The following is a 72,089-nucleotide window of genomic DNA, read 5'->3' on the forward strand; positions in this document are numbered from 1 at the left end:
CATAGGCAAAGTAACCTCTCCAAAGTAAAGTAAACTTTCATAAGTAAAGTAACCTCTCCAAGGTAAAGTAAACTTTCATAGGTAACATAACCTCTCCAAGTTAAAGTTTACTTTCATAGGCAAAGTAAACTCTCCAAGGTAAAGTAAACTTTCATAAGTAAAGTAACCTCTCCAAGGTAAAGTAAACTTTCATAGGTAAAGTAACCTCTCCAACATAAAGTAAACTTTCATAGGCAAAGTAACCTCTCCAAGGTAAAGTAAACTTTCATAAGTAAAGTAACCTCTCCAAGGTAAAGTAAACTTTCATAGGTAAAGTAACCTCTCCAACATAAAGTAAACTTTCATATGTAAAGTAACCTCTCCAAGGTAAAGTAACCTCTCCAAGGTAAAGTAACCTCTCCAAAGTAAAGTAACCTCTCCAAGGTAAAGTAACCTCTCCAAGGTAAAGTAACCTCTCCAAGGTAAAGTAACCTCTCCAAAGTAAAGTAACCTCTCCAAGGTAAAGTACCAAGGTAAAGTAACCTCTCCAAGGTAAAGTAACCTCTCCAAGGTAAAGTAACCTCTCCAACATAAAGTAACCTCTCCAAGGTAAAGTAACCTCTCCAAGGTAAAGTAACCTCTCCAAGGTAAAGTAACCTCTCCAAGGTAAAGTAACCTCTCCAAAGTAAAGTAACCTCTCCAAGGTAAAGTACCAAGGTAAAGTAACCTCTCCAAGGTAAAGTAACCTCTCCAAAGTAAAGTAACCTCTCCAAGGTAAAGTAACCTCTCCAAGGTAAAGTACCAAAGTAAAGTAACCTCTCCAAGGTAAAGTAACCTCTCCAAAGTAAAGTAACCTCTCCAAGGTAAAGTAACCTCTCCAAGGTAAAGTAACCTCTCCAAGGTAAAGTAACCTCTCCAAAGTAAAGTAACCTCTCCAAGGTAAAGTAACCTCTCCAAGGTAAAGTAACCTCTCCAAGGTAAAGTAACCTCTCCAAAGTAAAGTAACCTCTCCAAGGTAAAGTACCAAGGTAAAGTAACCTCTCCAAGGTAAAGTAACCTCTCCAAAGTAAAGTAACCTCTCCAAGGTAAAGTAACCTCTCCAAGGTAAAGTACCAAAGTAAAGTAACCTCTCCAAGGTAAAGTAACCTCTCCAAAGTAAAGTAACCTCTCCAAGGTAAAGTAACCTCTCCAAGGTAAAGTAACCTCTCCAAGGTAAAGTACCAAAGTAAAGTAACCTCTCCAAGGTAAAGTAACCTCTCCAAAGTAAAGTAACCTCTCCAAGGTAAAGTAACCTCTCCAAAGTAAAGTAACCTCTCCAAGGCTGAATGAGTAAAGCTCATGTGTAAGTCCGATCAGACATCATGTAGATATAGCTGTAGCATTAAAGTTATATGAGTCTCACACAACAGGTTTTAACCAAATAACATGTTGTGAGCTGGGACAACTTTGTCAAGCCAGCCAGTGCATTAATGTAATTAACACAAGTCTATGAGAATTATTAACAGTGGCACTTTTGGTTCGCTGTGACAACTGGCTCCTCACAATACATAATAACAGATCCTAATGGACTCTCCAAGTGTTACTATATAACGCACAACATATTAATAATAATAATAATCATAATAATAACAATAATAATAACAATAATAATAATAATAATAATAATAATAATAATAATAATAATAATAATAATAATAATAATAACAGTACTACTACTACTACTACTACTACTACTACTACTACTACTACTACTACTACTACTACTACTAATAATAATAATAATAATAATAATAATAATAATAATAATAATAATAATAATAATAATAATAATAATATAAATAACAGTACTACTACTACTACTACTACTACTACTACTACTACTACTACTACTACTACTACTACTACTAATAATAATAATAATAATAATAATAATAATAATAATAATAATAATAATAATAATAATAATAATAATAAAAATAATAATATTAATAACAGTACTACTACTACTACTACTACTACTAATACTACTACTACTACTGCTACTACTACTACTACTGCTACTACTACTACTACTACTACTACTACTACTACTACTACTACTACTACTACTACTACTAATACTACTACTAATAATAATAATAATAATAATAATAATAATAATAATAATAATAATAATAATAATAATAATAACAGTACTACTACTAATACTACTACTACTACTACTACTACTACTACTACTACTACTACTACTACTACTAAACACAAAACTACTAAATAATAATACTACTACTACTAACAACATTGCTATTGGGTTTGGTATTTGTAGAGTGGACCTTGTTTTAATACTTTTGCCTTTTACAGATCATGTTGTGGTCATGGAATTTAGACGGGCGTAATAGAGGTTGTTATATTTAGGACTAATTGACTGTATTTAGGATTTTATAAAAAATGTTTTGCAATGGAATAATCTTAAAATGGCAAGGCAACTGCCTGCTCTAATATGATATAAATATTTCCAGGTGGATCTGAAGTGCTTTACTGGTTTCCGGGCTAATTAGGGAAGCAGACGTCCTTCTGTTTTGTTGAGTTAATTAATAATCTTGTCCCAGAGATGAACGGCACATTTACTCTTCACTAACTGCCTGATCGTCATGACAGAATGTGTGTTTACTTCTGTGAGGTGAGCAGTTGTTGACATGTCATTCAAATGACTGATAATGAGGCATCGGTAGGTAGGCTCAGCTAAACTGTGTACATCGTCTGAGTTCGTTTTCCTCACACAATCATTGTTTAACTGTAAAAGCCACTGTATAAGCTCATGTTAAAGTGCATTTGTAGAAAGCCATTAGTTGTTCAATTTTCACAAAGACCCCAAAAATACACACGTCATATTACTGTTAAGCCAGGAAGGAAAATAGAAAAAGCTCACATGCCTGTGAGGTTAAATCAGGATTTCTATAGTTTCAATCATGTGCAAACGTATCGTCACTTCACGGCAGTACATTCTTCTCTCTCCAGTCAGCCTCTGTGTGGAAAGTCCCAGCTCCGTTTAACTCCGCCTAATGACGCCGCGGAGATTAAGATCAGGCCTCGGCACGGCCTGGTTTTCCACAGATAGAACGCCACAGGTGAGTCCATCCGTCATTCCCTACCACTGTTCCACTCAGCGACTTCGGGAAAAGGCGCCCGACTCGGAACAAGGGAACAAGGAAGAAGGAGTTCAACACAAAACAACTGTGGCATAAATGTCAAGCTGTCAGAGGAGCTGCCCTCGTGTTCACCCTGTTGTGTGTTTGACACTGATCATACCTTACGTGTATTGATCCAAACAAACAGTTCATCTTGAGGGAGATTTGCTAAAAAAAAATTCTTCCAGGATTGCTATTCATGGTCATAGCCGTGGCTTCAGTCTGTCAGAGGCATGGCACAGCAGGCACGCTAGCTGGCTAGGCCTCGCTGCCTGACAGCTCTGTTATTTTTTCTCCACTCTGTTATCAGTGTAGCTGTGCTGGTCTATATTGAAGGCCCATCAGCCGTGCATGAAGCTCCTACTGGAGATGGAGAGATCAGAACAAAAGCCTTTTTTTTTAGTGTATTATCTGTCACTCTCTTTTATTGAAAAGACTTAGGCTACCTCATTTTCTATTAATTACACAAAACAATGATTTTGCGGAAGATTGGCTCCTCTGCAATTCATGATTTAGTTAAACTGCTCTTTAATCTAGAATATGAAGATAGAACAATGCCTTTCTCATGAAGAAGAATGTCTAAATGACCACAGGAGCATGGAGGAGGAACATTGCTTTTTAAATTAACTCTGATTTCATCAATACTTGGAATGACATATAATGATGTTGCTGTATTATATAACATGAAAGCGTTATTGATTGACAGATTATACTTTGTAACAAAAACTAATTTAGGTGTGCATTTTTGTGGATATGTTGGCTGGTGTGTATGTGTGTATGTGTGAGAGAGAGAGAGAAAGAGAGAGAGAGGGAGAGAGAGAGAGAGAGAGAGAGAGAGAGAGAGAGAGAGAGAGAGAGAGAGAGAGAGAGAGAGAGAGAGAGAGAGAGAGAGAGAGAGAGAGAGAGAGAGAGAGAGAGAGAGAGAGAGACAGAGACAGAGACAGAGACAGAGACAGAGACAGAGACAGAGACAGAGACAGAGCACAGCAGAATTGACATCCATTGTCTACAGCCTTTCTTAATCATTTTAACTGGAGCTTTGCTTTTTAACGCTCAGTTCCCCCTTTTCCTATAGACCATTGGCCAAAATGCCTTATCCGGCAGGACTTACGTTTTCTTTAAGACTGGTGGAATGGATAGAGAAAGAGAGACATGAAAATAAGAATAAGTGTCTAAACTCTTTCTGAACCACAGTGCTCACCCAAACACTTTCACACTCAGTACAACTACACGTGTTCTCAGGATTAAATATGTCAACACACACATTCAAAACAAAGTTCTGTTTTCTCAAGACACAAAGAAGCACTTCCTTATCACCCTTGAAACATTCTAAACATGTTTTGTTATCATGTCTGTTGTGTATTTGTATTTATTAGGGATCCACATTAGCTTCTGTCAAGGCAGCAGCTACTCTTCCTGGGGTCCAGCAAAATTAAGGCAGTTATACATTTTTAAAACGTTACAATACATTCATAACAGATTTCACAACATATTAAGTGTGTGCCCTCAGGCCTCTACTCTACTACCACAATATATATATATATATATATATATATATATATATATATATATATATATATATATATATATATATACACATGTGTTTGTAGTGCGTATGTTATCGTGTGCTTGTATGCATCTGTCTATGTTTGTGTTGCATCACAGTCCCCGCTGTTCCATACGGTGTATTTGTATCTGTTTTTAAAATCTAATTTTACTGCTGGCATGAGTTACTTGATGTGGAATACAGTTCCATGTAGTCATGGCTCTATGTAGTACTGTGCGCCTCCCATAGTCTGTTCTGGGGACTGTGAAGAGACCTCTGGTGGCATGTCTTGTGGGGTATGCATGGGTGTCCGAGCTGTGTGCCAGTAGTTAAAACAGACAGCTCGGTGCATTCAACATGTCGATACCTCTCACAAATACAAGTAGTGATGAAGTCAATCTCTCCTCCACTTTAAGCCAGGAGAGATTGACATGAATATCATTAATGTTAGCTCTCTGTGTACATCCAAGGGCCAGCCGTGCTGCCCTGTTCTGAGCCAATTGCAATTTTCTTAAGTCCCTCTTTGTGGCACCTGACCACACGACTGAACAGTAGTCCAGGTGCGACAAAACTAGGGCCTATAGGACCTGCCTTGTTGATAGTGCTGTTAAGAATGCAGAGCAGCACTTTATAATAGACAAACTTCTCCCCATCCTAGCTACTGTTGAATCAATATGTTTTGACCATGACAGTTTACAGTCCAGGGCTACTCCAAGCAGTTTAGTCTCCTAAACTAAAACAATTTCCACATTATTTATTACAAGATTTAGTTGAGGTATAGGGTTTAGTAAATGATTTGTCCCAAATACAATGCTTTTAGTTGTTGAAATATTTAGGAATAACTTATTCATTGCCACCCATTCTGAAAATAACTGCAGCTCCTTGTTAAGTGTTGCTGTCATTTCAGTCACTGTGGTAGCTGACGTGTATATTGTTGAGTCATCCGCATACATAGACACACTGGCTTTACTCAAAGCCAGTGGCATGTCGTTAGTGAAGATTGAAAAAAGTAATGGGCCTAGACTGCTGCCCTGGGGAATTCCTGATTCTACCTGGATTATGTTGGAGAAGCGTCCATTAAAGAACACCTTCTGTGTTCTGTTAGACAGGTAACTCTTTATCCACAATATAGCAGGGGGTGTAAAGCCATAACACATACATTTTTTCCAGCAACAGACTATGATCGATAATGTCAAAAGCCACACTGAAGTCTAACAAAACAGCCCCCACAATATTTTTATCATCAATTTCTCTCTGCCTATCATCAGTAATTTGTGTAAGTGCTTTGCTTGTTGAATGTCCTTCTCTATAAGTGTGTTGAAAGTCTGTTGTCAATTTTATCTGGTCAAACACAATTTTTTCAAAAAGTTTACGAAGGATTGGTAACAGGCTGACTGGTCGGCTATTTGAGCCAGTTAAGGGGGCTTTACTATTCTTAAGTAGGGGAATAACTTTTGCTTCCCTCCAGGCCTGAGGGCACACACTTTCTAGTAGGTTTAAATTGAAGATATGTCAAATAGGAGTGGCAGTATCGTCCGCTATTATCCTCAGTAATTTTCCATCCAAGTAGTCATTGTTGATCCAAGATGGCTTGTCATTGTTGATCGACAATAATACTTTTTTCACCTCTTCCACACTTACTTTACGGAATTCAAAATTACAATGCTTGTCTTTCAGAATTTGGTCAGATATACTTGGATATGTAGTGTCAGCGTTTGTTGCTGGCATGTCATGCCTAAGTTTGCTAATCTTGCCAACGAAAAAATCATTAAAGTAGTTCGCAATATCAGTGGGTTTTGTGATGAATGAGCCATCTGAATCAAATAATGATGAAGAGGAGTTTGCCTTTTTCCCAAAAATTTTGTTGAAGGTGCTCCAAAGCTTTTTAATATAAATCTTTATGTATCTTTGTTTCATAGTGCAGTTTCTTCTTCTTCTTTTTATTCAGTTTAGTCACATGATTTATCCATTTGCAGTACGTTTGCCAATCTGTTGTGCATTCAGACCTATTTGCCATCTCTTTTGCCTCATCCCTCTCAACCTGTAACGATCCCGGCTGTCTGAGTCGGGGTCTGGTCGTAATCTCCAGTTTCCCGAGGGTTCGGGAACGCTCCGGGGAGCGCTCTGGTTTCCGCACCTGATTCCTGTTAGCAATCTGCACACCTGGGCCTAATCAGCACCTTTCTTAGGCTCTGGCCCAACATCCAGTTCCTGCCGGATCGTTAGCCATGAACAGTAGGTGTTCTGTGTATCAGTTGAGCGTTCTAGCGTGAGTTTTGTTATTTTGTACTTTGTTGAGTTTTTGTGTCCTTACCTCCGTTTTTGTTCCACCTGCAGTCACACGTCCGGAACCTTCACCCCACCTCTGCCTGATGGTCGGCGGCTGCCGAGCCATCACTGGACCCAGACTGCACCCCCAACTACTCAACCACGCCGCCCGCTCTGTCCCTGGATTATTCTGCACCTTTTTGTTGTCTGAATAAACCCTCACTTTCGTTCAACTCTCCTTGTCCTGGTCTGCTTCTGGGTTCTGGCTGAGGGAACTGTGACAGAACGATCCGGCCAATTATGAACCCAGCGGACCTGGACTCAGTTCGCCATGCCATTACCCAGCAGGAGAAGATGTTGGGCCATCATAGCACGGTACTACAGGAGATCGCGTTGTCAGTTCGGAACCTTTCTACCGGCCTGATGGAGGTCCAGAACCAACGCCAGTGTCCGGTGGAGGACCCACTACCGGTTTCACCCATCTCGCCTGCCGCTTCTGAAGTTGTGTCCCTCCGTGAGCCCAAGGTTCCGACGCCGGATAAATATGAGGGGGAGCTGGGAGGATGCCGTTCCTTCCTTATGCAGTGTGGATTAGTGTTCGATCTACAGCCCTACTCTTATGCCACAGACAAGGCTAGGATAGCCTTTGTGATTGAGTTGCTGCGTGGTCGAGCGCTGGAGTGGGCTTCAGCCGTTTGGGAACGACAGGATCCCTGCATGGCTTCATACCAGGGGTTCACGGCCGAGATGAGGAAGCTCTTCGACCATTCCGTCCGAGGGAGGGACGCAGCTAGGCGCCTGTTTTCTCTTCACCAAGGAACTCGCAGCGTGGCCGATTTCGTGATCGAGTTCAAGACGTTGGCTGTGGAGAGTGGGTGGAACGAGGAGTCTTTGCAAGCGGCTTTTACCAGGGTCTGTCGGAGCAGCTCAAGGATGAGTTGATCTCCTATCCGGAGCCTAGTGACCTGGACAGCTTGGTAGCCTTGTCTATTCGGGTGGATAATCGAGTCCGAGAGCGAAGGAGGGAGAAGCAATGGGGGTCCGTCCAATCGATCAGCTTCTCAGTTCCCAGTCGGGTCGGGTGGTGGACCAGAACACGTCGATCATTCTCCACCACTAAGGATTAGTGGAGAGGACCTCTCCCGATTCTGAACCCATGCAAGGGGGGCGGCACGGGTTAACCAAGGAGGAGCGTCAACATAGACGTAAGACCAACTGCTGCCTCTACTGTGGTCGCTCGGGACATTACATCTCCACCTGTTCCCGGCGGTCGTCAAACTGCCCGGCTCGCTAAAGTTGGGAGGACTTTTAGCGAGCCAGTTTCAACCTCTCAGTACCTCTGTCAGACCCCGCTTCCGGCTACCCTTGTGAACAGGAATCAGAGCTTAGCGCTTAACGCTTTTATCGATTCAGGTGCCGATGGAAGCTTTCTTGATGCCGAGTTGGTGGAACAGCTGGGGCTTTCCAAGGAGCAATTGCCGGAAGCCATTGAGGCGACCACTCTGAACGGCAGTAGTCTGGCACGTATCACGATGAGGACTGAACCGGTTAAGATGCGGTTGTCAGGGAATCATTCTGAGATGATTTCATTTTTCATTCTGCCGTCTTCCCATGTTCCTCTGGTCCTTGGATACCCCTGGCTGAAGGAACACAATCCCACGTTCGATTGGGTGACGGGCAAGGTAACGAGTTGGAGCCTGGATTGTCATGCTAACTGTCTCAAGACTGCCTGCCCCCATTCGGTTCCCAGTCAGGTGATTGAGGCTAAACCTCCAGATTTGTCCCTGGTTCCCGAGACATATCACGATTTGGGGGAAGTTTTCAGTAAGCAGAAGGCTCTGTCACTCCCTCCCCACCGACCATATGATTGTGCCATCAACCTGGTCCCTGGAGCTGTCTACCCCAAGGGAAGGTTATACAGTATCTCCCGACCTGAACGTGAGGCGTTGGAGACCTACATCAAGGAGTCCCTAGCTGCTGGTCTCGTTCGTCCTCGTCATCACCCCCTGGGGGCAGGATTCTTCTTTGTGGGTAAGAAGGATGGCTCTCTTCGACCATGTATTGACTATCGGGGGTTGAATGACATCACGGTCAAGAACAAGTATCCCCTGCCCTTGATGAGTTCTGCCTTCGACTCCTTACAGGGTGCTACGGTGTTCACCAAGTTAGACCTACGCAATGCGTATCACCTGGTCCGGATCAGAGAGGGGGACGAGTGGTTGACGGGTTTCAATACACCGATGGGGCACTTCGAGTATCAGGTGATGCCGTTTGGACTGACCAATGCTCCAGCGGTATTCCAGAGTATGGTGAACGACGTCCCTGAGAGATATGATCGGTCTCTTCGTGTTTGTTTACCTGGATGACATTCTGATCTTCTCGAAGGAACCTTCCGACCACGTCCAGCATGTCCGGCAGGTCCTGCAGCGATTATTGGAGAATCGCCTGTTCGTGAAGGCCGAGAAGTGCGAGTTTCACGCCCACACGACATCCTTTCTCGGGTACATCATCTCCAGGGGTGAGATTAGGATGGACCAGGAGAAGGTTAGAGCCGGTTCTGGAATGGGCCCAGCCCAGTACGAGATTGCAGCTCCAGAGATTTTTGGGGTTTGCGAATTTCTACCGCAGATTCATCCGGGATTACAGCCGTGTGGCCGCTCCATTAACTGCCTTGACTTCCAGCATCAGGACCTTCAAGTGGAATCCGGAGGCGGATCGAGCGTTTCTGGATTTGAAGAGGCGATTCACCAACGCACCGATTCTCTCTCAACCGGACACGGCCCGTCAGTTCTGCGTTGAAGTGGACGCGTCTGATGTGGGAGTTGGCGCCATCCTGTCGCAGCGATGCTCCACGGACAGCAAACTCCATCCCTGCGCCTACTACTCTCGTCGCCTTTCGCCTGCGGAGAGGAATTACGATGTGGGTAACCGGGAGCTTCTCGCGGTGAAACTTGCCTTGGAGGAGTGGCGCCACTGGTTGGAGGGGGCGGAGCAACCGTTTATTGTCTGGACTGATCACAAGAATCTTGCTTACGTGCAATCGGCTAAACGTCTCAACTCCCGTCAGGCCAGGTGGGCGTTGTTTTTCGGACGATTCAAGTTTGCCCTGACGTTCCGACCTGGATCTAAGAACGGCAAGGCGGACGCCTTGTCCCGGATGTTCTCCAAGACGGAGGAGAGTGGGTCCAAGACCGAGACTATTCTCCCCCGGAACTGCGTCGTGGGAGCAGTGATGTGGAAGATTGAGGAGGAGGTGCTGGCGGCCCTTCGGACTCAGCCCGGTCCCGGTAACGGTCCACCCGGTCGGTTGTTTGTGCCTGAGTCGGTTCGTCCTGCTGTCCTCAAATGGTCCCACGCCAGCAAGATGGCTTGTCACCCCGGCGTGGCTCGGACGATGGCGTTTCTTCGCAGACGTTTTTGGTGGCCTGCCATGGCCGAGGATACTCGGGGGTTTTGTTGCTGCCTGTCCAGTGTGTGCGCAGAATAAGAGTACCAATCGGCCCAGCTCTGGACTACTTCATCCCCTTCCTATTCCCCGGCGTCCATGGTCGCATCTGGCCCTGGACTTCGTCACGGGGTTGCCCGCTTCTGAGGGGAACACGGTCGTTCTGACTATCGTGGACAGATTCAGCAAGTTCGCCCACTTTGTGCCTATTGCCAAGCTTCCCTCTGCCTCGGAGACGTCCGAGATCCTGGTTAGGGAGGTTTTCAGGGTCCACGGTTTGCCCAGTGATATCGTTTCCGACCGTGGCCCTCAGTTTACCTCTGCTGTCTGGAAGTCCTTCTGTTTGGCCATTGGAGCTACAGTCAGTCTCACATCTGGTTTTCACCCCCAATCCAATGGTCAGGCGGAGAGAGCCAACCAGAAGATGGAATCCACGCTACGCTGTCTGGTCTCTTCCAACCCCACCTCCTGGGCCTCTCAGTTGCCTTGGGTTGAGTGTGCCCACAATACTCTCCCCTACATCGGCCACTGGGATGTCTCCCTTCCAGTGCCTGTATGGCTACCAACCTCCCCTGTTCCCTTCTCAGGAGAAGGAGCTCTCAGTGCCTTCTGTTCAGGCCCATATTCGTCGTTGCCACCGGACCTGGCATCGGGCCAGAAAGGCACTCCTTAGAGGTTCGGACCGGTATCAGCTCCAGGCGAATCGTCGCCGGATCCCCGCTCCCACCTATACCATCGGAGATAGGGTTTGGTTGGCCACACGGGATCTTCCGTTACGGACTGAGTCTAGGAAGTTGTTACCGAAGTTTATTGGTCCGTTTGTGGTGGAGAAGGTGATCAATCCAGTGGCAGTGCGACTCAAACTACCGAGGACGCTCAGAGTCCATCCCACCTTTCATGTCTCCTGCCTCAAGCCTGTCTTCCTCAGTCCTCTGTTGCCTCCTCCGCCTCCCTCCTCCTCCTCCTCGGATGATCGGAGGTGGTCCTGCCTACACGGTGCGTCGCATTATGGATGCCAGACGGCGGGGCCGGGGTTTCCAGTATCTCGTGGACTGGGAGGGGTATGGTCCGGAGGAGAGGAGTTGGATTCCGCGGCGACAGGTCCTAGATGCGGATCTCATCAGGGACTTTTACCGCCTCCATCCTGGCGCTCCGGGGAGTCCGCCCGGTGGCGTTCGTCGGAGGGGGGGTACTGTAACGATCCCGGCTGTCTGAGTCGGGGTCTGGTCGTAATCTCCAGTTTCCCGAGGGTTCGGGAACGCTCCGGGGAGCGCTCTGGTTTCCGCACCTGATTCCTGTTAGCAATCTGCACACCTGGGCCTAATCAGCACCTTTCTTAGGCTCTGGCCCAACATCCAGTTCCTGCCGGATCGTTAGCCATGAACAGTAGGTGTTCTGTGTATCAGTTGAGCGTTCTAGCGTGAGTTTTGTTATTTTGTACTTTGTTGAGTTTTTGTGTCCTTACCTCCGTTTTTGTTCCACCTGCAGTCACACGTCCGGAACCTTCACCCCACCTCTGCCTGATGGTCGGCGGCTGCCGAGCCATCACTGGACCCAGACTGCACCCCCAACTACTCAACCACGCCGCCCGCTCTGTCCCTGGATTATTCTGCACCTTTTTGTTGTCTGAATAAACCCTCACTTTCGTTCAACTCTCCTTGTCCTGGTCTGCTTCTGGGTTCTGGCTGAGGGAACAGTGACACAACCACACAATTTTTAAATTCCTCATCAATTTAACAGTTTTTACAGTCCTTTTCTTAATGGGTGCATACTTATTAGTAACTGGGATAAGTAATTTCATAAATGTGTCAAGTGCAGCATCTGGTTGCTCCTCATTACACACCACAGACCAACACATATTCTTCACATCAACAACATAAGAATCACTACAGAACTTCTTGTATGACCTCTTATACAGTATATATATATACAGTGAGGGAAAAAAGTATTTGATCCCCTGCTGATTTTGTACGTTTGCCCACTGACAAATAAATGATCAATGATTTATTTGAACAGTGAGAGACAGAATAACAACAACAAAATCCAGAAAAATGCATGTAAAAAACGTATAAATTAAATTATAAATTGATTTGCATTTTAATGAGGGAAATAAGTATTTGACCCCCTCTCAATCAGAAAGATTTCTGTGGACAAGTGTCTTTTATACAGGTAAAGAGCTGAGATTAGGAGCACACTCTTAAAGAGAGTGCTCCTAATCTCAGTTTGTTACCTGTATAAAAGACACTTGTCCACAGAAGCAATCAATCAATCAGATTCCAAACTCTCCACCATGGCCAAGACCAAAGAGCTCTCCAAGGATGTCAGGGACAAGATTGTAGACCTACAAAAGGCTGGAATGGGCTACAAGACCATCGCCAAGCAGCTTGGTGAGAAGGTGACAACAGTTGGTGCGATTATTCGCAAATGGAAGAAACACAAAATAACTGTCAATCTCCCTCGGCCTGGGGCTCCATGCAAGAACTCACCTAGTGGAGTTGCAATGATCATGAGAACGATGAGGAATCAGCCCAGAACTACACTGGAGGATGTTGTTAATGATCTCAAGGCAGCTGGGACCATAGTCACCAAGAAAACAATTGGTAACACACTACGCCGTGAAGGACTGAAATCCTGCAGCGCCCGCAAGGTCCCCCTGCTCAAGAAAGAACATATACAGGCCTGTCTGAAATTTGCCAATGAACATCTGAATGATTCAGAGTAGAACTGGGTGAAAGTGTTGTGGTCAAATGAGACCAAAATCGAGCTCTTTGACATCAACTCAACTCGCCGTGTTTGGAGGAGGAGGAATGCTGCCTATGACCCCAAGAACACCATCCCCACCGTCAAACATGGAGGTGGAAACATTATGCTTTGGGGGTGTTTTTCTGCTAAAGGGACAGGACAACTTCACCGCATCAAAGGGACGATGGACGGGGCCATGTACCATCAAATCTTGGGTGAGAACGTCCTTTCCTCAGCCAGGGCATTGAAAATGGGTCGTGGATGGGTATTCCAGCATGTCAATGACCCAAAACACACGGCCAAGGCAACAAAGGAGTGGCTCAAGAAGAAGCACATTATGGTCCTGGAGTGGCCTAGCCAGTCTCCAGACGTAAATCCCGTAGAAAATCTGTGGAGGGAGCTGAAGGTTCGAGTTGCCATATGTCAGCCTCGAAACCTTAATGACATGGAGAAAATCTGCAAAGAGGAGTGGGACAAAATCCCTCCTGAGATGTGTGCTAACCTGGTGGCCAACTACAAGAAACGTCTGACCTCTGTGATTGCCAACAAGGGTTTTGCCACCAAGTACTAAGTCATGTTTTGCAGAGGGGTCAAATACTTATTTCCCTCATTAAAATGCAAATCAATTTATAACATTTTTGACATGCGTTTTTCTGGATTTTTTTGTTGTTATTCTGTCTCTCACTATTCAAATAAACCTACCATTAAATTTATAGACTGATCATGTCTTTGTCAGTGGGCAAACGTACAAAATCAGCAGGGGATCAAATACTTTTTCCCCCTCACTGTACACAATATTAGGCACATCTTTTGGAACTTTTTTTTTCCTAAATATGGCCGCTATGTTGTGATCATTCATTACATCCGGATGGATTTTGATACTGCTTTCAAACAAATATCTGCAGCATTAGTAAAGATGTGATCAATACATGTTGATGATTTCATTCCTGCACTGTTTGTAGCTACTCTGGTAGGTTGATTGATAACCTGAACCAGGTTGCAGGCACTGATTACAGTAAGAGGGACATAAATTAGGTTATTTACATTGTCTTCCAATATAATAGGATCATGTACATTTGCTGAATCATTATGACAATGGTAGGGATTGACTCAGCACCCAATAAAGATGTGAACCCTTTCCCCACACACAGAGAGCAATTAGGGAGAGGAATGTGCAACGACTTGATCCGTCCCCACACCTGCTAGTGGTTGACATTCCCTTGGCCCGTCTTGAGGGTGAAAATAAAATATAAAAGTGGGAAATATAAAAGCGGCTTTGACACACACTGCTATCAAGAGCAGGCAAGGCCTACTGTGGGGAGCCAGCCATCCAGGAGAGAACTATGAAGCTGAGTTAATGTGTCGTGAGATTAGACCGAAACACAGGGATGGCTGATTAACTCCACTAGGGCTAGTCTCTAAAGGAGAATTTTTAAAAAATCTTTAGCTTTAAAATAGCTCTTTACAACCTCAAAGATGTCCAAACCTTAGTGTGTGGGGAGAGGAGATATCTTGTCACAGTCGTTATAAGAAGCGGACCAAGGCGCAGCGTGGTAAGCGTACATTTTATTTAATTAACGTACTAAACACACACGAACAAAAACAATAAACCAAACGATACGTGAAGTCCTAGGTTAACACCAAAACAAACCTTACGGAACAAGATCCCACAATAAACAGTGCCAAACAGGCTGCCTAAGTATGGTCCCCAATCAGAGACAACAAGCCACAGCTGCCTCTGATTGGGAACCACCCTGGCCAACATAGAAATACATGAACTAGAACAAAACATAGACAACTAAACATAACAAGTCCACGCCCTGGCTCAACATTTAAGAGTCCCCAGAGCCAGGGGGCGTGACATATCTATTGTTTTCCTGCTTCTTTGTGTGAAGACTATAGTCTCGTATTAAGGTAGTCTGCCAGATGGTTTATGTACTGACTGAGAAAAGTGATATATACCGATATACTGATATTTTATATTGTTGTATGATATTTATGCATGCAGAATAAACGAATTTACTCAGTTGAATTAACTGGAATTAAATATCCTTTCACAGGTGATATTTGGAATTGAATGCATGTAGGCTAAATCATGTTTTTATAAAAGTCTAATTCACAAGAGGGTTGATTCTGACCCGAGATTTTATCCACTTTTCTTTCTATTCTGACCTTGAATTATTGAAGAATTAGACCATTTACCCACTATTCACTGGGGGTGGAGATCGAATGCATCAAGGTGTGGTGGAGGCGTGTCTACAGATACGGCGTATTATGACCTTAATTCCATCATAATTCCACCACCTTTTATGAGCGAGGAAACCATGAATGAGGTTGAGCGAACCTGCCGGTTCTAAGTGGAAAAAATATTCTACTTTATTTTTTTCCAATAGAAATAACAGCATTCTCCATGCACTGTAATTTATATAAATTCATAAGAACTATTGACAAGAGCTACGTAGGTAAACTAGTAATCTGTTTGGAGAAGTTGGATTGTTATTACAAACAGCAATTGCTTTAGATGATTTTTCCTTATCATCCCTGGAGACGAATGTGAAACCAGTCATGTGGAAGCAAACTGAAAATCATATCAACATGACATGTGTTGTGGCCCCTTTTCCACAGGGAAATAGGCTATAAATAGCCGTTATTCAGAATTGGTAGCTCCGTTGGTAGAGCTTGGTGTTTGCAACGGCAGGGTTGTGGGTTCGATTCCCATCGAGGGCCAGTATGAAAAAAAAAAAAAAAAGCACTCACTAACTTTAAGTCGCTCTGGACAAGAGCGTCTGCTAAATGACGTAAATGTAATTGTGTGCCCTCATAATTTGTGTGGATGAAATTTGGAAAATGTCCTTCTGGAACAGCGGGGACTGTGAATCAACACAAATATAGGCACAGACACATGATAACATACTCACTACACACACATGTACACATGGATTTTGTGTTATAGATACAGAGCTTTCGGAAAGTATTCAGACCCCTTGACTTTTTCCACATTTGATTACGTTACAGCCTTTTTCTAAAAATGATTTTTTTTTAAACATCCTCAGCAATCTACACAACAATACCCCATAATGACAAAGTGAAAACAGGTTTTAATTTTTTTTTGCAAATGTATAAAAAATATAAAACAGAAATACCTCACTGAGTGGCGAGTGGCGCAGTGACACTAGAGATCCTGGTTCGAATCCAGGCTCTGTCGCAGCCGGCCGCGACCGGGAGACTCATGGGGTGGCGCACAATTGGCCCAGCGTCGTCCAGGGTAGGGGAGGGAATGGCCGGCAGGGATGTAGCTCAGTTGATAGAGCATGGTGTTTGCAACGCCAGGGTTGTGGGTTCGATTCCCACGGGGGGCCAGTAAAAATAAATATGTGTTCACTAACTGTAAGTCGCTCTGGATAAGAGCGTCTGCTAAATGACTAAAATGTAAAATGAATGTCCTTGAGTGGCCCAGCCGGAGCCCGGACTTGAACCCAACTGAACATCTCTGGAGAGACCTGAAAATAGCTGTGCAGCAACGCTCCCCATCCAACCTGACAGAGCTTGAGAGGATCTGCAGAGAAGAATGGGAGAAACTCCCCAAATACAGGTGTGCCAAGCTTGTAGTGTCATTCCCAAGAAGACTTGAGGCTGTAATCGCTGCCAAAGGTGCTTCAACAAAGTACTGAGTAAAGTGTCTGAATACTTATGTAAATGTGATATTTCTGTTTTTTATTTTTTTTTATAAATTAGCAAACATTTCTAAAAACCTGTTTTTGCTTTGTTATTATGGGGTATTGTGTGTAGATTGACGTGAAAAAACAAACAATTTAATCAATTTTAGAATAGGACTGTAACTTGGGAAAAAGTAAAGGGGTCTGAATACTTTCCGAATGCACTGTATGCACTGTGCTATTGGAGTAGGGGCCTGAGGGTACACAATTAGTGCATTGTGAAATCTTTTATGAGTGTATTGTAATGTTTTTTTTTAATTATATAACTGCCTTAATTTTGCCGGATCCAAGGAAGAGTAGCTGCTGCCTTGGCAGGTTGAGAGCTTCAAGTTCCTTGTTGTCCACATCACCAACAAACTATCAAGGTCCAAACACATCAAGACAGTCGTGAAGAGGGCACGACAAAGCCTATTCCCCCTCAGGGAATACGCTGCTGCTACTCTCTGTTCATTATCTATGCATAGTCACTTTAACTCTACCCACATGTACATATTACCTCAATTACCTCGACTAACCGGTGCCCCCCGCACATTGACTCTGTACCGGTACCCCCTGTATATAGCCTCGCTACTGTTATTGTATTTTACTGCTGCCCTTTAATTATTTGTTATTTTTTGTTTTTTCACTTATCTTTTTTTTACTTAACATTAATTTTTCTTAAAACTGCATTGTTGGTTAAGGGCTTGTAAGTAAGCATTTCACTGTAAGGTCTACACCTGTTGTATTCGGCGCATGTGGCAAATACAATTTGATTGATTGGATTTGATTTGATCCATAATAAATACAAATACAAATCTCCGTTTTCAGTCCCTCTCTCTTTATTTTTTGTCCAACTGTTTATCGCCTCCTTTCGCTACCACACTACCATGTTTCCTCTCTCTCTCTCTCTCTCTCTCTCTCTCTCTCTCTCTCTCTCTCTCTCTGTCTCTCAATTCAATCAATTTCAATTGAAGGGCTTTATTGGCATGGGAAACAGATGTTTATCTCTCATTGAATGTATGGGTCAGTAGTCTGGAGACTGCTGTGTTTAGTGATTTTAGTTTACATTGAGCTCTCCCCTGATTTGAAGACTTATTGAGAGATAACAGTATTCATTAACCTTTTACATGGTCAGTGATTAATCCTATAGTCCGACATGGACAAATGTGGATTTAGTTCATTAATTAGACACACCATCCACAATGTCTACATTAATATTTGTATCTTTATCCATAGATCTGTAACACGTTAACTCATCTAATCCCTACAGGGATTAAACTACTGTCTTTTTTCAAGGAAAGAAGATTTAAAGTACGTTAAAGTCAGGAAGGTGGTATCTGAAGTACAGAACCTTCCAAACGTTCCATTTTGAGCGTATCACCTGAACATCACCCTGCAATGACCTTAAAGAGAATCCTCTGAAAATGAAATGCATAACTAATCAAATGTCTACCTGCCTTGTTAGAATGTTCAGGTGTTCTAATTGAAATTGACAAACTGTCAAAGCAGCAGACAGCTGGACTGGACTGACGTCTTTGTTTTGACTGCCGTGTCCCTTCTATGACTACAGTATGACTTGTGTTTCTCCAGGAAAGATTCAAGTGAGGGAAACACAGGTTGACAAACTGGCCCATCTCTCTCTCTCTCTCTCTCTCTCTCTCTCTCTCTCTCTCTCTCTCTCTCTCTCTCTCTCTCTCTCTCTCTCTCTCTCTCTCTCTCTCTCTATTCAAAGGGCTTTATTGCCAAGTGAAATAGATAATAAACAAAAGTGAAATAAACAAAAAAAAAATTAACAGTAAACATTACACTCACAGAAGTTTCAAAAGAATAGAGACATTTCAAATATTATATTGTGGCTGTGTACAGTTTTGTAACAATGTGCAAATAGTTGATGGCACACTATTTCACCTAATAGATATGGGAGTTTGTCAAAATTGAATTTGTTTTTTAATTCTTTGTGGGTCTGTGTAATCTGAGGGAAATATGTGTCTCTAATATGTTCATACATTTGGCAGGAGGTGAGGAAGTGCAGCTCAGATTCCACCTCATTTTGTGGGCAGAGGGCACATCGCCTGTCTTCTTTTGAGAGCCAAGTCTGCCTACAGCGGCCTCTCTCAATAGCACGGCTATCTCTCTCGATCTGTCTGTCTGTCTGGTAGACCAGGCCAATAGGGGACGTCTGGGATTTGGACTGTCTGGCCTCGTCTCACCCTCTCTGTCTGTCTGAGGAGAATGAATGTCCAGCCGGTCTTCCATCATAAGAATGAGGTTTATGCACCAGCAAGTTGAGAAAATCTGTGTTTATGTGAAGAGTAAGCAAATGGGATCTGTGGTTGGAGGCAACACTGCTTTTAGTTGAAACATAAATAAAAAGTTATGAAAATCCGGTGTTATAATGCAGTCTTCGGTGATGTACAGTACCAGTCAAAAGTGTGGACACACCTATTCATTCCAGAGGAAAACGTACCTCAATGCAGGGGATGGGAAATGCCACTAAACAAGAGTAATGGTAGGGTCAGTATCTTCTGGCAAGCTAGCTAGCTAAATAACATGTTCTTGCTTAGCTAGCTAGCTATGTGCTTAGCTAGATGACTGACATTTTGATAGCTAATTAACATTAGCACAAAAGTATGCTTTCTCACTTCACACAATTAGCCAAAGTTATAGGGAAACAGACAATGAAGCGGGTGGCCCAGGTTCAATCAGATGGTCATATTTCTCAGCTGTAAATCATTGACCAAAAGCCTGCAGGGACAAATGACTCCATTTTGTTTTATAGCCAAATAATTCAACCAATTTCAGAGAAACCAGTAATTCAGAGAAAAATATTCATTGAAAATGAGAGTGTAAAATTCTTGTATGTGTGTGTGTGTGTGTGTGCGTGTCAGAGAGTGGCATGCGAGGACCTGTAGAGGAATACTAATATTAATCTCTTGTCTCAGTCTGTAATTTAGATGTCAGGCGTTCCTCTCTGTCTCTCTCTATTATGTAATTGAGTTGTGTGAAAATCTACCTTTCCCCTTTAATCTTGGCCAGGCAGGATGAAGCTGTAACTTTTGTGTTCATTTGGAGTGTCTGGAGTGTCTGGACTGGTAAACATAGACATGGTGAGGTATTGTCTGAATACCAGAGTTCAGACGTTGCATTGTCATTGTCTGCATTGAAGCCTGTCCACATGAAAAATACTATAGTGTATACTATGACAGGAATACTGTAGTATTCACTGTAGGGTTTTTGCATACTACTGTAGTATTCCATGTAGTATTTACAGTTTTACTATAGTAGAAATACTGTAGTAGAAAAAAATTGTCTGTAGAATATCCTTCGCGTCCGACTCGTTGAATAAAAAATATTTGTCCAATACGAGGTGAGTAATCGCTGTCCTGATATACAGAAGCTTTTTTTGGTCATAAGAGACGGTGGCAGAAACATTTTGTACAGAATAAATTACAAATAACGCGGAAAAACACACATAATAGTACAATTGGTTAGAGGGCTGTAAAACGGCAGCAATCTTCTCCGGCGCCATTTAAATGACCATACAACAAACACTATTTACCAAGAGAGTTTTCATCTATATTTTTAGTAGCTGTCTATTTACCACCACAAACCGATGCTGGCACTAAGATTGCACTCAATGAGATGTATAAGGCCATAAGCAAACAGGAAAATGCTCATCCGGAGGCAGCGCTCCTAGTGGCCGGGGACGTTAATGCAGGGAAACTTAAATCCGTTCTACCTAATTTCTACCAGTATGTTAAATGTGCAACCAGAGGAAAAAAAAAACTCTAGACCACCTTTACTCCACACACAGAGACACATACAAAACTCTCCCTCGCCCTCCGTTTGGCAAATCTGACCATAACTCTATCCTCCTGATTCCTGCTTATAAGCAAAAACTAAAGCAGGAAGCACCAGTGACTCGGTTAAAAAGGAAGTGGTCAGATGATGCAGATGTTAAGCTACAGGACTGTTTTGCTAGCACAGACTGGAATATGTTCCGGGATTCTTCCGATAGCATTGCGGAGTACACCACATCAGTCACTGGCTTCATCAATAAGTGCATCGATGATGTCATCCCCACAGTGACCGTACGTACATACCCCAACCAGAAGCCATGGATTACATGCAACATCGACACTGAGCTAAAGGGTAGAGCTGCCGCTTTCAAGGAGCGGGACTCTAACCCGGACGCCTATAAGAAATCCCGCTATGCCCTCAGACAAACCATAAAACAGGCAAAGAGTCAACACAGGACTAAGACTGTATCGTACTACACCGGCTCTGACCCTCGTCAGATGTGGCAGGGCTTGAAAACTATTACAGACTACAAAGGGAAGCACAGCCGCGAGTTTCCCAGTGACACAAGTCTACCAGACAAGCTAAATCACTTCAATAATCACATCGAGGCAAGCAACACTGAAGCATGCATGAGAGCATCAGCTGTTCCAGATGACTATGTGATCACGCTCTCCGTAGCCGATGTGAGTAAGACTTTTAAGCAGGTCAACATTCACAAGGACGCAGGGCCAAACGGATTACCAGGACGTGTACTCCGAGCATGTGCTGACCAACTGGCAAGTGTCTTCACTGACATTTTCAACTTCTCCCTGTCTGAGTCTGTAATACCAACATATTTCAAGCAGACCACCATATTCCCTGTGCCCAAGAACACTAAGATAACATGCCTAAATGACTACCAACCCATAGCACTCACATCTGTAGCCATGAAGTGCTTTGAAAGGCTGGTCATGGCTCAAATCAACACCATTATCCCAGAAACCCTAGACCCACTCCTATTTGCATACCGCCCCAACAGATCCACAGAGGCTGCAATCTCTATTGCACTCCACACTGCCCTTTCCCACCTGAACAAGAGGAACACCTACGTGAGAATGCTATTCATTGACTACAGCTCAGCGTTCAACACCATAGTGCCCTCAAAGCTCATCACTAAGCTAAGGACCCTGGGACTAAACACCTCCCTCTGCAACTGGATCCTGGACTTCCTGACGGGCCGCCCCCAGGTGGTAAGAGTAGGCAACAACACATCTGCCACCCTGATCCTCAAAACAGGGGCCCCTCAGTCGTGTGTGCTTAGTCCCCTCCTTTACTCCCTGTTCACCCATGACTGCATGGCCAAGCATGACTCCAACACCATCATTAAGTTTGCCGACGACACAATGGTGGTAGGCCTGATCACCAACACGATGAGACAGCCTATAGGGAGGAGGTCAGAGACCTAGCCGTGTGGTGCCAGGATAACAACCTCTCCCTCAACGTGATGAAGACAAAGGAGATGATTGTGGACTACAGGAAAAAAAAGAGGACTGAGCCAGTCTCATCGACGGGGCTGTAGAGGAACATGTTGAGAGCTTCAAGTTCCTTGGTGTCCACATCACCAACAAACTATCATGGTCCTAACACACCAAGACAGTCATGAAGAGGGCACGACAAAGCCTATTCCCCCTCAGGAGACTGAAAAGATTTGGCATGAGTCCTCAGATCCTCAAAAAGTTATACAGCTGCACCATCGAGAGCATCCTGACTGGTTGCATCACCGCCGGTATGGCAACTGCTCGGACTCCGACCGCAAGGCACTAGAGAGGGTAGTGCGTACGGCCCAGTACATCACTGGGGCCAAGCTTCCTGCCATCCAGGACCTCTATACCAGGTGGTGTCAGAGGAAGGCCCTAAAAATTGTCAAAGACTCCAGCCACCCTAGTCATACACTGTTCTCCCTGCTACAGCACGGCAAGCGGTACCGGAGCGCCAAGTCAAGGTCCAAAAGGCTTCTTAACAGCTTCTACCCCCAAGCCATAAGACTCCTGAACAGCTAATCATGGCTACCCGGAATATTTGATTTGCTATTTGCACCCCCTCTTTTACTCTGCTTCTACTCTGTTTATTATTTGCATAGTCACTTTAACTCTAGCCACATGTACGTATTACCTGAATTACCTCGACTAACCGGTGCCCCCCGCACATTGACTCTGTACCGGTACCCCCTGTATATAGCCTCCCTACTGTTATTTAATTTTACTGCTGCTCTTTAATTATTTTCTATTTTTATTTTTTACTTATCTATTTTTTTACTTTTCTTTTGTTAAAACTGAATTGTTGGTTAAGGGCGTCACTGTGAGGTGAATACACCTGTTGTATTTGGCTCATGTGGAACATTTAATTTAATTTAATTTGTCTTTAGCTTTGAGGCTTGGTCGGTACACAGTGTCAGCATGTTGTAGCACTCAGGGATCCGAGACATGATTCATGTCCTGCATGGACACTTCTGTTGTTGTTCAACTGGATTGCTGCTCCCTGAGAATGACATTTATGAAACAGGCAGACTTTGTGGAAACCCAGGGCCGTTCCAGTTTAAATAGCATTAGGCCCACACGTACATACAGAGATGCACACAAACATCCCAGTGTGACGCCGGCTGTAGGTATGTCTCCAATGCTTCCCATGTGAGACACACATGACCGACAATGCACCCGCATACAATGGTGGTTGTGAGTCTAAAAACAGAGATGCTCTGTGATGTAGCAGTAGAGCCTATCTCCCAGAAAACCTGTTGCTGTGTTTAAGATGAGACCGATAAGAGAGACACAGTAGACAATATAAAATAAGAATAGTGAAAGAGCCAGATTGAGGGATAGTGTCACACAACACGTTTTCACCTTTACTCATAAGCCAGATGCCAGTGTGCCAGTGTGCCAGTGTGCCAGTGTGCCAGTGTGCCAGTGTGCCAGTGCGACAGTGTGCCAGTGTGCCAGTGTGCCAGTGTGCCAGTGTGCCAGTGTGACAGTGTGACAGTGTGCCAGTGTGTGTTTATAAATGTATTGTGACTGCTGCCTGTCTGTTGCTAAAAACCTCAGGCTGAGAGTTAGTGCTCCGGCCAATAAAAGTCCAACCCTGACTCCTCCCCTAGTGGAAATGGTTGTCACAGGCAGAGCAAATGGAATAGTCGCAACCACAAACATAGCAACATTCTCTCTGTCTCACTCAGACATGGAGACACTAAAAGCTCTGTATACATTGACACAAAGGCAAAATTGCATTCTATCACACATGACATGCTGAACAATGTGGTGCCATACATCATTGGTTGACTACCTGTTTTCCTCAGAGTTAGTGCTGGGAACAAACCCAGGAGTAGCTGTTATCTTCTCCAGTGCTGTGAACAGACCCAGAGTAGCAGTCAGACAGCCGGAAGTTCTTGTCACCTCTGGCCTGCCTGTCTCCATTTCTCTGGCCTGCCTGTCTCCATTTCTCTGGCCTGACTGTTTCTATCTCTCTGGCCTGCCTGTCTCCATTTCTCTGGCCTGCCTGTCTCTATCTCTCTGGCCTGTCTGTCTCTATCTCTCTGGCCTGCCTGTCTCCATTTCTCTGGCCAACCTGTCTCCATTTCTCTGGCCTGTCTGTCTCTATCTCTCTGGCCTGCCTGTCTCCATTTCTCTGGCCTGTCTGTCTCTATCTCTCTGGCCTGCCTGTCTCCATCTCTCTGGCCTGCCTGTCTCTATCTCTCTGGCCTGCCTGTCTCCATCTCTCTGGCCTGCCTGTCTCTATCTCTCTGGCCTGTCTGTCTCTATCTCTCTGGCCTGCCTGTCTCCATTTCTCTGGCCTGTCTGTCTCTATCTCTCTGGCCTGTCTGTCTCTATCTCTCTGGCCTGCCTGTCTCTATCTCTCTGGCCTGCCTGTCTCCATCTCTCTGGCCTGTCTGTCTCCATCTCTCTGGCCTACCTGTCTCTATCTCTCTGGCCTGCCTGTCTCCATTTCTCTGGCCTGCCTGTCTCCATTTCTCTGGCCTGTCTGTCTCTATCTCTCTGGCCTGCCTGTCTCCATTTCTCTGGCCTGTCTGTCTCTATCTCTCTGGCCTGCCTGTCTCCATCTCTCTGGCCTGCCTGTCTCTATCTCTCTGGCCTGCCTGTCTCCATCTCTCTGGCCTGCCTGTCTCTATCTCTCTGGCCTGTCTGTCTCTATCTCTCTGGCCTGCCTGTCTCCATCTCTCTGGCCTGCCTGTCTCTATATCTCTGGCCTGTCTGTCTCTATCTCTCTGGCCTGCCTGTCTCCATCTCTCTGGCCTGTCTGTCTCTATCTCTCTGGCCTGCCTGTCTCTATCTCTCTGGCCTGCCTGTCTCTATATCTCTGGCCTGTCTGTCTCCATCTCTCTGGCCTGCCTGTCTCTATCTCTCTGGCCTGCCTGTCTCTATATCTCTGGCCTGTCTGTCTCCATCTCTCTGGCCTGCCTGTCTCTATCTCTCTGGCCTGCCTGTCTCCATCTCTCTGGCCTACCTGTCTCTATCTCTCTGGCCTGCCTGTCTCCATCTCTCTGGCCTGTCTGTCTCTATCTCTCTGGGCTCATAACTGGTGTGAAAATATTTCACCTGAAAGAGAAAACAAGGTTATAAAAGATCGGGCCAGAGGGCCACAGGATGGGGAAAGTTATTTTTTGGGCCCAGAAGAACAATGCCATGGCAGCCTCTGCTGAAGTGGAGCCAGGAGTTGTCAGGAAAAGGAGAGAGAGACAGAGAGAGGGAGGGAGGGAGGGAGGGACGGAGGGAGGGAGGGAGGGAGGGAGGGAGGGAGGGAGGGAGGGAGGGAGGGAGGGAGGGAGGGAGGGAGGGAGGGAGGGAGGACAGAAGGGGGGGGTGAGACAGTCACATAACATCAGGAACAGATGGCAACAACCATACCTGACAGTCCATAGTGCAGAATAATATATTTTCCAATAGAGAGATAGGAAGAGAAGAAGGGGGGCTCAATTTCTTCAGGAGGAGGAGAGAGGGAGAGAGGCTAAAGGAGAAAGAAGCCTGAGAGATGCCAAGATATGCTGGAATGAAAAATGGTGGGAGTGAGAGGTAGGAAAAGAGAGATGGGAGACAGACAGTTGTGATTCCAGGAGTTCATTGGAATAACAGTGATACAAACAGAAGTCTAGATTTGTGGAATGAAGACATCTGGCACAAAGATTAAAACAGGTCTGTTCTGAGGTGTGCTCCGACTGTCTGCTCAGTGTAACACTTTACACTTCACGTTGGAGTGAAATTTAAAGCAATTTGGTTTGGTTGAACCTGCATATCACAGCACTGAGAACAGTCCTCCTATGACAAGGGATTAGGGTTTTTAATTTGTTTGGATGTGACTGACATTGTTTCCATGAGAAAGACAAACACAACCCCTCTTCGTAATCATTAAAAACTCATTGAGACCAACCTAGTGACGTTCTGTAGTGACATGTGCACCTCTTGCTTCCTGTCTTTGAGATAGCACAGTGGTGGGAACTGTTTTTCTGATGTTTTCTCTGGTCAGCATTTATACCAGTGGAAAAATATATCCATTGTGATGTCAATCACGTTTTGTCAATCAGTTCTTGTGTTTGACAGATTTTTGTTTTGTTGTGGCATATTTTTAGGTTACACATTGTCCATCCTATTGCCTGCAAAAGCAGTTGTGTCCATATAAACAGGCATGCACAGTACAGTAAAACAACTCCTGACATGGTGCTCAGTGGTTCATAAACTCAATGGCATATATACTCAGCACGATTTTCAGATGAGCTTTTCTTCTACACAATCACAAGCTAAGCCGCTGGCAAATTCCTGTCTCTTTCAAAGTGTCAGAATGAGAAATGATGAGTTAAATACCAGGTTGCAGCCTCATAAATTCAGTTCATTCTTTTCTCGCGCTAGCTCTCTCTCTCTGAGGAGATCATGAAAGTACACAGTACCTGGAGTGCAGATGGTTTGTCTGTGGGCAGTATGCTTGTCATGCCAGGGTTTTTGATAACGATAATAATGATTGTCGCTCGCTCGTGAATATCTCTGACTATTCCCCTTGCCAAGCGAGGAATTCTCTGCTGACAGGGATCACACAAGGAGAAACTACTGTCAATCTAATCAGGTATTGGAAACACACTGTTTCCCCTGCCCTCCCTCTAAACTTGTTATTACAAAATTGTTTTGAGGTATCCTAACATATTTGATTGTACAAGTTTGCTTTTAGTACTAAGCAAAGCATTCTGAACCTCCTCACTTGTCAGAGCAGATGAATGTGATGGAATGGTTAGTATTTAGGACTTCTCTTCCTCCCATTTGGGTTAGTATTTTACCATGTGATCTAGATCATTATTCATCAGGGGTAATGGAGTCACAGCAGGCAGACTGATTAATGGAGTCACAGCAGGCAGACTGATTAATGGAGTCACAGCAGGCAGACTGATTAATGGAGTCAGATCAAGCAGACTGACTAATGGAGTCACAGCAGGCAGACTGATTAATGGAGTCACAGAAGGCAGAGTGATTAATGGAGTCACAGCAGGCAGACTGATTAATGGAGTCAGAACAGGCAGACTGATTAATGGAGTCACTGAAGGCAGAGTGATTAATGGAGTCACAGAAGGCAGAGTGATTAATGGAGTCACAGAAGGCAGAGTGATTAATGGAGTCAGATCAGGCAGACTGATTAATGGAGTCACAGCAGGCAGACTGATTAATGGAGTCACAGAAGGCAGAGTGATTAATGGAGTCACAGCAGGCAGACTGATTAATGGAGTCAGAACAGGCAGACTGATTAATGGAGTCACAGAAGGCAGAGTGATTAATGGAGTCACAGCAGGCAGACTGATTAATGGAGTCACAGCAGGCAGACTGATTAATGGAGTCACAGCAGGCAGACTGAAGAATGGAGTCACAGCAGGCAGACTGAGTAATGGAGTCACAGCAGGCAGACTGAGTAATGGAGTCACAGCAGGCAGACTGATGAATGGAATCACAGCAGTTAGAGTGATTAATGGAGTCACAGCAGGCAGAGTGATTAATGGAGTCACAGAAGGCAGACTGATTAATGGAGTCACAGAAGGCAGAGTGATTAATGGAGTCAGATCAGGCAGACTGATTAATGGAGTCACAGCAGGCAGACTGATTAATGGAGTCACAGAAGGCAGAATGATTAATGGAGTCACAGCAGGCAGACTGATTAATGGAGTCAGAACAGGCAGACTGATTAATGGAGTCACAGAAGGCAGAGCGATTAATGGAGTCACAGCAGGCAGTCTGATTAATGGAGTCACGGCAGGCAGACTGATTAATTGAGTCACAGCAGGCAGACTGATTAATTGAGTCACAGCAGGCAGAGCGATAGGAGCTGAACAATAAGCAGCAATGAGATGTGTAAGGTGTCGAAGCAGCAGCCAGCGTGAGAAAAAGACAAACCCGTTCTGATTACAGCCTCGGAGTCACACCTCTGAGGGAAAGACAATGGAGCTTATTGTGGAGACTCACAATAGTCCCGTAAGATGCTTTGACAAGACACAAGGTGGGTGTATGGTGGAGGTAGTGTCTGAGCTGACACCTAGATTATTAACTAAGGTTGTCCTTTTATTCTTCTCCTCTGTTGCTTTTGTTATTCTATGACTGAGCATATTGTGAGTTCAGGTGTGCTGTGAAGAGATAAGGCAACACCTGGCATTCAAAAGAGTTTCACCACCTTCTTCTACAGGTCATGGATGACAGTCTACGTAAGGGGCTCAGAGGTGACTAGTGCAAGGTCCTAGTATTGTAGTAAGTGTAGTTAGTGAAGGTGCTGTCAGACACAGCAAACAGAAGTAGTATAATGCCATTGGTGACACACTGCTGCATGAGCAGCCCTAGTACACTCTTAGAAAAAATATTTCCGAAAGGGTTCTTCGGCTGTCCCCACAGGATAACGCTTTTTGGTTCCAGCATGAACGCTTTTTAAGTTCCATGCACTGTAAAACCCTCTATTCTACATGGAACCCAAAATAGTTCTACCTGGAACCAGAAGGGTTCTACCTAGAACCAAAAATGGTTATTTAAAAGGTTATTCTATGGGGACAGCATAGGTTCTAGATAGAATGTTCTAGATATCACCTTGTAGTGGTAGAATTTAATATGCTGTTGAAATCACTGAAGTAATACTCTGGCAACAGTTCTGATAACAGTGGACAAGATATGAGTGATGTGACATAGGCATAAAGAAGCTAAGCCTGTTATAGTATCACTCAATCTTAGTTACGATAGCAAGCAGACCTTTATATCGCAGCGAGCCCACAGCATCGGGAGAAGCTGAAAGTCACCTTGTGTGATGTGACGTGTGGGGATAAGGCGGTGCAGCGGCTGGGTGAGTGAGATGTAATATGGCATCGTAAGTCTCTGTGCATGGCGCTGTCCGCTATGCTAGCGCATGAATAATACTGTGTAGATACAGCCTCTCCTGCGGCAGACAGCTAAGACAGCCCTTCCTCCCTCCAGGCAGCCAGCAGGCCTTCCACCGGTATGGTATCTCCCTGCCAGCCGGATAGCTAGGCCACAATTAACTGAGATTAACACAACACAGAGGGAGAGAAAGAGACAGAGAGAGAGAGAGAGAGAGAGAGAGAGAGAGAGAGAGAGAGAGAGAGAGAGAGAGAGAGAGAGAGAGAGAGAGAGAGAGAGAGAGAGAGAGAGAGAGAGAGAGAGAGAGAGAGAGAGAGAGAGAGAGAGAGAGAGAGAGAGAGAGAGAGAGAGAGAGAGAGAGAGAGAGAGAGAGAGAGAGAGAGAGAGAGAGAGAGAGAGAGAGAGAGAGAGAGAGAGAGAGAGAGAGAGAGAGAGAGAGAGAGAGAGAGAGAGAGAGAGAGAGAGAGAGAGAGAGAGAGAGAGAGAGAGAGAGAGAGAGAGAGAGAGAGAGAGAGAGAGAGAGAAAGAGAGAGAGAGAGAGAGAGAGAGAGAGAGAGAGAGAGAGAGAGCGAGAGAGAGAGAGAGACAGAGAGAGAGAAAGAGAGAGAGAGAGAGAGAGAGAGAGAGAGAGAGAGAGAGAGAGAGAGAGAAAGAGAGAGAAAAAGAGAGAGAGAAAAAGAGAGAGAGAAAAGAAGAGAGAGAGAGAGAGAGAGAGAGAGAGAGAGAGAGAGAGAGAGAGAGAGAGAGAAAGAGAGAGAGAAAAGAGAGAGAGAGAGAGAGAGAAAGAGAGAGAGAGAGAAAGAGAGAGAGAGAGAGAGAGAGAGAGAGAGAGAGAGAGAGAGAGAGATAGAGAGTGTACAACGTGAAACACCAATCAATGCATGCAGAGCAGAATTAGGCAGATTCCCGCTAATTATCAAAATCCAGAAAAGAGCCGTTAAATTCTACAACCACCTAAAAGGAAGCGATTCCCAAACCTTTCCCAACAAAGTCATCACTTACAGAGAGATTAACTTGGTGAAGAGTCCCCTAAGCAAGCTGGTCCTGGGGCTCTGTTCACAAACACAAACAGACCCCATAGAGCCCCAGGACAGCGACACAATTAAACCCAACCAAATCATGAGAAAACAAAAAGATAATTACTAGACACATTGGAAAGAATTAACAAAAAAACAGAGCAAACTAGAATGCTATTTGGCCCTAAACAGAGAGTACACAGTGGCAGAATACCTGACCACTGTGACTGACCCAAATTTAAGGAAATCTTTGACTATGTACAGACTCAGTGAGCATAGCCTTGCTATTGAGAAAGGTAACCGTAGGCAGAACTGGCTCTCAAGAGAAGACAGGCTATGTGCACACTGCCCACAAAATGAGGTGGAAACTGAGCTGCACTTCCTAACCTCCTGCCAAATGTATGACCATATTAGAGATACATATTTCCCTCAGATTACAGAGATCCACAAAGAATTCAAAAACAAATCCAATTTTGATAAACTCCCATTTCTATTGGGTGAAATACCACAGTGTGCCATCACAGCAGCAAGATGTGTGATGTGTTGCCACAAGAAAAGGGCAACCAGTGAAGAACAAACACCATTGTAAATACTTATTTATTTTCCCTTTTGTACTTTAACTATTTGCACATCGCTACAACACTGTATATAGACATAATATCTTTATTATTTTGTGAGTGAAATAATTTACTGTTAACTTTTTATTGTTTATTTCACTTTTGTTTATTATCTATTTCACTTGGTTTGACAATCTAAACATGTGTTTCCCATGCCAATAAAGCTCCTTGAATTGAATTGAATTGAGACTGAGAGAGCGGGGGAGAGAGAGAGTGAGAGAGATTGAGAGAGGGGGGGAGAGAGAGAGTGAGATAGAGAGTGAGAGATTGAGAGAGGGGGAGAGAGAGAGAGAGAGAGAGAGAGAGAGAGAGAGAGAGAGAGAGAGAGAGAGAGAAGGCGGGGGGGAGAGAGAGAGAGAGAGAAAGAGAGCATGAAAGAGTTGCTACTTTTCTCTACAGAGGTTGACTGTTGCGAAGAGAGACTTTTACACTCCAACTTCAAAACACTGTCCACCGTGACAGCCCACTATACTCTCCACATGGTGCCAATTTTTCATGACACTTCAATCAGAACTTTTGACACTCATTCCTTACCATGGGAATGGCCTCAACAGAAATAGTACTTGGCAAAGATAGGGTGTCATTCAGGGTGACATCGAAGTGTCAGATAGATGGACTGGACTTCAGAAAGCCAAGACAACCCAGACAGAACTGCCTGCCTGGTTAAAACGAAACACAAACACCCCCAGAGTAAATGCAATCCCAAACAAAAGGAGAAACTCCCTTGACAGATGCCTGGTAGAGAGGAGTTTTGTTCTGCAATGCGCACTGCCACTCAACTCTATCATTATGGACATCTGTAATAAGAACTTCTGTTCCTAATCAAGTTTTTACTGTCTGCTGCTGGCGAAAGAAAACAGTTTAGCATCAGACAGACACAGGAAGGTCTGTTACCATCCCCGACCTCTGTCCCTGGCTCTCCCAGATTGTTCTCACACTGTGTTTCATGCTCGTAAAACGTTGCCAAAATGCTGTCATAACGTTACGTTGGAATTTGTATTGTTTACTATCCAGGAAGGTGGATGGACGGTAGGTGGTCTGACTTTTTTTTCCAGTATCGTCTGTGGTCTGTGTCGCTGTATTCACTGAAGAACAAGACCTCATTGTTCCATAATCTCACCTCCATCATGGCAGTCGGCGTAAATGATGTGCTTCAGTTGTTGTTGTTTTTTTTTCTCTCTCTCCCGGCTAGGTGAAGGTGTGAGATGTTGTTCTTTTGTTTACATGAATCGTACACTTTTTAGGGGGAAGTGATTGTGTGATGATGCCGCTTGATAACGCATTCACGGACCGAGCCACTAATAAAACAAGCTGTGGTAATCACAAGGGGAATGACAATAGAGTCACCCTCCAATTCCTCTCAGATAAGGACGTGCGCGCTTGTCTACATATCTCTCTCTTTCTTCCTCTCTCTCTCTCTCTCTCTCTCTCTCTCTCTCTCTCTCTCTCTCTCTCTCTCTCTCTCTCTCTCTCTCTCTCTCTCTCTCTCTCTCTCTCTCTCTCTCTCTCTCTCTCTCTCTCTCTCTCTCTCTCTCTCTCTCTCTCTCTCTCTCTATATCTCTCTCTCTCACTCTCTCTCTCTCTGTATCTCTCTCTCTCTCTCTCTCTCTCTCTCTCTATCTCTCTCTCACTCTGTATCTCTCTCTCTCTCTGTATCTCTCTCTCTCTCTCTCTCTCTCTCTCTCTCTGTATCTCTCTCTCTCTCTCTCTCTCTCTCTCTCTCTCTCTCTCTCTCTCTCTCTCTCTCTCTCTCTCTCTCTCTCTCTCTCTCTCTCTCTCTCTTTCTCTCTGCCCACACAGAAATGAGTGCCAGACTACCACTTTACTCTTTCTCTCTCTCTCTCTCTCTCTCTCTCTCTCTCTCTGTATCTCTCTCTCACTCTGTATCTCTCTCTCTCTTCTCTCTCTCTCTCTCTCTCTCTCTCCTCTCTCTCTCTCTCTCTCTCTGTATCTCTCTCTCTCTCTCTCTCTCTCTGTTTCTCTCTCTCTCTCTCTCTCTCTCTCTTCTCTCTCTCTCTTCTCTCTCCTCTCTCTTCTCTCTCTCTCTCTCTCTCTCTCTCTCTCTCTCTCTCTCTCTCTCTCTCTCTCTCTCTCTTTCTCTCTGCCCACACAGAAATGAGTGCCAGACTACCACTTTACTCTTTCTCTCTCTCTCTCTCGAGAAACAGTATCAACAGTAAATGTTTTCCAGTGTGCAAAGTCACGTTTGCCTGTTCCCAGTCAGTGTAGCCAAGCCAGGCCGTGTAGATCGATGAACTCCTTTAGCTATCGACCTCAGTCAGCATAGGGAAACACTGTCTACACAGGCTCTTGGTTTGGCCTGGCCTCTCCTCAGTCTCGCCTCAGGTGTATTATTGGTGATCACTGCTTTGAATCAGAGGATTACAGTTTTTCTCGATTGATTACACACATTTTCTGAAAGCATGCCTCATATTCTCAGAACTCTACACACAAATAAAAAAACACACACAATGGGCAAAACCCCTCAATTCTCCAGCAAAATGAAACTTTACATTCAAAACAATGTTATTTCTTATCAAAATGGTATTTTGTTTTCAAATGACACACACAAACCATCATATGAATAGACATTTATAAGAACCAGTTGAACACTGATGTGCTCAATATAAAACACTATGATGAATGGAAAACACTTCTTCTCCATTCATCATAATGACTTAGGCCTTTTTTTGGTTCAGTGTTGCCATTACTACAGACAGTACATACATAAGTGTGTTGTAAAATATTTGAGAATATTGTTTTTATACTCAGAACACACAAATACACGGTAACAAATATATTTCATTTTTCCTACAAAAATAATGTACACAGTGTACATCCCATTCCCAACCAACACAAAGTTGCACATACAGTGGTCTACATACAAACAGAATAATTAAACGTATACAGTTACAGCATGTAAATTAAGTAAATAGCCATATTAGACAGAAAGATACTGTACAAGGTAATTTCATCAAACTTGTGAGGCTCTCCATGCTCATTAGTTGGACATTCAACATATTTGATGTTTTTTTCACTCAATCCCGTTTTAAAAGTCTCCCTTCCTGTTTTATATTCCCTGAGACCAACAAGAAATGTTTCCTGTTTTCATAAAACAGCCAAAGTAGTCTATCATTTCTGCATCACCGCATTTTGCACTAAGCGAAAGAGTAGGCTAGGTGCACTTCAGTTAGCTCGCTCGATGCAATGGGAGGGGGATTTTTCTGGGTTTGGCGGGGAGGTGCTGCCCAAAAAGAATAATGAATGTAGGCTTCACTGTCCCGTGAATCATCCCGTTGTCCCGCATTTGGGTATTTTAAATGTGGTCACTCTACATGCATAGAATTAGGAATTGAATAGGATTTCCATGGTAACATGTGTTGCTTGAGCTGATGCAAGGACCAACACCGAATGCAACAATAGTTCTGTGCGCCAGTGTGCAACAAACATAACCAAGGTGAAACATAGCTACGTCAGAGCGTTGCTAGGGAAATTACCCAAGATGTGATGTGATTTCTATGCTAAAAATCATAACTTTGATTAAAGATAAACAATGTACAGTATGTGCAACTTTTACAAGTTTTGAATTACAAACATGTTCATAACATTTTCTATATAGTGTTGCTGATATATATATATATATATATATATATATATATATATATATATATATATATATATATATATATATATATATATATATATATAAAATGTGTTTTATGGGTCATGGAGCAACACAGGCAGAGAGAGAGAGAGACAGAGAGAGAGAGAGAGAGAGAGAGAGAGAGAGAGAGAGAGAGAGAGAGAGAGAGAGAGAGAGAGAGAGAGAGAGAGAGAGAGAGAGAGAGAGAGAGAGAGAGAGAGAGAGAGAGAGAGAGAGAGAGAGGCAGAGAGAGAGGCAGAGAGAGAGATGCAGAGAGAGAGAGGAGGAGAGAGAGAGGCAGTGAGAGAGAGAGAGAGGGAGAGAGAGAGAGAGAGGCAGAGAGAGAGAGAGAGATGCAGAGAGAGAGAGGAGGAGAGAGAGAGGCAGTGAGAGAGAGAGAGAGAGAGAGAGGCAGAGAGAGAGAGAGGAGGGGAGAGAGAGGCAGTGAGAGAGAGACAGAGATAGGAGGCCAATCAGGTAGACAGAGGGAGAGAGAGTTAGGGGGCCCTACAGACAGAGAGAGGCAGAGAGACAGGGGGTCATACAGACAGAGAGAGAGAAAGGCAGAGAGAGAGAGAGAGGCAGAGAGAGAGAGGCAGAGAGAGAGACAGAGAGAGGCAGAGAGAGAGAGACAGAGAGAGGCAGTGAGAGAGAGAGAGATAGGAGGCCATGTAGGCAGAGAGAGGCAGAGAGACAGGAGGTCACACAGACAGAGAGAGAGAGGCAGAGAGCATAGGGGGCCATACAGACAGAGAGAGAGGCAGAGAGAGTTAGGAGTTCATGCAGACAGAGAGAGAGGCAGAGAGAGTTAGGAGGCCATGCAGACAGAGAGAGAGACAGAGAGAGGCAGTGAGAGAGATAGGAGGCCATACAGGCAGAGAGAGGCAGAGAGATATAGGGGGCCATACAGACAGAGAGAGAGGCAGAGAGTTAGGAGGTCATGCCACTGAGCTGAAGGCTACTTTGACCTATATTCCCTCACAGTCAGGCCTCTTTCTGGCAGACAGGGCCATCGTTTGTCAATGTGGTTGCCGTGGAAGCTGTGATTATAGCGGTGCACGAAGAGAGAGAAAGCTGAGAAAAATAAGTTTTTTTTATCCACCTCACGTTTCCTTTCATCACACCTGTAGTTTATCTGCTGACAGATGTAGCAGTGTTCCAGTCAATGATAGGCTAGAGGTGGGATTAGGATAGGAAGTCATTTATATCCTTCGTCTCCTTTTTGAGAGTTGTTTATTTCACTCCTCTTGCTTTTCTCTCCTCTTCTTCCTGTGCCAATGTGACGGCTTTATATTGTGTTGAGACTCCTGGGTCGAGGTCTGATTGCACTGCTGGTTAGAACCGTTCTGATTGGTCTAAGGCCTTCCTGAATGGCTTTTATTGGAGGGGCCGTGCGGCTGGCCACACCTCTGTGTCTCTTCTCTCTTTTCCTCTTTCTCTTTCCTCACACAGTGCACTTGTTTTCTCATCACCCCTAAGCTCCTCAAGCACACAAGCATCACTCAAGAAAATCTCAATGAGTTACTGACAGAAATGCTACATGCCACAATAACTGAGTTAGCCTAAAATACCATAGAAATCCACAACTACAATTCAGTCAAACGCTAACATGAGACTTGAAAAAAATGAATGACTGCTACTCTGTTCTATCCATCCCATCTTCTTTAGTAGTTCCTCTCCTTCTCTGCACATTCTCTCTCTCTCAGCCCTCCCCCGTTCAGTCCCTTTGTGACTGTATTTTGTGTCTAAGCCCTCCCCCGTTCAGTCCCTTTGTGACTGTATTTTGTGTCTCAGCCCTCCCCCGTTCAGTCCCTGCGTGACTGTAATGTTTTTGTGTGTCTCAGCCCTCCCCCGTTCAGTCCCTGTGTGACTGTAATGTTTGTGTGTGTCTCAGCCCTCCCCCGTTCAGTCCCTGTGTGACTGTAATGTTTGTGTGTGTCTCAGCCCTCCCGTTCAGTCCCTGTGTGACTGTAATGTTTGTGTGTGTCTCAGCCCTCCCGTTCAGTCCCTGTGTGACTGTAATGTTTGTGTGTGTCTCAGCCCTCCCGTTCAGTCCCTGTGTGACTGTAATGTTTGTGTGTGTCTCAGCCCTCCCCCGTTCAGTCCCTGTGTGACTGTAATGTTTGTGTGTGTCTCAGCCCTCCCCCGTTCAGTCCCTGTGTGACTGTAATGTTTGTGTGTGTCTCAGCCCTCCCCCGTTCAGTCCCTGTGTGACTGTAATGTTTGTGTGTGTCTCAGCCCTCCCCCGTTCAGTCCCTGTGTGACTGTAATGTTTGTGTGTGTCTCAGCCCTCCCCAATGCGTCAGTTTGACAGTAATGACTAATGATGCATAGTTGGAAGCCTTTCATACTGTCACTCCCATGGCAGGGCGGGACCGTGCTAGTCCAGAGAGTGTGTGTGTGTGTGTGCATGCGTGTGCTCACGCATGTGCATGTCTGTATTTGTTTGTACGCTCGTGTGTGTGTGCGGGTGTTACGGATGTTAGAGTCGCCCTGTCACATGTCATACCCGACTACCCAGAATGCCCTGAGGAAGGTCACATTCCGTCCTCAGGCTTCACATATACTGCTTGACCACGTTTATTTATTACAATTGAAACCTGATTCACTTAACTCACGCGTCACATGGCAGCCTCGCATTCCTTACTGCCTTTCTCTAAAACACAAACATGACAGTGGCTCATGGCATTAAAACCTCTTAAAGATCGGACCCTTTTTTTTTCAATTTTCGCCTAAAATGACATACCCAAATCTAACTGCCTGTAGCTCAGGACCTGAAGCAAGGATATGCATATTCTAGATACCATTTGAAAGGAAACACTTTTGAAGTTTGGAAATGTTAAAATAATGTACGAGAATATAACACATTAGATCTGGTAAAAGATAACACAAACAAAGAAACATGCAGTTTTTTTTGTGTGTGTTTTTATATCATCTTTGTAATGCAAGATAAAGGCCACAATATAATATTGCAGTTTAAAAGCAATTTAAATGTTGGCCACTAGATGGCAGCAGTGTGTGTGTGCAAAGTTTCAGATTGATCCAGTGAAGTATTGCAATACTGGACTATTTTGTATGTAGTCTTCCCAAATGTGCCGAATTGGTCAATTGATACATTTACAAGTACATAACTATAGAGAACATGCAGCAATGATATGGTAATACAAAATGTAAGTTTACACACTCCCAGGAATGTCATACATGATGGATCATTAGCTTATACACTAACTTTCACATGTCTAGATGCTACATTTTATCTCTGGGACCCTTAGGATGACAAATCAGAGCAAAATTACTGAATATAAGTACATTATTTACCTTCAGAGGTGAATATATCAAACCAGTTGCCTTGATAAAAGTGTTTTGTTGTTGTTTTCACTGTAATAGCTACTGTAAATTGGACAGTGCATTTATATTAACATTAATTTAAGCTCTCTGCCCATATACAGTTGAAGTCGGAAGTTTACATACACCTTAGCCAAATACATTTAAACTCAGTTTTTCACAATTCCTGACATTTAATCCTAGTAAAAATTCCCTGTTTTAGGTCAGTTAGGATCACCACTTTATTTTAAGAATATGAAATGTCAGAATAATAGTAGAGAGCATGATTTATTTCAGCTTTTATTTATTTTATCACATTCCCAGTGGTTCAGAAGTTTACATACACTGAATTAGTATTCGATAGCATTGCCTTTAAATTGTTTAACTTGCGTCAAATGTTTCGGGTAGCCTTCAACAAGCTTCCCACAATAAGTCGGGTGAATTTTGGCTCATTCCTCCTGACAGAGCTGGTGTAACTGAGTCAGGTTTGTAGTCCTCCTTGCTCGCACACTCTTTTTCAGTTCTGCCCACAAATGTTCTATAGGATTGAGGTCAGGGCTTTGTGATGGCCACTCCAATACCTTGACTTTGTTGTCCTTAAGCCATTTTGCCACAACTTTGGAAGTATGTTTGGGGTCATTGTCCATTTGGAAGACCCATTTGCGACCAAGCTTTAACTTCCTGACTGATGTCTTGAGATGTTGTTTTAATATATTCACATAATTTTCCTTCCTCATGATGCCATCTATTTTCTGAAATGCACCAGTCCCTCCTGCAGCAAAGCACCCCCACAGCATGATGCTGCCACCTCCGTGCTTCACGGTTGGGATGGTGTTCTTCGGCTTGCAAGTCCCCCCTTTTTCCTCCAAACCTAACGATGGTCATTATGGCCAAACATTCTTTTTTTGTTTCATCAGACCAGAGGACATTTCTCCAAAAAGTACGATCTTTGTCCCCAAGTGGAGTTGCAAACCGTAGTCTGGCTTTTTAATGGCGGTTTTGGAGCAGTGGCTTCTTCCTTGCTGAGCGGCCTTTCAGGTTATGTCGATATAGGACTCGTTTTACTGTGAATATAGATACCTTTGTACCTGTTTCCTCCAGCATCTTCACAAGGTCCTTTGCTGTTGTTCTGGGATTGATTTGCACTTTTCGCACCAAGGTACGTTCATCTCTAGTAGACAGAATGCGTCTCCTTCCTGAGCAGTATAATAATAATAATAATAATATAATATTTAGCAGACTTGGCAGACAGGTCTTGGCTGATTTCTTTTCATTTTCCCATGATGTCAAGCAAAGAGGCACTGAGTTTGATGGTAGGCCTTGAAATACATCCACAGGTACACCTCCAATTGACTAAAATTATGTTAATAAGCCTATCAGAAGCTTCTAAAGCCATGACACAATTTTCTGGAATTTTCGAAGCTGTTTAAAGGCACAGTCAACTTAGTGTATGTAAACTTCTTACCCACTGGAATTGTGATACAGTGAATTATCAGTGAAATAATCTGTCTGTAAACAATTGTTGGAAAGATTGCTTGTGTCATTCACAAAGTAGATGTCCTAACCGACTTGCCAAAACTATAGTTTGTTAACAAGAAATTTGTGGAGTCGTTGATAAATGATAATTAATGACTCCAACCTAAAAAAAGCTTGTCCGGAGAAGACAAGGTGAGCGCTACCATCAGTACTGTGTCATGCCAACAGTAAAGCATTCTGAGACCATTCATGTGTGGGGTTGTTTCTAAGCCAAGGGAGTGGGCTCACTCACAATTTTGCCTAAGAACACAGCCATGAATATAGAATGGTACCAACACATCCTCCGAGAGCAACTTCTCCCAACACAACCATCCATTATTTATTTATTTTATTATTTATCCAAGAACAGTTTGGTGACAAACAATGCATTTTCCAGCATGATGGAGCACCTTGCCATAAGGCAAAAGTGATAATTAAGTGGCTCTGGGGAACAAAACATCTACATTTTGGGTCCATGGCCAGGAAACTCCCCAGACCTTAATCCCATTGAGAACTTGTGGTAAATCCTCAAGAGGTGGGTGGACAAACAAAAACCCACAAATTCTGACAAACTCCAAGCATTGATTATGCAAGTATGGGCTGCCATCAGTCAGGATGTGGCCCAGAAGTTAATTGACAGCAAGCCAGAGCGGATTGCAGAGGTCTTGAAAAAGAAGGGCCAACACTGCAAATATTGACTCTTTGCATAAACGTAATGTAATTGTCAATAAAAGCCTTTGACACTTATGGAATGCTTGTAATTATACTTCAGTATACCATAGTAACATCTGACAAAAATATCTCATAACACTGAAGCAGCAAACTTTGTGAAGACCAATACTTGTGTCATTCTCAAACTTTTGACCACGACTGTAATTGTCTGCATCACTTCTAATCCCCCATATGTTTTTTCTCTCGCAAATATATATATATATATATATATATACATAGATACACATACATACATATACACATACATACATATAAATGCATGTACATACATATACACATACATACATATAAATGCATGTACATATGTATATATACATATCCTTTAAAAAATATATATTTTCCTTTATTACTTTCCAACCCCACCACCCCTCCTCTAATTGGAGTAAACTAGTGAACAACAATGCTTAGGCTTCTACTTCCAGCTTATACATACTAAATGTATTTTAAGGACACAGTCAATTTTACAATTATTCTATTTTGTGTGGTTTTACTCCTGAACTTCCTGTACCCTCTATCTGACATTATCTTGGTGATGTTGCAGTCAGACCACAGTGATGAGCATTCTGTCCCACAGGGAAGGCTTTGCAGTTTGCTATGTTTAACTCCTCGAGGACTAATTACATTGTTAATTAAAGCAATCACAGGTTTAGAGATGTCATATCGCCCATGGCTCTAACACTGATTAGCTCTATTGTATCTCCTCAGTGCATCTCCAGAGCTCCCTGAAACCTGCCCAACAGGTGTCAAGAATACATTATATCAGTCTAGCAATCACACAAGCCAAGCCATGCCTTGACTATTGATGATGTCCACTCGAGCGAGTGGCTACAAAATGTTTTATCTTGATTACTAAAATTAGATTTCTGAAATGCCAGCCAGAGACTTTAGAAGGAGATGAGGTTACATGAGGGTTGCATGAGTCCCTGAGTAATCTGTATGTGTCGTGTTTTACATAAACATTGTAAACATGCTTACGTGATCAGGTCACCTGAAGAACAGCGACGATACACTCTGAGATTAGGATTAGGATACCCATTAGCTGTTGCACTTCCTGGGGTCCACAGATGACATGGTCCACCCGACACAGCCCCACCGTTTCCAGTCTCGAAGCCTGGGTATTTCCTCCTCCTCCCTGATACCCCATGACCCCAACCTCCTGGGGAAGTGTTGGGTTGGGGCGGCCCGGCCCGGCCCGGCCCGGCCGGGGGAGGGAGGGAGAATGGGGGGATATCAAGAACCCCCCAGCCTACCTCCAGACATAAATATTTACTCAGAGGACAGTTTTAGTTGGACACAAGCTGGAGCTAAAACAATCATGAGTAACACACAGTGATTGGGCCCTGGCTGGGTCTGTTTCCCATGCAGGAACTGGAGTAGAGTAGAGTAGAGTAGAGTAGAGTAGAGTAGAGTAGAGTAGAGTAGAGTAGAGTAGAATACAGTAGAGTAGAGTAGAGTAGAATAGAGTAGAGTAGAGTAGAGTAGAGTAGAGTAGAGTAGAATACAGTAGAGTAGAGTAGAGTAGAATACAGTAGAGTAGAATACAGTAGAGTAGAATAGAGTAGAGTAGAGTAGAATACAGTAGAGTAGAATACAGTTGAGTAGAATAAACTAGAGTAGAATATAGTAGAGTAGAATACAATAGAGTAGAATATAGTAGAGTAAGGTATAGTAGAGTAGAATACAGTAGAGTAGAATACAGTAGAGTAGAATACAATGGAGTAGAATACAGTAGAGTAGAGTAGAGTAGAATACAGTAGAGTAGATTAGAATACAGTAGAGTAGAATAGAATATAGCAGAGTAGAATACAGTAGAGTAGAGTATTTGTATGTATTATGGAACACAACACAAAAGAGTAGAATACAGTAGAGTAGAATACAGTAGAGTAGAATACCGTAGAGTAGAATACATTAGAGTAGAATACAGTAGAGTAGAGTATAATACAGTAGAGTAGAATACAGTAGAGTAGAATACAGTAGAGTATAATACAGTAGAGTATAATACATTAGAGTAGAATACAGTAGAGTAGAGTATAATACAGTAGAGTAGAATACAGTAGAGTAGAATATAGTAGAGTAGAATACAGTAGAGTAGAATACAGTAGAGTAGAATATAGTAGAGTAGAATACAGTAGATTAGAATATAGTAGAGTAGAGTAGAATACAGTAGAGTAGAATACAGTAGAGTATAATACAATAGAGTAGAATACAGTAGAGTAGAATATAGTAGAGTAGAATACAGTAGAGTAGAATACAGTAGAGTAGAATATAGTAGAGTAGAGTAGAATACAGTAGAGTAGATTAGAATACAGTAGAGTAGAGTAGAATATAGCAGAGTAGAATACAGTAGAGTAGAGTATTTGTATGTATTATGGATCCCCATTAGTTGCTGCCAAGGCAGTGGCTACTCTTCCTGGTGTCCGGCAAAATTAAGGCAGTTCATACTATTTTAAAAACATTACAATACATTCATAACAGATTTCACAACACAATGTGTGCCCTCAGACCCCTACTCCACTACCACATATCTACAACACAAAAGAGTAGAATACAGTAGAGTAGAATACAGTAGAGTAGAATACCGTAGAGTAGAATACATTAGAGTAGAATACAGTAGAGTAGAGTATAATACAGTAGAGTAGAATACAGTAGAGTAGAATACAGTAGAGTATAATACAGTAGAGTATAATACATTAGAGTAGAATACAGTAGAGTAGAGTATAATACAGTAGAGTAGAATACAGTAGAGTAGAATATAGTAGAGTAGAATACAGTAGAGTAGAATACAGTAGAGTAGAATATAGTAGAGTAGAATACAGTAGAGTAGAATATAGTAGAGTAGAGTAGAATACAGTAGAGTAGAATACAGTAGAGTATAATACAATAGAGTAGAATACAGTAGAGTAGAATATAGTAGAGTAGAATACAGTAGAGTAGAATACAGTAGAGTAGAATATAGTAGAGTAGAGTAGAATACAGTAGAGTAGAATATAGTAGAGTATAATACAATAGAGTAGAATACAGTAGAGTAGAATATAGTAGAGTAGAATACATTAGAGTAGAATACAGTAGAGTAGAATATAGTAGAGTAGAGTAGAATACAGTAGAGTAGAATACAGTAGAGTAGAATACAGTAGAGTATAATACAATAGAGTAGAAAACAGTAGAGTAGAATATAGTAGAGTATAATACATTAGAGTAGAATACAGTAGAGTAGAGTATAATACAGTAGAGTAGAATACAGTAGAGTAGAGTAGAGTATAATACATTAGAGTAGAATACAGTAGAGTAGAATACAGTAGAGTAGAATATAGTAGAGTAGAGTAGAATACAGTAGAGTATAATACAATAGAGTAGAATACAGTAGAGTAGAATATAGTAGAGTATAATACATTAGAGTAGAATTCATTAGAGTAGAATATAGTAGAGTAGAGTAGAATACAGTAGAGTAGAATATAGTAGAGTATAATACATTAGAGTAGAATACAGTAGAGTAGAGTAGAATACAGTAGAGTAGAATACAGTAGAGTAGAATACAGTAGAGTAGAATATAGTAGAGTAGAGTAGAATACAGTAGAGTAGAATACAGTAGAGTAGAATACAGTAGAGTAGAATATAGTAGAGTAGAGTAGAATACAGTAGAGTAGAATATAGTAGAGTAGAGTGGAATACAGTAGAGTATAATACAATAGAGTAGAATACAGTAGAGTAGAGTAGAATACAGTAGAATACAATAGAGTATAATACAGCAGAGTAGGATACACTAGAGTAGAATACAGTAGAGTAGAATATAGTAGAGTAGAGTAGAATACAGTAGAGTATAATAGAATAGAGTAGAATACAGTAGAGTAGAGTAGAATACAGTAGAATACAATAGAGTATAATACAGCAGAGTAGGATACAGTAGAGTAGAATACAGTAGAGTGGAGTAGAATACAGTAGAGTAGAATACAATAGAGTAGAGTAGAATACAGTAGAATACAATAGAGTATAATACAGCAGAGTAGGATACAGTAGAGTAGAGTAGAATACAGTAGAATACAATAGAGTATAATACAGCAGAGTAGAATACAGTAGAGTAGAGTGGAGCACATCTCCATGTATAAATACAGAGAGGGTCTGTTAGGTCTTAGCCCCCATCAGCTAGAGGGGAAAACAGGATCCCTGCTCTGCTCTGTTGACACGTACAGTCTGCACGCTACACCCTCGCTGACTGACTGACTGACTGACTGACTGACGTAGGTTACAGATAAGGACGTGAGCTCTAGACTACATCTTTCTTTCTTTCTTTCTTTCTTTCTTTCTTTCTTTCTTTCTTTCTTTCTTTCTTTCTTTCTTTCTTTCTTTCTTTCTTTCTTTCTTTCTTTCTTTCTTTCTTTCTTTCTTTCTTTCTTTCTTTCTTTCTTTCTTTCTTTTATAGAACCAATTGCTCTATATGGCAGTGAAGTATGGGGTCCACTCTCTAATAATGAATTCACCAAATGGGACAAACATCCAATCGAAATACTGCATGCAGAGTTTTGCAAGACTGTATTGCAAGTGCAAAGACAAACTCAAAAAATAACGCATGTAGAGCAGAATTGGGCCAATATCCCCTTCTTATTCGAATAGAAAAAAGAGCCATCAAATTTTACAACCATCTAAAAACAAGTGACCCCGAAACATTTAATCACACAGCCCTACAATGTCAAGAGATGAAACAAGAGAAGAGTCTCCTCAGCCAGCTGGTTCTGAGGCTCAGTTCACTAACCCATACCAACCCCATAGAGCCCCAGGACAGCACTCAGAAAAATATATCACCTATTGGAAAGACACCACAAAAAATCAAAGTAAACTTCAATGCTATTTGGCTCTAAACAGATAGTACATGGTGGCAGACTATCTGACCACTGTGACTGATAGAAAACGGAGGAAAACACTGACTAGGTACAGACTCAGTGAGCACAGTCTGGCTATAGAGACCGGTCGTCACAGGCAAACCTGGCTGCCCAGAGAGGACAGGCTGTGCTCACTCTGCCCCCGGGGAGAGGTAGAGACAGAGCTGCATTTCCTAATACACTGTGACAAATACTCAGACCTAAGAGAATCTTTCTTTCCCAAAATTATCATTCAATACAAAGAATTTGAAAGAAAAAATCCAATATTTATTGGGTGAAAAGCCAAAATGTTCTGCCACAACCTGAGGGACAGCCAGTGAAAAGTGTAATGTAATGTCAGTAATATTTGAGATTGGTCGACTACTATTGCTTTAATGTATTGTTATTCTCATTAATATTGTTGTTGTAGTTGCTGTTAATGGTAATCCCATTTCCACTACTACTATTATTATTGCTGTACATGTATACTTTGACAATGTATGTAATTTACATTTCCATGTCAATAAAGTCTACTGAATTGAATTGAAATTGAGAGAGAGAGAGAGAGAGAGAGAGAGAGAGAGAGAGAGAGAGAGAGAGAGAGAGAGAGAGAGAGAGAGAGAGAGAGAGAGAGAGAGAGAGAGAGAGAGAGAGAGAAAAGGGGAGGAAATGAGAGAGAGAGAAGATTGAGAGATGGACAGTGGAAGGGCTGGAGCCTTTTGATGGCATACTTTATGTAAAATATATGATATGAAAGGACAGACAGGACAGAGAATTCAGAGAGAGAGAGAGAGAGAGGATGGATGGACAAGAGAAGAGTCATTTACCTTTCAAAAGGATGATTCCATGCACTACTGGTCCCATGTCTATCTCTCTATTATTTTCCAGAAGCCTATTTGAAAGAATAATGACTGGGCAGGACTTAGTCCAAGGTGTCGGACGGACAATGGAACGAGAAAGGTGGAGGAGTGAGAGGTGGCTCTAATGTACTTTTCCACAGAGGAGGTGGCAGTATGGATGAAAGGAAACCAATGTAAGACCAGTGTGACTTATTCATCTTTCTTGACATATTTCCAACTGATGAATGCACTTTACACATTTAGCCTTCCTGTGCTTTTACCACAGCAGGGGCCAAGGGAACCCCCCTACAGACACCCCAGCAACACCCAGCAACACCTAGCAACACCCTCTCAGACCATGAAGGACAGAATCACTGTCCTACTTCACTCTTTTTAATCTCTCTCTAGCATTTATTATTTCTACCTCACACCATTTCTCCCACTTTTCCCACATTTTCTTTGTGTTTCTCACCACCACCTTTCTCTCTCTCTCCCTCTCCCCGCTCTCTCTCTCTCTCTCTCTCTCTCTCTCTCTCTCTCTCTCTCTCTCTCTCTCACTCTCTCTCACTCTCTCTCTCTCAATTCAATTCAATTTAAGGGCTTAATTGGCATTGGAAACATATGTTAACATTGCCAAAGCATGTGAAATAGATCATAAACATAAGTGAAATAAACAATAAATGAACAGTAAACATTACACGCAGAAGTTCCAAAATAATAAAGACATTTCAAATGTTTTGGTCCAAATTTCATTTTAATTTCATACAATGCTCTGTGGGCTTTCTCTCTCTCTCTCTCTCTCTCTCTCTCTCTCTCTCTCTCTCTCTCTCTCTCTCTCTCTCTCTCTCTCTCTCTCTCTCTCTCTCTCTCTCTCTCTCTCTCTCTCTCTCTCTCTCTCTCTCTCTCTCTCTCTCCCTCTCTCTCTCCCCACCCTTTTCTCTCTCTCATTCTGCCCCTCTTCTCAAACCAATCTGCTTTGAGAGTGGGTGGTTCTGGGAGGGAGGAGAACAGAGGATAGGTGTGTTCCCATAAGACAGACCAATGCTCTATTTTTTGTGTCTATTTTGGAACCAAGGGGGAAGTTTGGCTCTGGTTATTATGAGTTCAGTGAGTTCTGAAGGTTCTGTTTACACACTGGGGCTCTGTTCGGAGGAGTTAGTATCCATCTCTGTCTCTCTGGTTTTAAGCAGTGATGCGTGAAGATAAATCCATATCGTTATCATTGTCGCACATAGTTTCTGTACATGACTAGACTTGCTGATGAAGTCACCACAGATCAAATCAGTTGTCAAAGTGTAAATTGTGTCTCTTTATACTCCTCAAAAGCCACTACAAGACTAGTGTTAACCATCCCCATTACGTGTCCTCTCACACGGAGGATGTCTCTGTCCTCTCTGTCCACTCTGTCCTCTCTGTTCTCTCTGTCCTCTCTGTCCTCTGTGTCCTCTCTGCCCTCTCTGTTGTCTCTGTCCTCTCTGTCCTCTCTGTCCTCTCTGTCCTCTGTCCTCTGTCCTCTCTTAGTCCTCTCTGTTCTCTCTGTTGTCTCTGTCCTCTCTGTTCTCTCTGTCCTCTCTGCCCTCTCTATCCTCTCTTAGTCCACTCTGTCCTCTGTTCTCTCTGTTGTCTCTGTCCTCTCTGTCCTCTCTGTTTGCTCTGTCTTCTCTTAGTCCTCTCTGTTGTCTCTGTCCTCTCTGTTCGGTCTGTCCTCTCTGTTGTCTCTGTCCCCTCTGTTGTCACTGTCCTCTCTGTTCTCTCTGTTTGCTCTGTCCTCTCTGTCCTTTCAGTCCTCTCTGTCCTCTCTGTTGTCTCCGTCCTCTCTGTTCTCTCTGTCCTCTCTGTCCTCTCTGTTTTCTCTGTCCTCTCTGTTCACTATGTCCTCTCTGTTGTCTCTGTCTTCTCTGTTCTCTCTGTCCTCTCTGTACTCTCTGTTCACTCTGTCCTCTCTGTTGTCTCTGTCCTCTCTGTCCTTTCTTTCCTCTCTGTCCTCTCTGTTGTCTCTGTCCTCTCTGTCCTTTTTGTCCTCTCTTAGTCCTCTCAGTTGTCTCTGTCCTCTCTGTTGTCTCTGTCCTCTCTGTTCTCTCTGTCCTCTCTGTCGTCTCTGTCCTCTCTGTTGTCTCTGTCCTCTCTGTTCTCTCTGTCCTCTCTGTCCTCTCTGCTGGCTACATTCTGCCATCTAGTCCTCTACTGCTCCTTTCATTTAACAGAAGAAGTAGAGATACAGGGGGTGCATCTGAAATGGCATGTGCACTGAGTGTACAAAACATGCTCAAAAGGCTCTTTCCATGACATAGACTGACCAGGTGAATCCAGGTGAAAGATATGATCCCTTATTGATGTCACTTTTTATATACACTTCAATCAGTGTAGATGAAGGGGAGGAGACAGGTTAAAGAATGATTTTTAAGCCTTGAGGCAATTGAGACATGGATTGTGTGTGTGTACCATGTCAAGAACTGCAACAATGCTTGGTTTTTCACACTCAACAGTTTCCTGTGTGTATCAAGAATGGCCGACCACCCAAAGGACATCCAGCCAACTTGACAACTGTGGGAAGCATTGGAGTCAACATGGGCCAGCATCCATGTGGAACGCTTTCGACACCTTGTAGAGTCCATGCCCCGACTGATGGCAAACGGGAGGGTTGCAACTCAATCTTAAGAAGGTGTTCTTAATGTTTTGTACACTCAGTGCACAAATCAATACTTCTGACCAGAGCCCTGTGGGCCCTGTCAGACAGGGTTTCCGTTATGTGTTGTGACTTGAGTAAGAGAAGGAAGGCAGCAGTAGAGCAAGAGGAAGAGGAAGAGGAAGAGGCTGTATGTCTTCCCTTAATGAACAGTCAGACTACTGGCACATGGGCTCGGTAGAAACGTTTCCGGTTTTCAGGGATAAGGTATTTTCAGCCTAACTTACGTTTCCCCTGAAAAAAATGGATGTGGGGACTCCACTCAGGCGTCTTTTTACACATGTTACAGTGCGTCGGCACATGGAAACCCCACTTGAGAATGAAACTGAAAGTGTTTCAAGACCGAGGTCCGTTCGGTTTCAGAATGAGAAGGAGCCACAACTGACAAAACGAATCAAGGAATATGATATGCCTCCTACACCCTGAGCATCACATTGACTCTGAGCTAACATTAACAGACTGCCTTAAGAAGGACAATGTGGTTCTTGTCAGCAGATTTGTGGCGAGTCGATGATTTAGTGGCAGGCTTCTCGGATGAGCGAGAGATGTGAATGAAAAATAGTGGCGCCCTCATCACTAAATTGAGGAAAATAAATGGAGAGAGAGAGGGAGAGAAGTATTGGGAGAGAGAGAGAGAGAGAGAGAGAGAGAGAGAGAGAGAGAGAGAGAGAGAGAGAGAGAGAGAGAGAGAGAGAGAGAGAAAGCCCACAGAGCATTGTATGAAATTAAAATGAAATTTGGACCAAAATATTTGACAGCGTAATCCTACCAATAGCTCTTTATGGAAGTTTGGGGGCCACTCAATAAACTGGACTTTAAAAAGTGGGACAAACATCCAATTGAAGCCCTACATGCTGAATTCTGTTGGAAATTTCTACAAGTCCAGAGAAATACACCAATTAATGCATGTAGGGCAGAATTGGGCCGCTTTCCAGTAGTAATGAAAATACAGAAAATATCATAAAAATTGTGGCTACATCTAAATTCAAGTCCAAATTCAAGTCTCCAATTTAAAGCACTTCAAACCCAAGAGCTGAGCCCAGAAATGAGCCCTCTCAGTCAGCTGGTGTTGGACCTAACCAACCGAGCTGACACCAGCACTGCTTCAATATAAATAATTCAAATAAACAAAATCATGAACCAATCAAAGGACTCATATTTACAACATTGGAAAAAACAAAACAAAATCCCAAAGCAGACTAAATTGCTATCTGGCCCTAAACAGAGAATATGAATTGGCTGATTATCTCTACTCTGTCAGAGATACGAAGCAGAGACAGATCCTTACCAAGTACAGGCTGAGAGACCAACTTTTGGCAATAGAAACTGGCAGACATGGCTACTCAAAGAGGAGCGTGTATGTGGTCACTGCACAACAAGGGAGGTAGAAACAGAGATGCACTTTCTCCTTTACTTTGATAAATATTCCTCACCAAGAGATTCATTATTCACAGAAACTACTACATTTATTTTAAAATGTTAACTTATTAAACCCAGAGGAAAAACAAAAAAATACTAATGGGCGAAGGAGCAACGGCTCATCTTGCAGCCAAATATGTATTTGCCTGCCACAGCCTGAGGGACACTGAATAATAACATCTGCATAGTAAACAGTAACTTACTTATTATTATTATTATTATTATTATTATTATTATTATTATTATTATTATTATTATTATTATTATTATTATTATTATTATTATTATTATTATTATTATTATTATTATTATTATTATTATTATTATTATTATTATTATTATTATTATTATTATTATTATTATTATTGTTATTATTATTATTATTATTGTTGTGATTATTATTCTAAATAGTAGTGGTACGGGTAGTAGGGGTGATGGTAATGATAGCAGTTTAATGATAGTGGTGGTAGTAGTAGTAGTAATGATGATGGTAGTTGTAATACTGATGTAATGGTACTACATATTACCACCACCAGCTCCACCACCATACTACCGCCACCACCATTCCACAATCACTACCACCACCATATCACCAACACCACAACCTCCATACCACCATACCCCCACCACTACCAGCATAACACAATACCACCATCACACCATACCAATACCACCATACCACCATACCACCATCACACAATACCACTACCACCATACCACCATACCACCATACCACCATACCACCATACCACCATACCACCATCACAACAGACCACCATACCACCATACCACCATACCACCATACCACCATAACACCATACCACCATACCACCATTACCACCATACCACCATACCACCATAACACCACCACCACCACCATACACCATACCACCATACCACCATACCACCATACCACCATACCACCATACCACCATACCACCATACCACTACCGCCATACCACTACCACCATAACACCATACCACCATACCACCATACCACCATACCACCATAACACCATACCACCATCACACAATACCACTACCACCATACCACCATCACACCATACCACTACCACCATACCACCATACCACCATCACACCATACCACTACCACCATACCACCATACCAGCATAACACCATACCACCATCACACCATACCACTACCACCATACCACCATACCACTACCACCATACCACCATACCACCATCACACCATACCACTACCACCATACCACCATCACACCATACCACTACCACCATACCACCATACCACCATACCACCATAACACCATACCACCATCACACCATACCACTACCACCATACCACCATACCACCACCACCATAACACCATACCACCATCACACCATACCACTACCACCATCACACCATACCACTACCACCATACCACCATACCACTACCACCATACCACCATAAAACCATCACACCATACCACTACCACCATACAACCATAACACCATCACACCATACCACCATACCACTACACCATACCACCATACCACCACACCACCATACCACCATAACACCATACCACCATACCACCATACCACCATTACCACCATACCACTACCACCATACCACCATACCACCATAACACCATACCACAATACCACCATACCACCATACCACCACCACCACCACCATAACACCATCACACCATACCACTACCACCATACCATCATACCACCATACCACCATCACACCATACCACTACCACCACAACCACCATCACACCATACCACTACCACCATAACACCATACCACCATCACACCATACAACTACCACCATACCACCATACCACTACCACCATACCACCATACCACTACCACCACAACCACCATACCACCATAACACCATACCACCATACCACCATACCACTACCACCATACCACCATACCACTACCACCACAACCACCATACCACCATACCACCACCACCACAACCACCATGCCACCACCACCACCACCATAACACCATCACACCATACCACCATACCACCATACCACCATACCCCCACCACTACCACCATACCACCATACCACCATCACACCATACCACTACCACCATAGCACCATACCACCATACCACTACCACCATACCACCATACCACCATACCACCATACCACCATACCCCCACCACTAACATCATACCACCATAGCAAAGTACCACCATACCACCATAACACCATACCACCATCACACCATACCACTACTGCCATACCACCATGCCACCATAACACCATACAACTACCGCCATACCACTACCACCATACCACCATACCACCATAACACCATACCACCATACCACCATAACACCATACCACCATCACACCATAACACTACCACCATACCACCATACCACCATCACACCATACCACTACCACCATACCACCATACAACTACCACCATACCACCATACCACCATCACACCATACCACCATACCACCACCACCACAACCACCATGCCACCACCACCACCATAACACCATCACACCTTACCACTACCATCACAACCACCATACCACCATACCACCATCACACCATACCACTACCACCATACCACCATACCACCATACCACCATACCACCATACCACCATACCACCATACCACCATACCACCATACCACTACCACCATACCACCATCACACCATACCACTACCACCATACCACTACCACCATACCACCATAACACCATACCACCACCACCACAACCACCATAACACCATCACACCATACCACTACCACCATCACACCATACCACCATCACACCATACCACTACCACCATACCACCATACCACCATAACACCATACCACCATACCACCATAACACCATCACACCATACCACTACCACCATATCACCATACCACCATACCACCATCACACCATACCACAACCACCATGCCACCACCACCACCATACCACCATACCACCATACCACCATACCACCATACCCCCACCACTAACACCATACCACCATACCACCATACCACCATAACACCATACCACCATCACACCATACCACTACTGCCATACCACCATGCCACCATAACACCATACCACCATCACACCATACCACTCCCGCCATACCACTACCACCATACCACCATACCACCATAACACCATACCACCATACCACCATAACACCATACCACCATCACACCATACCACTACCACCATACCACCATACAACTACCACCATACCACCATACCACCATCACACCATACCACCATACCACCACCACCACAACCACCATGCCACCACCACCACCATAACACCATCACACCATACCACTACCACCATACCACCATACAACTACCACCATACCACCATACCACCATCACACCATACCACCATACCACCACCACCACAACCACCATGCCACCACCACCACCATAACACCATCACACCATACCACTACGATCACAACCACCATACCACCATACCACCATCACACTATACCACTACCACCATACCACCATACCACCATACCACCATACCACCATACCACCATACCACCATCACACCATACCACTACCACCACAACCACCATCACACCATACCACTACCACCATAACACCATACCACCATCACACCATACAACTACCACCATACCACCATACCACTACCACCATACCACCATACCACTACCACCACAACCACCATACCACCATAACACCATACCACCATACCACCATACCACCATACCACTACCACCATACCACCATACCACTACCACCACAACCACCATACCACCATAACACCATACCACCATACCACCATACCACTACCACCATACCACCATACCACTACCACCACAACCACCATACCACCATACCACCACCACCACAACCACCATGCCACCACCACCACCACCATAACACCATCACACCATACCACCATACCACCATACCACCATACCACCATACCACCATCACACCATACCACTACCACCATACCACCATACCACCATAACACCATACCACCATACCACCATAACACCATCACACCATACCACTACCACCATATCACCATACCACCATACCACCATCACACCATACCACAACCACCATGCCACCACCACCACCATACCACCATACCACCATACCACCATACCACCATACCCCCACCACTAACACCATACCACCATACCACCATACCACCATACCACCATAACACCATACCACCATCACACCATACCACTACTGCCATACCACCATGCCACCATAACACCATACCACCATCACACCATACCACTCCCGCCATACCACTACCACCATACCACCATACCACCATAACACCATACCACCATACCACCATAACACCATACCACCATCACACCATACCACTACCACCATACCACCATACCACCATCACACCATACCACTACCACCATACAACCATACAACTACCACCATACCACCATACCACCATCACACCATACCACCATACCACCACCACCACAACCACCATGCCACCACCACCACCATAACACCATCACACCATACACCTACCATCACAACCACCATACCACCATACCACCATCACACTATACCACTACCACCATACCACCATACCACCATACCACCATACCACCATACCACCATACCACCATCACACCATACCACTACCACCACAACCACCATCACACCATACCACTACCACCATAACACCATACCACCATCACACCATACAACTACCACCATACCACCATACCACTACCACCATACCACCATACCACTACCACCACAACCACCATACCACCATAACACCATACCACCATACCACCATACCACTACCACCATACCACCATACCACTACCACCACAACCACCATACCACCATAACACCATACCACCATACCACCATACCACTACCACCATACCACCATACCACTACCACCACAACCACCATACCACCATACCACCACCACCACAACCACCATGCCACCACCACCACCACCATAACACCATCACACCATACCACCATACCACCATACCACCATACCACCATACCCCCACCACTACCACCATACCACCATACCACCATCACACCATACCACTACCACCATAGCACCATACCACCATACCACTACCACCATACCACCATACCACCATACCACCATACCCCCACCACTACCACCATACCACCATACCACCATACCACCATACCACCATACCCCCACCACTAGCATCATACCACCATAGCAAAGTACCACCATACCACCATAACACCATACCACCATCACACCATACCACTACTGCCATACCACCATGCCACCATAACACCATACCACCATCACACCATACCACTACCGCCATACCACTACCACCATACCACCATACCACCATAACACCATACCACCATACCACCATACCACCATACCACCATCACACCATACCACTACCACCATACCACCATACCACCATCACACCATACCACTACCACCATACCACCATACAACTACCACCATACCACCATACCACCATCACACCATACCACCATACCACCACCACCACAACCACCATGCCACCACCACCACCATAACACCATCACACCTTACCACTACCATCACAACCACCATACCACCATACCACCATCACACCATACCACTACCACCATACCACCATACCACCATACCACCATACCACCATACCACCATACCACCATACCACCATACCACTACCACCATACCACCATCACACCATACCACTACCACCATACCACTACCACCATACCACCATAACACCATACCACCACCACCACAACCACCATAACACCATCACACCACACCACTACCACCATCACACCATACCACCATCACACCATACCACTACCACCATACCACCATACCACCATAACACCATACCACCATACCACCATAACACCATCACACCATACCACTACCACCATATCACCATACCACCATACCACCATCACACCATACCACAACCACCATGCCACCACCACCACCATACCACCATACCACCATACCACCATACCACCATACCACCATACCACCATACCACCATACCCCCACCACTAACACCATACCACCATACCACCATACCACCATACCACCATAACACCATACCACCATCACACCATACCACTACTGCCATACCACCATGCCACCATAACACCATACCACCATCACACCATACCACTACCGCCATACCACTACCACCATACCACCATACCACCATAACACCATACCACCATACCACCATAACACCATACCACCATCACACCATACCACTACCACCATACCACCATACCACCATCACACCATACCACTACCACCATACCACCATACAACTACCACCATACCACCATACCACCACCACCACAACCACCATGCCACCACCACCACCATAACACCATCACACCATACCACTACCATCACAACCACCATACCACCATACCACCATCACACTATACCACTACCACCATACCACCATACCACCATACCACCATACCACCATACCACTACCACCATACCACCATCACACCATACCACTACCACCATACCACTACCACCATACCACCATAACACCATACCACCATACCACCACCACCACAACCACCATAACACCATCACACCATACCACTACCACCATCACACCATACCACCATCACACCATACCACTACCACCATACCACCATACCACCATAACACCATACCACCATACCACCATAACACCATCACACCATACCACTACCACCATATCACCATACCACCATACCACCATCACACCATACCACAACCACCATGCCACCACCACCACCATACCACCATACCACCATACCACCATACCACCATCACACCATACCACCATACCATCATACCACCATACCACCATACCACCATCACACCATACCACAACCACCATGCCACCACCACCACCACAACCACCCTACCACCATAACACCATACCACCATACCACCTGCCACCACCACCACCATAACACCATAACACCATACCACCATACCACCATACCCCCACCACTACCACCATACCACCATACCACCATACCACCATACCACTACCACCATACCACCATACCACCATACCACCATAACACCATACCACCATCACACCATACCACTACCACCATACCACCATACCACTACCACCATACCACCATACCACCATCACACCATACCACTACCACCATACCACCATCACACCATACCACTACCGCCATACCACTACCACCATCACACCATACCACCATACCACCATACCACCATACCACCATCACACCATACCACTACCACCATACCACCATCACACCATACCACTACCGCCATACCACTACCACCATAACACCATACCACCATCACACCATACCACTACCACCATACCACCATACCACTACCACCATACCACCATACCACCATACCACCATCACACCATACCACTACCACCATACCACCATCACACCATACCACTACCACCATAACACCATACCACCATAGCACCATACCACTACCACCATCACACCATACCACCATCACACCATACCACCATACCACCATAGCACCATACCACCATACCACCATACCACCATACCACCATACCACCATACCACCATACCACCATACCACCATACCACCATAACACCATACCACCATAACACCATAACACCATACCACCATCACACCATACCACTACCACCATACCACCATACCACCATACCACCATACCACCATACCACCATACCACCATAACACCATACCACCATAACACCATACCACCACCACCACCACACAGGTACTATACTGTATGGGGGGAGAGGGAGAAGGGGGAGAACATGTGTAAAATCATTAGAGGCAGGAGGAAGGAGAGGCAGGAGGAGCGAGGCAGGAGGAGAGAGGCAGGAGGAGAGAGGCAAGAGGAGAGAGGCAGGAGGAGAGAGGCAGGAGGAGAGAGAGGCAGGAGAGAGAGAGGCAGGAGGAGAGAGGCAGGAGGAGGAGAGAGGCAGGAGGAGAGAGAGGCAGGAGGAGAGAGGCAGGAGGAGAGAGGCAGGAGGAGAGAGAGGCAGGAGGAGAGAGAGAGGCAGGAGGAGAGAGAGGCAGGAGGAGAGAGGCAGGAGGAGAGAGAGGCAGGAGGAGAGAGGCAGGAGGAGAGAGGCAGGAGGGAGAGAGGCAGGAGGAGAGAGAGGCAGGAGGAGAGAGGCAGGAGGAGAGAGGCAGGAGGAGAGAGAGGCAGGAGGAGAGAGGCAGGAGGAGAGAGAGGCAGGAGGAGAGAGGCAGGAGGAGAGAGAGGCAGGAGGAGAGAGGCAGGAGGAGAGAGGCAGGAGGAGAGAGAAGCAGGAGGAGAGAGGCAGGAGGAGAGAGGCAGGAGGAGAGAGAGGCAGGAGGAGAGAGAGGCAGGAGGAGAAAGGCAGGAGGAGAGAGAGGCAGGAGGATTGGGTCACGTGTCATTAACCAGTACAAGACCGTCGTCTGGCTTCAGTTTCAGGACAACAACAACCACATGGCAGACACACACTCACACACATAATTCACACATGGACTATATGTACATTATACATTCAGACAGTCACACTCATTCCGGTGTGACTTTTATCCAGGTTGAAAACAAAAACATTGCCCTTGTGTTAGTTCTACCTGTCATATTGTCATAAACAGACAGGGAGGAGGGAAGACTGAAAGCGAAACAGAGGCAGGAGGAGGAGGAGGAGGAGGAGGAGGAGGAGGAGAGGAGGAGGAGGAGGCGTAGGAGGAGGAGGAGGAGGAGGAGGGAGGAGGAGGAGGAGGGGAGGAGGGAGGAGGAGGAGGAGGAGGAGGAGGAGGAGAGGAGGAGGGGAGGAGGAGGGAGGAGGAGGAGGAGGAGGAGGAGGAGGAGGAGGAGGAGGAGGAGGAGGAGGAGGAGGAGGAGGAGGAGGAGGAGGAGAGGAGGGGAGGAGGAGGAGGAGGAGGGGAGGGGGAGGAGGAGGAGGGAGGAGGAGGAGGAGGAGGAGGAGGAGGAGGAGGAGGAGGAGGAGGAGGAGAGGAGGAGGAGGAGGAGGAGGAGGAGGAGGAGGAGGAGGAGGAGGAGGGAGGAGGAGGAGGAGGAGGAGGGAGGAGGAGGAGGGAGGAGGAGGAGGAGGAGGAGGAGGAGGAGGGGAGGAGGAGGAGGAGGAGGGAGGAGGAGGAGGAGGAGGGAGGAGGAGGAGGAGGAGGAGGAGGAGGAGGAGGAGGAGGAGGAGGAGGAGGAGGAGGGAGGAGGGAGGAGGAGGAGGAGGAGGGAGGAGGAGGAGGAGGAGGAGGGAGGAGGAGGAGGAGGAGGAGAGGAGAGGAGAGAGGAGGAGGAGAGGAGAGGAGAGGAGAGAGAGGAGAGGAGAGGAGAGGAGAGGAGAGGAGAGGGAGGAGGAGCTGACAAAATAGAGAGAGTATGACTAGACTAGATCATTAGAGAAAAAGAGATGGGAGTAGACAGACAGAAAGGAAATAGACAGATTGAAAGGGGTTTTGAGAGATAAAAGAGAGAGGAGAGACAGACTGTGACAGGCAGAGAGAGAGAAAGGAGGGGAGAGAGAGAGGGAGAGATGAGAAGATGAAAGATTAAGTGGCACAGAGGAATGTTAAGTGTAGCTTAAGCATGTGTACGGAGTAGAGGATGTATGTCCAGCACACGCTCACAGCAAAGTAGTTTGGGATTATTAAATGACTTCAATGAAACTAATAAAGAGAGGAGAGGGGAACACTGATCATCCCTCCATCATCTCCCCTCTCCTCTGTCACAGAACACACTCCATCCTTCACTCTTTTATAGACTTTTACCTTGATTACTATCACAAACTTCTCTCATTCACAGCAGCCAGTAGAAAATGAATACTTTGTGCTTTTCTCTGTTTTAATGCAGCATTGTACGGAAGTTCTATAATTTATGTTTTGCTTTTATAAATGTATTGTATCTGGTTAAATATATTTTTATAAAGATGAAAGTTGTGGTAAAAAGATACTGAAGGTATTGAATCTCCATGGGATGTCCAATATGCTGATTGGATTTCCGACACAGCAGAGGGAGAAAAAAAGAGAGAGCAAGCGAGATCAAAACCTTTCCTCCAGCGAGACATCTGTAGCTCTGCGTTTCAAAAGTGTAATGGAAGCAGATCTCTCCATGAATACTCCCAGAGGGAGTTACACAGCCGTGTTTTATGACCATGGGATGTGTTCTATGACACCAGATCCCATTGTGGAGGTAATACTTGGCACAGCCCTCCCAAGCCAGCACAGCTCCCATTGCATCTCACCATGTAATTAGAGGTTGCAATTTGGACAGGAATCTTGTTTGTGTCTGTTCTCCTCCGGCACCAAGATGGCCTATGGCCAGCACTGTGTCTTAATGTGTGTGTGTATGTGTGTAATTACTTTGGTTTGGGGAGTGTAATATTGGTCTGCGATATTGCAGCGTTTACGGCCTACCTTCGAGCCATCATTTGGAGGTTATGGAGAGAGGTAATGAGGGTGGCTACTCGCCAGAGGCCCTTGCACATTTGATTATAATCACTTTGGACTTCCATAAAAAATCATGGTGTTATTTTGCGGCTGCAGACGAACCTGGGAGTGGACAGGGGGGCGGGGATGTGATGAACTGCAGCCAGGGCAGGGTGGTAGTGAGGATCCCCTTGAACGCTGATGGAGGTCAGGATAACATAAAGGTCCCAGGAAAGAGCAGACATTTGCAGAGGGGTTCCACCTGTATACCAGCTTTGTCCTGCTGATTGGCTAGAGAGCCTACACAAACCCAGGTCTAACTCAGCTTTGTCCTGCTGATTGGCTAGAGAGCCTACACAAACCCAGGTCTAACTCAGCTTTGTCCTGCTGATTGGCTAGAGAGCCTACACAAACCCAGGTCTAACTCAGCTTTGTCCTGCTGTTTGGCTAGAGAGCCTACACAAACCCAGGTCTAACTCAGCTTTGTCCTGCTGATTGGCTAGAGAGCCTACACAAACCCAGGTCTAACTCAGCTTTGTCCTGCTGATTGGCTAGAGAGCCTACACAAACCCAGGTCTAACTCAGCTTTGTCCTGCTGATTGGCTAGAGAGCCTACACAAACCCAGGTCTAACTCAGCTTTGTCTTGCTGATATGCTAGAGAGCCTACACAAACCCAGGTCTAACTGAGGTACAGAACAGCAAAAAAACAATCGAGCAGAAGCCTGCTGGGACACCCAGGCTATAGACGACACTGCTAAAGACCACTTCTGCATAATCAATTATTTATTTGTACAGTCCTGCGCACTCAGATAACAGAACCTTCCGGATTACTTTCTGTTGTGGTGCTTTTCCATCTAGACTCTGTTCTTAAGGCGTCCACATGCTTCCCAGTCGAAACAGTTCGAAAGATTTTGTGCAGATATTATGACGGTATTTTGTGACTTTTTTTGTTTGTTTTGGACTTTGGTGAGGGGTTTTTTCAGCTGTTTGGGCACACAAGTTTTTTTCTGGAGGCAAGCCGAAGTTACTGCAACCAAACATCTTAGTTAGATGTAAAATTGTGCGACTAAGTTCTCCTCGGCAAAAACGTCAAAATGAATGACAGATATCTTGAGTTATCTTTGATTATTCAAACTATTTTGAGGAATTGTATACTGGCTACGGTGTCTCAAAATGGACCAACAGTACTATTGGGAGTATGCGAGCGCAATCGTTTGGTTCGGCTAGCTGAGTTCGGCTAAGCACCAGCCGAACTGAGGCATGCTGATGCCTTTACCCCCACACCAAGGTGTCACCAGTGTTTTCTGTTTAATGTAGCGTCTAGTGTTATTGTGTTTCCGTCAGGAGTGTGGCACTAAAGACTTCTGGAGATCAGAATCAATAACCTCTGCATCATGGAAGACAGTTGCTTTGTGAGAAGGTGTTAAAGTTCACAGTTAGCCATTGTTTTGTAAATGCCAGCTGAAAAGTACCCCGCTCCTTGCCATGGGTCCAACTTAGAGCAGATCCATCTGAGCAAATGTCCCGGTGAGACAAGGGTGCCGGCCCGCGTACAAGGAAACAGAAATGTCTGAGCCTTAAAACACTGGGGAAAATCATGTTTGGAAATGCACCGTTGGCGTCTGTTAGCCAGGTGGGGCATATGCCAATAGTGTGTCAGATCCTGGGGTTGCTAGAAAGACTATACTGGGCCTCTGGGCCATGGATCAAAGTGGATCTGGATATATAATGCCACAAAGGCTAATTGGGAACATCAGAATAACGTCTGGATCACAGTTGGGATCTGAGGTCTGCGATCTAATGTGCAGATAATGTACATTTAAACACCCTACAGCAATGCAATGCAAACATCTCCTCGGGGACACTCAGCCGTTCCACGTATTTCATCTATTCCACAGCTAACACTCCTGATTCAACTTGTCGACTAATCATCAAGCCCTTGACTAGTGAATCAGGTGAGCTAGTTCAGGGCTACATCGACATGGTGAAACATCTGTTGGTCCCCGAGGAGAGGATGGAGAGGCATTACAGTAACAGGCATATCAAGTGGGATTATATGGTTTTAAAGGCAATTCAATTGTAGCACATAAAAAATGAAATGACATGCAAAACAAAAGTGTTATGTGTGATAGCCAATCTCTTGTAGCTCCTGATGCTAATGGGTTAGAGTAATATTCATGTCCAGTATGGTGCTACTCTGCTCCAGATAGAATAGTATTAATGTACAGTTTGTAGCTTGTGCTACTCAGATTCAGATAGATACAAGGAGAGCAGAGCAGTGGATGTTTAATACATACAGGTATACCATTAGAATTGGCAAGTAGCTCTTCAAACGGTGTGGTTCATGACTTAACACGCCTTTGGCTCGGCAATAAAAGCCTTTGAATGCTCTTCTAGTCTCGCACATTGGAGTCTTTAGTGAGGAGAGGCTGATAATCCATCATCTGGTGGCAGAGGATTCTGACATCCCGTTTGTGTGAACGCTCTCCAGAGGATGTGACATCATTACATCCTTTATGTTAGTATGGACTTACGCCACAAATATCCCACGTGTTCAACTGAGAATTTATTAGTTGACATAAAACTCTCTTTCTCTCTCCCCTCCCCCCTGTCACAGGGTAATATATTATTCTCACATAAACCTTTGAACCTGCTTTTTCTAAAGGAAGGAAGGAATGGCAGAATGCCACATGTATAGGCAGTGTTGATTCAGCGCCACGTCAGAACTCTCTGTATAGGCAGTGTTGTTTCAGCGCCACGTCAGAACTCTCTGTATAGGCAGTGTTGTTTCAGCGCCACATCAGAACTCTCTGTATAGGCAGTGTTGATTCAGCGCCACGTCAGAACTCTCTGTATAGGCAGTGTTGTTTCAGCGCCACGTCAGAACTCTCTGTATAGGCAGTGTTGTTTCAGCGCCACGTCAGAACTCTCTGTATAGGCAGTGTTGTTTCAGCGCCACGTCAGAACTCTCTGTATAGGCAGTGTTGTTTCAGCGCCACGTCAGAACTCTCTGTATAGGCAGTGTTGTTTCAGCGCCACGTCAGAACTCTCTGTATAGGCAGTGTTGTTTCAGCGCCACGTCAGAACACTCTGTATAGGCAGTGTTGATTCAGCGCCACGTCAGAACTCTCTGTATAGGCAGTGTTGTTTCAGCGCCACGTCAGAACTCTCTGTATAGGCAGTGTTGTTTCAGCGCCACGTCAGAACTATCTGTATAGGCAGTGTTGTTTCAGCGCCACGTCAGAACTCTCTGTTTAGGCAGTGTTGTTTCAGCGCCACGTCAGAACTCTCTGTTTAGGCAGTGTTGTTTCAGCGCCACGTCAGAACTCTCTGTATTGGCAGTGTTGTTTCAGCGCCACGTCACAACTCTCTGTTGATCCAGTAAATAGTCTGAAAGAGAAATATAGAGTACGAAAGTGCATGGCTCTTTTGTTTGTATTTGAAATGAGTGCTGGACTGCAACATGATAAATAAAACATCCCAATGAGAAATGGAGCTGAAACAAGCCCAGACCTGTGTATTTATAGCATGCAGAGTGACTTTTTCACACTGCTACCTCCAGATTAACCCATTATTTTAGCCAGGAAGAAAGAAGAGAGGAAGAGTAGGAGGAGGAGGAGAGGAGGAGGAGGAGGAGGAGGAGGAGGAGGAGGAGGAGAGGGAGGAGGAGAGGGAGTAGGAGGAGGAGATGGAGTAGGAGTAGGAGTAGGAGTAGGAGTAGGAGGAGGAGGAGGAGGAGGAGGAGGAGGAGGAGGAGGGAGGAGGAGGAGGAGGAGGAGGAGGAGGAGAGGGAGGAGGAGAAAGAGGGGGGGGGAGGAGATGGAGTAGGAGGAGAGGGAGGAGGAGAAGAGGGAGGAGGAGAGGGAGTAGGAGTAGGAGAGGAAGGAGGAGAGGGAGGAGGAGAGGGAGTAGGAGGAGAGGGAGGAGGAGAAAGAGGGAGGATGAGGAGAGGGAGTAGGAGTAGGAGAGGGAGGAGGAGAGGGAGTAGGAGGAGGAGAGGGAGTAGGAGTAGGAGAGGGAGGAGGAGAGGGAGGAGGAGAGGGAGTAGGAGGAAAGGGAGGAGGAGGAGATGGTGTAGGAGTAGGAGAGGGAGTAGGAGGAGGAGATGGAGTAGGAGTAGAAGGAGGAGAGGGAGTAGGAGGAGGAGAGGGAGTAGGAGGAGGAAATGGAGTAGGAGTAGGAGAGGGAGGAGGAGGAGAGGGAGTAGAAGGAGGAAATGGAGTAGGAGTAGGAGAGGGAGGAGGAGGAGAGGGAGGAGGAGAGGGAGTAGGAGGAGGAAATGGAGTAGGAGTAGGAGAGGGAGGAGGAGGAGAGGGAGTAGAAGGAGAGGGAGGAGGAGGAGAGGGAGAGGGAGTAGGAGGAGGAGATGGAGTAGGAGTAGGAGGAGGAGGAGGAGGAGGAGGAGATGGAGGAGGAGGAGGAGGAGGAGGAGGAGGAGGAGGAGGAGGAGGAGGAGAGTGAGGAGGAGGAGAGGGAGGAGGAGGAGGAGAGGGAGTAGGAGGAGGAGAGGGAGGAGGAGGTGAGGGAGGAGGAGGAGAAGAGGGAGTAGGAGGAGGAGGAGGAGGAGGAGGAGGATGATGAGGAGGAGGAGGAGGAGATGGAGGAGGAGGAGGATGAGGAGGAGGAGGAGGAGGAGGAGGAGATGGAGGAGATGGAGGAGATGGAGGAGATGGAGTAGGAGTAGGAGTAGGAGTAGGAGAAGTAAAGGGAGGAGGAGAGGGAGTAGGATGAGAGGGAGGAGGAGGAGTGGGAGGAGGAGAGGGAGTAGGAAGAGGAGATGGAGTAGGAGTAGGAGAGGGAGGTGGAGAGGGATGAGGAGAGGGAGGAGGAGGAGAGGGAGGAGGAGGAGATGGAGTAGGAGTAGGAGAGGGAGTAGGAGAGGGAGTAGGAGGAGGAGAGGGAGTAGGAGGAGGATAGGGAGGAGGAGGAGGAGGAGATGGAGTAGGAGGAGATGGAGTAGGAGGAGGAGAGGGAGGAGAGGGAGGAGGAGGAGAGGGAGTAGGAGGAGGAGATGGAGTAGGAGGAGGAGAGGGAGTAGGAGGAGGAGAGGGAGTAGGAGGAGGAGAGGGAGTAGGAGGAGGAGAGGGAGTAAGAGGAGGAGAGGGAGGAGGAGGAGGAGATGGAGTAGGAGGAGGAGAGGGAGGAGAGGGAGGAGGAGAGGGAGAGGAGAGGGAGTAGGAGAGGGAGTAGGAGGAGGAGAGGGAGGAGGAGGAGGAGAGGGAGGAGAGGGAGGAGGAGAGGGAGTAGGAGAGGGAGTAGGAGAGGGAGTAGGAGGAGAGATGGAGTAGGAGGAGGAGAGGGAGTAGGAGAGGGAGTAGGAGGAGGAGAGGGAGTAGGAGGAGGAGAGGGAGGAGGAGAGGGAGGAGGAGAGGGAGGAGGAGAGGGAGTAGGAGGAGGAGAGGGAGGAGGAGGAGGAGAGGGAGTAGGAGGAGAGGAGGAGGAGGAGGAGAGGGAGGAGGAGGAGATGGAGGAGGAGGAGAGAGGAGGTGAGGGAGGAGTAGGAGAGGGCGGAGGAGGAGGAGGAGGAGGAGGAGGAGGAGGAGGAGGAGGAGGAGGAGGAGAGGGAGTAGGAGGAGGAGATGGAGTAGGAGTTGGAGAGGGAGTAGATGTGATGGACGCAGAGCAGAAGTGTTTCACATTGGGTGGAGCGTATAATCAGGGAGCACTTGCGTTTTTAACTTTTGCAGCTGGCCTCTCCTGGCACTCGTCAGCAGGTGTTTTGACTGGAGCATGGAGTTCTGCCGATGGTAATGTCAAGACACCAGAGAGAGCCCAAGGGAGCAGATGCATCGTTACCACAAAGATAAATGATTCCTCCCTCTCTTTTATCCTCTACCCCCACCTCCCTCTCTTCTCTCCCCTCCAGCTAATAGTAGCATGGGGTTCTCCGCAGAGGGTGTGCCTGAGGTGAGAGATGTGGTAACTACACAGACACGCACACACACACACACACACCCTTTGATATGGTCAAATCAGGTGGGAATGAGTCAGAGTTTAAGAACAACTCTCTTTGTATTTTAATCTTTCAAGGACCTCATGACACCACCAACTAATTCCTTGTACCTTCATTGAAAACTTTTTAAAAAAATGTGATTGTTATTAGATTTCCGAAACTATTTCACTATGCATAAACATGGTGCTCTTGTCACAGTGACTCAATCTAAGGAAAGTTTAATGACGTTTTAATTTTGACTAACTGCTTTTTATCCTTCAAGCAAAACAATCTGAGCATGTATCATATTAAACATTTTACCAGCTAAAATAGTATTTCACTTGTTGCCAAGCCACCATGAGGCAGTTATGACTCAGCTGAGAAGCATGATCTTGGCATTGGCATGAAGGTGTCCTAAAACAGCATTACACCTTTAATAGTGTTTACCACCACAAGAGACTATTTCACCACATAACAATACCTGACACCAGAAACATCAATAATTAAATATTGCATCTCCAATGTCTCCAAATTGAACATGTCTTTGTTTTCTTCAGGGTAGGGTGCGGTAGACAATGTTTTAAGTAAGAGTTCAACCAGTTCAATTGTCAAGATATTGTCAGTGTCTCTGCATCAGATTCAACCATTGTTAGAATTTAAATTCAGAAAGGATTTTAATCTCATCCGTGATTAATTCTTCTGACACCTCAGGCGTCTATTCCAACTCATCTGGTGGGGGACACGGGTCACAGACTTCACAGTTCACATTCCCTTTTTCTCTTATTATTTTGTTCTCTCTTTCACTAAAACTCTGTCCTTCTAACCCAAGGCTAAATATCTGTCACCTTCCTACGCCCCATGAGGAATTACTCAACACTACTGGTTAGTTTATATTCATTGATCGCTGTCCTGGAAGGTGGAGTTTATTTTGGTCTTTTGCAGGTGTCATTAAAACAGGAAACAGTCATTTAAAACAAAATCCTGAAGCCCATGTGATAATTAGGTAAATAACCATCACACCATCTTATTGTGCCGTGGTAATGTCCGAAGCTGACAGAAGAATAAATGTTTTCTCTTGTACAGAATATAAAGCTTTTTTTATACCGCCATCAAATTAATTTGAAAATGAACATGGTTCAAACCAGGCAGGATTGGCAGGTCACCACCACCTCTAGGGGGAATGGAAGCATTCAGTTGAAGACAGTGCTTCAGTGTCTGACACAACAACACCTACTGTTCAGCATTAACATTAAACGCCTACAATACAGCATTAACCACCTACAATACAGTATTAACATTAAATAATAGTACGCCATTTAGCAGACGCTTTTATCCAAAGCGACTTACAGTCATGCGTGTATACATTTTTTATTTTTTTGTGTGTATGGGTGGTCCCGGGGATCGAACTCACTACCTTGGCGTTACAAACGCCGTGCTCTACCAGCTGAGCTACAGAGGACCTACTCTACAGCATTAAGATTCAGCATTAACATTAAACACCTACTAAACAGCATTAACATTCAGTATTAACATTAAACACCTATGATACATCATTAACATTCAGCATAACATTAAACACCTACAATATAGCATTAACATTCAGCATTAACATTAAACACCTACAATACATCATTAAAATTCAGCATTAACATTAAACACCTAATGTACAGCATTAACATTCAGCATTAACATTAATCACCTATAATACAATATTAACATTCAGCATTAACATTAAACACCTACAATACAGCATTAACATTCAGCATTAACATTTAACACCTGCAATACAGCATTAACATTCAGCATTAACATTAAACACCTACAATACAGCATTAACATTCAGCATTAACATTTAACACCTGCAATACAGCATTAACATTCAGCATTAACATTAAACACCTACAATACAGCATTAACATTCAGCATTAACATTTAACACCTGCAATACAGCATTAACATTCAGCATTAACATTAAACACCTACAATACAGCATTAACATTCAGCATTAACATTAAACACCTACAATACAGCATTAACATTCTGAAAGAAACTGCGGTGCACTGTCCCTATTTTCGCAATTGATTAACCCACACCGTCATAATTGACAACTATGGTAAAAGTCATCTTGTTCTCTTGACATCAAGTCAATGACTCAATCACATTTTATTTATGAAGCCCTTTTTACGTCAGCAGATGTCACAAAGTGCTATTAGGAAACCCAGCCTAAAACCCCCAAAAAGCAAGCAATGCAGATGTAGAAGCACTGTGGCTAGGAACAACTCCCTAGACAGGCAGAAACCTAGGAAGAAACCTAGAGAGGAACCAGGCTCTGAGGGGTGGCCAGTCCCCTTCTGGCTGTGCCCACTGTACAGCCCACGAAGATCTACTCCACTGCACGAGCCCGAGGGGGCGACAAACCAGACAGGAAGATACCATCAGTGACTCAAACCACTCAAGTGACGCACCCCTCCTAGGGACGGCATGGAAAGCACCAGTGACTCAGCCGCCATAATAGAGGCAGATAATCCCAATGGAGAGACAGGAACCGGCCAGGCAGAGACAGCATGGGCGGTTTGTCGCTCCAGTGCCTTTCCGTTCACCTCCGCACCCCTGGGCCAGACTACACTCAATCATAGGACCTACTGAAGAGATGAGTCTTCAGTAAAGACTTAAAGGTGGAGACTGCGTCTCTCACATGGATAGGCAGACCATTCCATTAAAATTGAGCTCTGTAGGAGAAAGCCCTGCCTCCAGCTGTTTGCTTAGAAATTCTAAGGACAATAAGGAAGCCTGTGTCTTGTGACCGTAGCGTACGTGTATGTATGTATGGCAGGACCAAATCAGAGAGATAGGTATGAGCAAGCCCATGTAGTGCTTTGTAGGTTAGCAGTAAAACCTTGAAATCAGCCCTAGCCTTAACAGGAAGCCAGAGGCTAGCACTGGAGTAATATGATCAAATTTTCTGGTTCTATTCAAGATTCTAGCAGTCGTGTTTAGCACTTAATGAAGTTTATTTAGTGTTTTATCCGGGTAGCCGGAGAGTAGAGCATTGCAGTGGTTTAATCTAGAAGTGCCAAAAGCATGGATTAGCCTTTCTGCATTATTTTTTGACAAAAAGTTTCAGATTTTTGCAATGTTACGAAAATGGAAAAAAGCGGTCCTTGAAATATTATTGATATGTTCGTCAAAAGAGAGATCAGAGTCCAAAGTAACGCCAAGGTCCTTCACAATTTATTTTGAGACGACTGTACAACCATCAAGATTAATTGTCAGATCGAACAGAAGATATCTTTGTTTCTTGGGACCTAGAACTAGCATCTCAGTTTTGTCCGAGTTTAAAAGTAAAACATTTGCTGCCATCCACTTCCTTGTATCTGAAACACAGGCTTCCAGGGTAGGACATTTTGGGGCTTCACCATGTTTCATCGAAAAGTAGAGCTGTGTGTCGACCGCATAGCAATGAAAGTTAACATTGTGTTTCCGAATGACATCACCAAGAGGTAAAATATGTAGTGGAAACAATAGTGGTCCTAAAACGGAACCTTGAGGAACACCAAAACGTACAATATATTTATCAGAGGACAAACCATCCACAGAGACGAACTGATATCTTTCCGACAGATACGATCTAAACCAGGCAAGAACTTGTCAGTGTAGACCAATTAAGGTTTCCAATCTCTCCAAAAGAGTGTGGTGATCGATGGTGTCAAAAGCAGCATTAAGGTCTAGGAGCTCGAGGACAGATGCAGAGCCTTGGTCTGACGCCATTAAAAGGTAATTTACCAGCCTTGGTCTGACGCCATTAAAAGGTAATTTACCACCTTCACGAGTGCGGTCTCAGTGCTATGAAGGGGTCTAAAACCAGACTGAAGCGAATCGTAAACATCTTGTGTCTTCAGGAAGGCAGTGAGTTGCTGCACAAGAGCTTTTTCCAGAACAATTGAGAGGAAAGGGAGATTCGATACAGGCCAATCATTTAAAAAAAACATTTTCTGGGTAAAAGTTTGGCTTTTTCAAGAGAGGCTTTATTACTGCCACTTTTAGTGAGTTTGGGCCACATCCAGTGGATAGGGAGCTGTTTATTTTGTTCAACATAGGAGGGCCAAGCACAGGAAGTAGCTCTTTCAGTAGTTTAGTTGGAATAGGATCCAGTATGCAGCTTAAAGGTTTAGAGGCCATGACTATTTTCATGAATGTGTGAAGAGATATAGGAGTCTGGAAGGGCCTCTAGGAATCTTTGGGTTGTCCGAGAATTTATAGTACGGCTTTTGATGGTCCTTGGTTGGGGTCTGAGCAGATTATTTGTTGCAATTGCAAACGTAATAAGATGGTGGTTCCGACAGTCCAGTCAAATGAAATCATAAATCTTTACTCCAGAGTGTGTGAGGTCATTATGTCTCATAAAGACAATTCCCCTCTGAGGAACTAGCTGTGGCTGTCAGATGAAACACATTAGATAACAAGTGGTCTTTTAATTTGGAGATCATGGTGAGGTTCTGGGTCAATACATTCTATAGTTATCCAGATTGTTGTGGTGTGTAATTTGACCTCCCTCGTCTCTGTCTAAACTCCCATTCTTTGAGCTGGTTGTGAAACCACTGAGGGTAAACAATCAGACGGGTTTTCCTGGATAGCGCCACTCTGATCTCTGATCTGAAGATATGATAAAGGAGATAGATTCGGCTTTGTCAGGTTAGAACTTCTGTCTGACTGGAATCTAGACACACGTGCAGACATGCACAAACACACAGACCCACACACTGACACACACACAGACACACGCATGCACACACAATCACATACCCACACAGATCACCAGCAGAGATCAGACGTGATTTCCGAACATGGAGAATTAAAAAGGGAGAATGCTGGTTGGTTGAAATCAAAGCCGTGTGTGGTTCAGATGAAATTACTTATGATGATACACTCTGATCTTTTAAAGTATGGGATATCACAACCCCCCGACTTGAAGGATTTAGAATGTCAATCTGATAGGATGGGAAATAAAAGCCCTGGGAATGTGTGAAGGAGTTCTGAAGCAAAGGTCAACATGTACTCTTAACACAGGCATCTTAGATGGAGCATGACTAGGTTCCTTTTATACATGTTTTATTGGAGATTTTCTGATCTCCTAAAAATGTTCACAGCTCTGATTCCATTCTAAAGGCTTGTCGTAAACACGGTATGGCAATTGCACCGCCCGCAACCGCAGGGCTCTCCAGAGGGTGGTGCGGTCAGCCCAACACATCACCGGGGCACACTGCCTGCCCACCAGGACATCAACAGCGGCCAGTGTCACAGGAAGGCCAAGAAGATCATCAAGGACCTCAGCCACCCGAGCCCCGGCCTGTTCACCCCGCTACCATCTAGAAGGTGGAGACAGTACAGGTGTATCAAAGCTGGGACCGAGAGACTGAGAAACAACTTCTATCTCCAGGCCATAAGACTGTTAAATAGGCACCACTAGCCGGCCTCCACCCAGTACCCTGCCCTGAATTTAGTCACTGTTACTAGCCGGCTACCACACGGTACTGTAGCACCTTAGAGACTGCTGCCCTATGTACAAGGTAATTCAACACTGGTCAATTTAATAGTGTTTACATACTGTTTTACCCACTTCATATGTATATACTGTATTATAAACTGGATGGTTCGAGCCCTGAATGCTTAATTCTAGTCAAGGCTCATCCTATATAACTACTGCTGTCCATTTCATATGTATATACTGTACTTTATTCTATGCAAAGCTGTCATCAAGGCAAAGGGTGGCTATTTGAGAAATCTCAAATATAAAATATATTTTGATTTGTTTAACACTTTTGTGGTTACTACATGATTCCATGTGTGTTATTTCATAGTTTTGATGTCTTCACTATCATTCTACAATGTAAAAAATTTTAAAAATAAAGAAAAACCCTTGAACGAGTAGGTGTGTCCAAACTTTTGACTGATGTAGTATAGTATATACTAACAGTGCCTCCGGAAAGTATTAAGACACCTTGACTTTTCCACATTTTGTTAG

Source organism: Coregonus clupeaformis, chromosome 23, assembly GCF_020615455.1.
Source record: "Coregonus clupeaformis isolate EN_2021a chromosome 23, ASM2061545v1, whole genome shotgun sequence".
In the NCBI taxonomy this organism is placed as follows: Eukaryota; Metazoa; Chordata; class Actinopteri; order Salmoniformes; family Salmonidae; genus Coregonus; species Coregonus clupeaformis.